Source organism: Leucopleurus acutus, assembly GCF_964270905.1.
Source record: "Leucopleurus acutus genome assembly, chromosome: X".
NCBI classification, from domain to species: domain Eukaryota; kingdom Metazoa; phylum Chordata; class Mammalia; order Artiodactyla; family Delphinidae; genus Leucopleurus; species Leucopleurus acutus.
Genome location: NC_139148.1, coordinates 66,101,438 through 66,173,526, shown reverse-complemented (window position 1 = coordinate 66,173,526; position 72,089 = coordinate 66,101,438).

Genomic DNA, 72,089 nt, shown 5'->3' with positions numbered 1-72,089 from the left:
ACTTTTAAAGTCATGTGGACCTAGACTTTGTCATACAGAGTGAAGTAAGTCAGAAAGAGAAAAACAAATACTGTATGCTAACACATATATATGGAATCAAAAAAAGATTCATGAAGAACCTAGGGATAAGACGGGCATAAAGACACAGACCTACTAGAGCATGGGCTTGAGGTTATGGGGAGGGAGAAGGGTAAGCTGTGACAAAGTGAGAGAGTGGCATGGACTTATATACCCTAGCATATATAAAATAGATAGCTAGTGGGAAGCAGCCACGTAGCCCAGGGAGATCAGCTAGGTGGTTTGTGACCACCTAGAGGGTTGAGATAGGGAGGGTGGGAGGGAGGGAGACGCCAGAGGGAAGCGATATGCGAACATATATATATATATATATATATATGTATTACTGATTCACTTTCTTATAAAGCAGAAACTAACACACCATTGTAAAGCAATTATATTTCAATAAAGATGTTAAAAGAAAAATGAGCAGAAGTTCTAAATAAATGTTTTCCAAAGAAGATATACAGATGGCTAAAAAGCATGTGAGAAGATGCTCAACATCACTAATTATTAGAAAAATGCAAATCAAAACTGCAATGAGGTGTCACCTCACACCAGTCACAAATGCCATCATCAAAAAATCTGCCAACAATAAATGCTGGAGAGCATGTGGAGAAAAGGGAATCCTCCTTCATTATTGGTGCAAATGTAAATTGGTACAGCCGCTATGGAGAACAGTATGGAGATTCCTTAACAAACTAAAAATGGAACTACCATATGACCCATCAACCCCACTCCTGGGCTTATACCTGGAGAAAACCATAATTCAAAAAGGCACATGCACCACAATGTTCATTGCAGCACTATTTACAATAACCAGGACATGGAAGCACCCTAAATGTCCATCAACAGAGGAATGGATAAAGAAGATATGGTACTATATACAATGGGATATTGCTCAGCTATATATAAAAAAAATGAAATAATGCCATTTGCAGCGACATGGATGGACCTAGGGTTTTTCATACTGAGTGAAGTAGGTCAGATAGGGAAAGACAAATATTATATACTTTCATTTATGTGTGGAATCTAAAAAAAGTGTACAGATGAGGTTATCTACAAAACAGAACTAGAGTTACAGATGTAGAAAACAAACTTATGGCTACAAGAGGGTAAGGGGAGGAGGGATAAATTGGGGGATTGTGATTGACATATACACACTACTTACTGTAGAGCACAGGGAACTCTACTCAATACTCTGTAGTGGCCTATATGGGAAAGGATTCTAAATAAGAGTGAATATATGTAACACTGATTCTCTTTGCTGTACATCTGAAACTAACACAACATTTTAAATGAACTATTCAGTAAATTTTTTTAAAGCAAGAAAAAATTAATTAAGAACAAATAATACACACAATTACACTTGTTTAAACCTGTGTAGAATGGAATCATGCTCTTAGTTTTTATCATCACCAGCTCTTCTGAATGATGTTGATGTAGTCAAGACTATATTATGTGATTGCAAAGTACAATATCTATAAAGTGCAACCATGTAGATTCATTTTCCAAGGAATTTTGGAAAAGAGCAATATTATCATCAAAAATATCCAACCTTATTTTTTTAAACCTGATTATGATCATTTCAAGTAGAAATAGTTAAGTATATATAGGCTGATGTTAATGGTTAGGGCAAGATATGGGGCATTTTAAGTCACCAGCAAAGATGGATTACTTGCACCTATTTTATTTATTGGATTATTTATTTATTTGTTGGATTATTTTATTTCTTGGATAATTGAGAATCCAGGAGAATAAATGTGTGTGGGGGGGAGTGTTGAAAAAGCAGCATCAGAATAGAGTTTAGATATGGTGATGGGAGGACAAGAATTTAGCAAAAAAATAAAAGGTTATGGTAATAGAAAAAAAAGGTAAACAAGGACATATTTATAAGAAATATAAGGAAGAAAAGGGTTTCATAAGTACAAGCGTTATCAGTTTTGTAAAATGAAACACAAAGGTCAAATAGTGTGAAGAACAAAAATAACTTGATCTATCTTAAAAGCCAGACATAAAGGAAACTTCAGGGAAGTGATTAGGACAAAATGATACTCTGTTAAGAATAATGTGAGTTGTAAAGACATGAAAGCAATAGCTATAGACTCCACTATCTGTACAGTGATAGAAAAAAAGTATGTTGACAGGAGAAAACAACAAACTCATGAAATTATTTATTATTGTAAATAAGAGAGATTTGTGTGCACTGAAAGAGATAAAAGAGGGGAACAAGACCTTTAGAATGATGAGATATAATCTCACTTACTTTCAGATAAACTTGAGTAGAAAGCTTAAAACAAAACCAAAAGAGGTTTTGGCTTCCTGTTTTGAACAGATATGATTCACTTCAAAATCTTGACTTACTCCTTAAAAGAACACATCCTTTAACTGGAAGTCTCCTCAACAACCCTCCAAAACACCAGCTAAGCTAGCTCACTTTTTCCTTAACATAACACTGAATCCAAATATGAGGAGATCCAAAGTCTTGTGAGTCTTGTGAGCATCATACTGTGCTTACTCTATTAACTTATTTTTTCATTTCTTTTATTTTTTGAGTTGCACAATTTCAAATAATGAAATTTATTCAAATGTTTATGCTATTTCTTTGGTATTCTTAGTCTCCTGACCTTAGTCAACACTGGAGATTTTATAGTTAATTTTGTTTGTATTTCTTTTATTTTTCAATAATGCCTTTTGATGCCTTGTTCTCCTTTCATTTGCTTGCCTCATTTTCTTTAACCATCATCTTCCCCTCTTTCCAGTATATGTAGAATGAATGCCACCCACTAGGGAAGAAGATGATTTGAAGAGGCTTTACGGTTCAAAAATATGTTCCCTACCCTTTTTAAGTCATTCAAAATTTCAACATTAGACGTTCATTCTTTTGGATCTTCAGTTAGGGAATATCTGAAATTATTTTCCTCTTATATTCAGAAAGAGAGCCAGAGGCTCTCTTTGAGTAGAATTGATGCCTAGGAAAAATAAAACACAGTATTCATGAGAAGGAAGATATCCATGGGAGAGAAAAGCAAGAAAAGATTGGAAAAGTCTGAAATATAATCAATCTAGCTCTGTCCTTATTTTTCCATGAACACACTTGGAATTTTTATTTCGTTAAATTAATTGTTTCTTTATAGCCTTTCTTCTATATCCTTTACATACACTAGATGGCAGTGCAACAAGAGAAGAAGAAAGTAGAATTTGAAAAGGACTTTGAGATCACATCTTCAAGTATCTTCATTTTAACAAATGAAGAAGCTGAGGCCCCATTAAGGAGGTGACTTGTTTAAAGTCACAAGCTATTTAGTGCTAGAGCCCAGTCAGTCATTCATCCATGCTTTTCAACCTCCTGGTTTCTCGATTCTCTCAGCCCCTCAGTCCCTCCCAGTTCAACCTAGGGGTTTTGCTTCTTTCCCCATAGAGACAAATCCTCTTTATTGTCTCTAAACCTTCATCCCCTTACCCTTCTGCTCCATCATCCTTTCTCAGCATCTACATTGGGACTACCAAAAATATTTCTGGAGAAAATCACTTATAGTACAACTTTTTGCTTTTAAAAAACATGCAGTCTCCAACTTTACCTGGACACTCACTGCTTAATGGAGATTATCTTCACTCTCTTGTGTAGAGCGTTCATGTTCTCCATTTTTTCTCTTCACAGTAGGAATCCACAAATACTCCCCAAAGCCCCAAAGTCCCTGCTTTCTGCAGACAATTTGACCTCATACTTCACAGAGAAAAATAAAGCCATCATGAAAGAAATTTTCACTATATTCACATTTTCTTATCTATAACTATACCCACTTCACCTCCTTTCCCTCAGCCTTATATAAACAGCTCTCCTTCAGAGTTAATTCCCCAGTTGTTCATTTCACTCCTTCCACTTCAATTCTCTACCAGAAATTGGACCTTACTTAATCAGTATTCCTCATCTAGCCTCTATTCTCAATCTTTCAGTCTTTTCTGTCTCCTACCATGTGGCCTATAAACATACTCAAGTTTATGTAACCATTAATTTTTATCTCACCTTATATAACATTAACAAGCCATAAAACACATAGAGTACTTACAATACGCCAGGCACATTTTAAAGTGATTTATATAACCTAACTAATTTCACCCTCACAACCACCTTATGAGGTAATTAACTACTATTATCATTAGTTTGCACATGAGAAAAGGGAAGCACAGTGAGGTCAAGTACCTTGCTCAAGATCACATAGCTAGTAATGGCAAAGCTGGGTTTCAAATCTAGACTTTCAGGGTCCAGACTATTTACCTATGTACAAACTATGTAACCACTATTGTGTACTGCCAAGGTCCTACAATGTCTAGTGTTCTTTATTTAGTATTTTACATCCAAACGTTTCACAAGAACAATTTATTTTCACTGTCTCCACTTTCCTACTGCCCTTTCATTGGCAGCCCACTGTAATCAGGCACACTCCATCATCACTCCACCAAAACTCTTCTGCTAGGTAATTGTTAAATCCATCATATACTTTCCTATTCTTATTAATTTTGACCTCTGTTTTGCATTCAATATTATTGACCACTTCCTTTTTAAAGCTCTGTCTTTCCTTCATTTCCATCAGATTCTTTCAAATTTTATTCCTACATCTCTGGATGTAGGAATATCAGTCTTTCTATCAGTCTCCTTTAGGGATTTTCCCTCTGTCCATCTGTTAAATGTCAGTACTTTTTAGTGTCCCATTCTCTGTGTTCTATTGAGTTCTGGAATCAAGAAGTCCTGATTTAAATCTAAATTTCACCATTAACCAACTCCATTACCCTGGGCAAATTGCTTCCTCTCATTGGGGTTTTGTGAGAAATAAATTACATAATGCATGTAAAGTATTTACCATAATTCCTGACATACAGTAGATACTCAAAGAATATTATTTTTTTTGTTGCTACCATTTTCATCATCACTATTATTATCTCATTTATACTTATGGGCTCCAGGACATCCTCTATTATAATCATTTTAAAGTAGGTATAGTTTTTCTCCTAGAGTTCCAGGCCCATTTATTTGTTTCTGAATATCTCATAGGCATTTTCAAGCTCAACAAATCCAAAATGGTATACATGATCATTGCTGTCCACTGAGAAGCCTGGCTCATTTTCTGTATTGCACATCTTGATAAATGGCAGCCAGTGACCCAAGCCAAAAATTTCAGTATGTTCAAGCTTTCCTATTCTGTCTTGTCAATTCTATACATTTCTTGTATTTCAGATCATGTGAACTTTTTAATAAATTCTACCGACTAGTACCATCTGGTTGGACTCAAACGTAGCCTATTCTATTATTAAAAAGACACCTTCTCTCAAAGTTAGAGAACTGTTAGCTTAGTCACCTCACTTACAATGTGTGTTTCTTGCTTTAGAATTTGCATGCCTGAGTTTCACAGATCAATATTATATACAATTAGAAGGCAGCATTTAGACCCAATTGTCCAACTACTAACCAATACTATACTCCTTTACCTCTTGTATAGAAATTCACAAGAAATAACACAAGACCATTTGCAATGTTTTTGTTGAGTTTCCTCAGCTTTAGAATCTTTGGGTGCAAAATATGTTTTGTTAAGAGTTAAGCTTTCCTTTCGTACTCTGTACTACAGCTGTACAAAATTGTTTATAGTTGCCCATTCATGCCAGGTTATTTCACACTTCTGCACACAGAAGTAAGAATTTATGTGCCATTCTGAAGAAAAGTAAGAGGAGCTCATTTTCTACAGAAAGAGTTATTTATTTTTCCTTTTAGAAGAGATCTGAGGTGTGAGTTTAGTCCAAGTGTGTACATTAAGTCCAGTACACTTGAACAAGTTCTGTTCCAAGAGCACGTTTGTGAGTCCAATTTGTTCGTAAGTCCAACAAAGTTAGCCTAGGTAGCCAACTAACACAATCGGCTGTATAGTACTGTACTGTAATAGGTTTATAATACTTTTCACACAAATAATACATAAAAAACAAACACAAAAATAAACATTTTTAATCTTACAGTACAGTACCTTGAAAAGTACAGTAGTACAATACAACAGCTGGCATACAGGGATTGGCATTGAGTGAACAGGTAATAAGACTTTCTGACTGGAGGAAGGAGAGGAGGTGGGATATGGTAGAGCTGAAGGATCATCAGCACCAGGAGGTGGAGGTAAGCTGCAATTTCACTCACACCTGATGTTGATGGCACAGGTTCTGGTTCCTTGTTGGATTCAATTCTATCTACCCTCTTGAAAATATGATCCAGTGATGTCTGGGTAGTGACTCTTTTTTTCTTGTCATAGATGACATGGTAGCACTGGATTGCATTCTGAACGGCTGCTGCAACCTTTGTATGCCATTCTATGTTTGTGTCCTGTGCCTCGAAACCTAACAGTGCCTCCTCAAATAAAGAAAATCCCCTTGCCATTTACTGCATCATGAATCTCTTTGGTTCTTCAGTTACTTCTTCTTCCTTTTGTCTCTCTTCATCCTTTCTCTGGGCCTCCAATTCTATCAGATCTTCATTAGTAAGTTCCTCGTTTTGCACAGCAAGGAGTTCAATGAAGTCGTCCTCTTGCAGATCCAGCCCCAGCTTCTCACTGAGGGTTATTAAGTTGCTGACGACCTCTTTGGACTCCTCATCCACTTTCTCAAATCCACAAAATTTGTGAACAAACTGCAGGCAATGGTTCTTCCAAACCCCATTCATGGTGACGGCCGTAACCTCACACCAAGCAAAGTCATTTTTTTTTTTATGACCCAGTAGATGTTATAGTCCTTCCAAAATTATTGCAAGTTTGTTCCTGATTCATCACTTGCCTTTACTGCCTGATGAAAAGTGTGACATAAATAATATTTCTTGAAAGTCCCTATAACTCTCTGGTCCATAGGTTGGATGAGCAACTTAGTATTCAGTGGAAGATGCACTACTTTAACACTGGAATGAAAATCGTCCATGAATGGGGGGTGGCCCAGAGCGTAGTTGAACAGCAAAAGAATGTTGAATGGGATGTCCTTCTCTAAGCAATATTTCTCTACCTCTGGAATAAAGTGGTGGAAAAACCAGTCCTGGAAAATGGCCTGTGTAACCCAGGCTTTGGGGTTATTCTTCCACACAACAGGATGAGAGCCCTTGGCTATGTTTTAAAGGGCTCTTGGGTTCTCTGAATGATAAACTAAGAGAGGCTTCAGCTTCATATTGCCAGAAGCATTGCCACCAAACAACAGATTTAGCCTATCCTTTGCTGCTTTATAGCCTGGCATCAACTTTCCTCCTTACTGATGTAACTTTGGTCTGGCATCCTCTTCCAGTACTGTCCTGTCTCATCCACATTAAAAACCTGCTTGGGTAAATACACACCTTCATCAATAATTTCTCGAAGCATTTCAGGAAATTCCTGGGCAGCTACCGTATCTGCACTCTCTGCCTCGCCACTTACTTTTACATTGTGAAGGTTGGCTCTAGCCTTGAACCAATGAAACAAGACATGGCTGGCATTAAAAGATGTGCCTTCTGATTCCTTGCCTTGTTTCTTCTTCAAGTCTTCATAAAGACTTTTAGCTTTCTCTTGAATCAGCATTAACCTGAGCTGGACTCGATGCTGATGCTGAGAAGTTTCTCCATCTCCTCCATCATTTCTCCATGCTTCTTCAGTATTATTGCTGACATCATTGACACAGCAGACTTCAAATACTCCATGATCTTATCCTTGTTTTTTAGAATTGTGCCGATGGTTGAACGATTCATGTTATAAGAACGAGTGAAGTCTACCATCTTTTCACCTTACTCTACTCTCAATTATTTTCACTTTTGTTTCCATCGTTATCACTTGGTGCTTCTTAGCAGTACTAGCTACATGACAGCTGCTTTTATGCTTGCTTCCAGACATCTGGGCTTGAAATAAAGATACTGTACTGCTGTACTCTATAGAGTACTATACAGTAAAGTACACAAAAGCACAACCATTTGTAGAGGATGCATGCACATGACAATGTATACCAGACATATGAACTAACTTACACGATTGGACATACGAGTGCACCTTCGCATCTTTGAAAGTTCACATCTTTGAAAGTTCACAACTTGAAGGTTTGTATGTAGGGGACTTACTCTAATGCATCACTCAGAAAAAGCATTGTGCTGGGCTTCCCTGGTGGCGCAGTGGTTGAGAGTCCGCCTGCCGATGCAGGGGACATGGGTTCGTGCCCCGGTCCGGGAAGATCCCACATGCCGCGGAGAGACTGGGCCCGTGAGCCATGGCCGCTGAGCCTGCGCATCTAGAGCCTGTGCTCCACAACGGGAGAGGCCACAACAGTGAGAGGCCCACGTGCCACAAAAATAATAATAATAATAATAATAGTATTGTTCTAAATTAGGCTGCAGGAGGGTGATGTCAGGGAATACAAAATGGTTTTGATGGAGGCTCCACCTTTGAGGCACTCACAGTGAAGTAAGGAAGGTAAGAAATGTTCACATGCGATGAATAGTAAGAATTGAGTGTCCCTTCAACACAATACCATTCATCAGTGCTACACTCCATACGACAAAATACTAAATTGTGTAGTTACTAGGAGAAAATGGAGATCAGTGAAGGCACAGAGGTAGTCTCCTGGGTGAGTAAAGTACTTTGGACAGCACATCTTTGTGGTCCTGGTGATTTCTTTCTTTGTAAGATAAAAATTTATAAATTGGATAGTTTCAGAATATCAAACCCTTGAAATAATTTGTATAATATTGTGCATGTGCACTTTTCTGGGACGAGTCCGCTGTTTCCATCGTATCCTCATAGGAGTGCATGGCTCAAAAAAGGTGAATAGTCACAGATCAAAATCACAAGATAGGGATTCCCAAGACAATTTTGTGAGTATTACAGCACTTTATTTACCCTCTACTAAATTTTTACCCCAACATCTGTCAGAGTATGTACCATGGAGAATGGACCCATGTACACTATGCTTGAAGCTTTACCAACATTACCAATATACTGGGAAGTAGAGACAATTAGTGTGACAGAGATGAGCAGTAGGAGGAAGCATCCAAAATTCTATTTTTGGTTTTGAAATTCACTGTAGCAAGTCACTAAATTTCTGTGGGTTCCACTTTTCCTCCTCCAATAATGGATGCAGTAAATGAAAATAATAATCTCTACCTGCCTACTTCACAGAACTGTTTTTGGAATCCAATGAATTTGTATGGAAAGAGCAAGAAAGAGCTCAGGCTTGGAAGTCACACATTCCTAGGTTTGAATCCCAGTTCATACCTTCTCAAGCTTGTTAGCCTCAGACAATATAATCATCGGAACCTTCACTTCCTAATTTAAAAAACAAAGACATAATATCTCTTACTTAGTAAAACTTGGGGGGAGTGATGAGTTAATATATACAAAGAACCTAGGACAGTGCTGTGTATAACAACTGCTCCATGAATATGTGCCCTAACCTCACTTCTGCCTCCCATCCCACTGAAACCTGCTCTTAGGAAGAAGAAATATACACCATTTACATCTGATTACAAATGAAAATCAGTCCTTGAATGTTTATGTATTGTATATACGGAGTGTGATCTCCATTATAAGCCTAGAGATGGAGGGAATAGGTTTGGAACAATAACTGCATAGAATTTAAACGTTTAGAGCTGAAACAACAGAGAACTAACATTTGTGAGATAATTACTATTTTTTACCCTCATTTCACAAATGAGAACAGAGAGCTTCAGTGTGATTAAACGACTTGCCCAAGGTCACAAAACCAGAAGGTGAGACGGGTAGAATTCAAATCCAGATCTACTTGACTTCTAATCTGTTTATTCCCTGGATTTATAGGCTATCTATTCTAATGTCTAACCTCCTGCATGTTATGCCCAGCTTTGGCTTGAATACTTACTTTTTCAATGTTGCCCTTATTCCCCCTTGCTTGCTTCTCACATTCTACCTTTACATTGCCCATGTTTTGGATGAGCCTCTGTTGGAAAGCTCAGCTGCTTGAGCCACCTTTACTCTTCCTTAAGCTTAAGTTGTACAGAGTAATCCAGCAAGGACATCTTTTTTTTCAAGACAAAGAAATAAAGCATGGCCATAAGGAGGCTCTTCGATGGCCTCAGCCAGCCATACTGGTCATATATGAGAATCATTGGTGTGTACTATTCTGTCACTGGTGATGATTCAGTACCAACAGTGTGCTAGGTTTCCCTTCTTAGTCAACCAAAACTATCACAGCACAGAATAATGAAGATTTCATTCCTTACCTGAGTTCACTATTTTACATGAAAATTTAAAAAAGAGTCTGAAGCATCTGAAAGACTCATCTCAAATGCCTGGGAATGTTATGTTTTGAGCTCAAACCCAGAAACAAAACCCAGATGGCTTTCACTGCAAGCAGTTCTCTCATCTGCACTTTTCCAGACAATAATTTGGCTCATAGTTGTCAGAGGTACTGCCTCCAACTGACAAGGCAGAAGGTACTTGGATACATTTTCTGGCTGGTCTTTAGTTGACTGTTCTTGTCATGTGCTTGATCTGGCTGATGTAAGACAGAGAGTCACTTCTAGAAATCATGGTGACCTCTACTAATTATGCTAACTTCATCTGTGCAAAGATACTGTTGCCTAAATGTCATTTGAGCTCTTTTCCCAGTCTTGAAGATGTATTGGTAAAATGGTTGGGGGGAGATGGGGAAGGCTGTTAAGGTATAGACTGAAGCCAGGAAACAAACAAAGCTGGCTGGCCCATATGGTAAATGACCCTTATGACCTTGGCCTTTTTAACTCCATACTATGAATTCTAACCCAGAAGAGCCAGCATGCCTTCAAAAAGAATAAAGAAACTCTTAATCCCTAAAAATGTAACAGATCATCCCTACAGTTTGTGGGGGTTTTGTCACCATGGATAACTAATACACAATGAGGCCAAGCCAAGGCAGTCTCAATCATTGATCTATCCCACTAGAGGATCCTGGAATGTCAAGTTGGAACTGACTTTAAAGGATTATCTAGCCCAAACTTTACTTTACAGATGGAGAACTGAGGCCCAAGAAAAAGGAAATAGCTTGTTTAAATTATACATTTATTTAGTGGGAGCACCAGGAAAAGACCCAAGTCTCTTAGCTCATAGTTCAGTACATACACTACACTGCATTTCAGTACAATGATTCTTTATTCTCAGAAGGCAGAGAGTAATTTAGAAATATGTATTAAGTCTAACAGTGCCTAAAAGAGGAAAAGGTATCACAGAAGCCAATGTGGAGGCTAGGGTAGGCAGCTGCCTCAAAGATCCTGAGGAAGTTTATATTTCATTGTCCTGTAATTCATGTAAAATGAGTTACATGGCACTTGAGGGAAAAAGCTTCAGACTCACTTCAAGCCTAAGATTGTTCTTACAAGCAAGAGCAAGCAAACCAGAGATGAAAGGAGGAAGTAGGAGATGCTGAGAACAGAATATAACCAATATTATAACTTTGCCCAAGAGTGGCACAGACCAACAAGATCATTTGTCCTCTCATGAACTAGGCAGCTAGACAAAAAGAATGTGTTATCTATCTCAGATGTCATAAGAAGAACAATAGTCCTGTTAGTATATTAAAAATAACCTCTCCTGGTCTGTTTTCATAGGCTTATGGTCATAAACTACCTAAAACCACTTATTGAGCCTCTTCATTCCCTATAGATTAAGACAGGTTCAGAAAATAGAAGAAATACATTTTCTTTCACAGTTACCATTTTAAACCATGTTTCTCCCTCTTGGTATATCTCCAGCTTAGTTGTCCTATACTATAAAATTACCCTCTATCTAGTTGAGGGCTCCTAGAAAGGACCTTCGTCTGAGGCAAAAGGCAAATGCAAGAAGCCATGTAATGTGCATGTCCCTACTATAAGTTCTTTGAGGGACAAGATTTCGTCAATTTTTTTCACTGTTTTATCATCTAGAACAGTGCTTGGCACACAGTAATTTCTTAATTACATTTGTTAAATGAATGAATTAATTAAATGGATTAAAGAGAAATGGACCTAGATCTGTGCTGTGGTTCTGCTACGGTATGTTTGACAGGCAAAAAAAAATAGTTCACCTAGCAAAAGCCAGAGTTTGTAGAGGGGAATGATGAGATAAAGGGTAGGACAAAAAGTGGGATGAGATCACTGAATGACTTTATAGCCACGTCAGACTTTTTGTTGTTGTAGTCAGTAAGACGCTATTGGAGTCACTTGATCCAGGAAGTAATATTATCAAATCTCTACATGGGAAAGATTTTTCTGGTGCTAACACAAGTGATGTAAGGAGAAGTAGCCAGGGGCAGGGAGACTTCAAAGTTATAGATTCCTAGAGTTGAGAGCTCAGTATAATCCAGTTCAGCCCCTCAACAAGTACCAAAATCATATTTACCACCTCCATGATCAAAACAGTTACCTTTTCTAGAAAATAAGCTCCGTGAACACAAGGACAATTTCTATCTTTTTGACTTGAGTATACCCACAGTCTATTACAGAGGTTGGAAATGGTAGGCACACAATAACATCTGTTGAGGAGAGGGGACTAGAAGCGCTGCTTAAAGGAGCTCCAGAGACAGGCACGAGCCGTGGCTAACAGCGCGGACCCCAGAGATGGGCATGAGATGCTAAGGCCACTGCTGCCGCCACCAAGAAGCCTGTGGGCAAGCACAGGTCACTATCCACACCACCCCTCCCGGGAGCCTATGCAGCCCACCACTGCCAGGGTCCCGTGATCCAGGGAAAATTTCCCTGAGAGAATGCACGGCGTGCCTCAGGCTGGTGTAAAGTCACGCCGGCCTCTGCTGCCCCAGGCTCGCCCAGCACTCCGTGCTCCACCCTCCCCCCAGCCTGAGTGAGCCAGAGCCCCCGAATCAGAGGCTCCTTTAAGCCTGACCTGTCTGAATGAAGAACAGACGCTCTCAGGCGACCTACACGCAGAGGCAGGGCCAAATTAAAAGCTGAACCCCGGGAGCTGTGCGAACAAAGAAGAGAAAGGGAAATTTCTCCCAGCAGCCACAGGAACAGCGGATTAAATTTCCACAATCAACTTGATGTACCCTGCATCGGTGGAATACGTTAATAGACAATGAATCATCCCAAATTGAGGAGGTGGATTTTAAGAGCAAGATATATTAATTTTTCCCCTTTTCCTCTTTTATTGAGTGTGTATGTGTATGTTTCTGTGTGAGATATTGTCTTTATAGCTAGGGTTCTGTTGGTCCATTTTTGTTTTCTTTTATATTGTTTGTTTTGTTGTCTTTACTTTAAAAATTTTTTTTCTTAATAATGATTTTTTATTTTAATAACTTTATTTTATTTTATCTTACTTTATTTTATTTTATCCTCTTGCTTTCTTTCTACTTTTTCTCCATTTTATTCTGAACCGTGTGGATGAAAGGCTCTTGGTGCTACAGCCAGGAGTGAGTGCTGTGCCTCTGAGGTGGAAGAGCCAACTTCAGGACACTGGTCCACAAGACACCTCCCAGCTCCACATAATATCAAACAGCAAAAATGTCCCAGAGATCTCCATATCAACACCAACACCCAGCTTCACTCAACGACCAGCAAGCTACAGTGCTGGACACCCTAAGCCAAACAACTAGCAAGACAGGAACACAACCCCACCCATTAGCATAGAGGCTGCCTAAAATCATAATAAGCCCACCAACAACCCAAAACACACCACCAGATGTGGGCCTACTGACCAGAAAGACAAGATCCAGACTCATCCACCAGAACACAGGCACTAGAAACCTCCATGAGGAAGCCTACACCACCCACTGAACCAACTTTAGCCACTGGGGACAGACACCAAAAACAACGAGAACTACGAACCTGCAGCCTGCAAAAAGGAGACGCCAAACACAGTAAGACAAGCAAAATGAGAATATAGGAAAACACACAGCAGATGAAAGAGCAAGATAAAAACCCACCAGACCTAACAAATGAAGAGGAAATAGGCAATCTACCTGAAAAGGAATTCAGAATAATGATAGTAAAGATGATCCAAAATCTTGGAAATAGAATAGAGAAAATGAAAGAAACATTTAACAAGGACCTAGAAGAACTAAAGAGGAAACAACCAATGATGAACAACACAGTAAATGAACTTAAAAATACTCTAGAAGGGATCAATAGCAGAATAACTGAGGCAAACAAAAAAGGATAAGTGACCTGGAAGATAAAATAGTGGAAATAACTACTGCAGAGCAGAATAAAGAAAAAAGAATGAAAAGAACTGAGAACAGACTCAGAGACCTCTGGGACAACATTAAACGCATGAACATTCGAATTCTAGGGGTCCTGAAAGAAAAAGAGAAAAAGAAAGGAATTGAGAAAATATATGAAGAGATTATAGTTGAAAACTTCCCTAATAGGGGAAAGGAAATAGTTAATCAAGTCCAAGAAGCACAAAGAGTCCCATACAAGATAAATCCAAGGAGAAATATGCCAAGACACATATTAATCAAATTGTCAAAAACTAAATACAAAGAAAATATATTAAAAGCAGCAAGGGAAAAACAACAAATAACACACAAGGGAATCCCCATACGGTTAACAGCTGATCTTTCAGCAGAAACTCTGAAAGCCAGAAGGGAGTGGCAGGACATATTTAAAGTGATGAAGGAGAAAAATCTACAACCAAGATTACTCTACCCAGCAAGGATCTCATTCAGATTTAATGGAGAAATTAAAACCTTTACAGACAAGCAAAAGCTGAGGGAGTTCAGCACCAACAAACCAGCTTTACAACAAATGCTATAGGAACTTCTCTAGGCAAGAAACACAAGAGAAGGAAAAAACCAACAATAACAAAATCAAAACAATTAAGAAAATGGGAATAGGAACATACATATCAATAATCAACTTAAATGACAATGGATTGGGCTTCCCTGGTGGCGCAGTGGTTGAGAGTCCGCCTGCCAATGCAGGGAACACGGGTTCATGCCCCGGTCTGGGAAGATCCCACATGACGCAGAGTGGCTGCGCTCGTGAGCCATGGCTGCTGAGCCTGTGTGTCCGGAGCCTGTGCTCCGCAATGGGAGAGGCCACAACAGTGAGAGGCCCGCATACTGCAAAAAAAAAAAAAAATGACAATGGATTAAATGCTCACACCAAAAGACAGAGATTGGCACAATGGATACAAAAACAAAACACTTATATATGTTGTCTACAAGAGACCCACGTCATACCTAGGGACACACACAGACTGAAAGTGAGGCAATGGAAAAACATATTCCATGCAAATGGAAATCAAAAGAAAGCAGGGATAGCAATTCTCATATGAGACAAAATAGACTTTAAAATAAAGATTATTACAAGAGACAAAGAAGGATACTACATAATGATCAAGGGATTGATGCAAGAAGAATATATAACAATTGTAAATATTAATGCACCCAACATAGGAGCACCTCAATACATAAGGCAAATACTAAGAGCCATAAAAGGGGAAAACGACAGTAACACAATCATAGTAGGGGACTTTAACTCCCCACTTTCACCAATGGACAGATCACCCAAGATGAAAATAAATAAGGAAACACAAGCATTAAATGACACCTTAAACAAGATGGATTTAATTGATATTTATAGGACATTCCATTCAAAAAAAACAGAATACACATTTTCTCAAGTTCTCCTGGAACATTCTCCAGGATAGAACATATGTTTGGTCACAAATCAAGCCTTGGTAATTTTAAGAAAATTGAAATTGTATCAAGTATCTTTTCTGAACACAATGCTATGAGACTAGATATCAATTACAGGAAATGATCTGTAAAAACTAGAAACACATGGAGGCTAAACAATACACTACTTAATAACAAAGTGATCACTGAAGATTTCAAAAAGGAAATAAAAAATACGTAGAAACGAATGACAATGGAGACATGACAACCCAAAACCTATGGGATGCAGGAAAAGCAGTTCTAAGACAGAATGTTATAGCAATACAATCCTACTTTAAGAAACAGGATACACCTCAAATAAGCAATCTAATCATGCACCTAAAGCAATTAGAGAAAGAAGAACAAATAAAACCCAAAGTTGGCAGAAGGAAAGAAATAAATATCAGATCAGAAATAAATGAAAAATAATGAAGGAAACGATAGCAAAGATCAATAAAACTAAAAGCTCGTTCTTTGAAAACATAAAAAAAATTGATAAACCATTAGCCAGACTCATCAGGAAGAAAAGGGAGAAGACTCAAATCAATAAAATTAGAAATGAAAAAGGAGGAGTAACAATTGACACTGCAGAAATACAAAAGATCATGAGAGATTACTACAAGCAACTCTATGCCAATAAAATGGACAACCTGGAAGAAATAGACAAATTCTTAGAAATGCACAATGTGCCAAGACTGAACCAGGAAGAAATAGAAAATATGAACAGACCAATCACAAGCACAGAAACTGAGACTTTGATTAAAAACCTTCCAACAAACAAACACCCAGGACCAGATGGCTTCACAAGTGAATTCTATCAAACATTTAGAGACGAGCTAACACTTATCTTCCTCAAAATCTTCCAAAATATAGCAGAGGTAGGAACACTCCCAAACTCATTCTACGATGCCACCATCACCCTGATAACAAAACCAGACAAAGATGTCACAAAGAAAGAAAACTACAGGCCAATATCACTGATGAACATAGATGCAAAAATCCTCAACAAAATACTAGCAAACAGAATGCAACACCAAATTAAAAGGATCATGCACCATGATCAAGTGGAGTTTATTCCAGGAATTCAAGGATTCTTCAATATATGCAAATCAATCAACGTGATACACCATATTAAAAAATTGAAGGAGAAAAAGCATATGATCATCTCAATACATGCAGAGAAAGCTTTTGACAAAATTCAACACCCATTTATGATAAAAACCCTGCAGAAAGTAGGCATAGAGGGAACTTTCCTCAACATAATAAAGACCATATATGACCAACCCACAGCCAACATCGTCCTCAATGATGAAAAACTAAAACCATTTCCACTAAGATCAGGAACACAGCAAGGTTGCCCAGTATCACCACTCTTACTCAACACAGTTTTGGAAGTTTTACCCAGAGCAATCAGAGAATAAAAGTAAATAAAAGAATCCAAGTTGGAAAAGAAGAAGTAAAGCTGTCAGTGCTTGCAGATGACATGATACTATACATAGGCAATCCCAAAGATGCTACCAGAAAACTACTAGAGCTAATCTATGAATTTGGTAAAGTACCAGGATACAAAATTAATGCACAGAAAACTCTTGCATTCCTATACACTAATGATGAAAAATCTGAAAATAAAATCAAGAAAACACTCCCATTTACCATTGCAACAGAAAGAATAAAATACCTAGGAATAAACCTACCTAAGGAGACAAAAGGCCTGTATGCAGAAAATTATAAGACACTGATGAAAGAAATTAAAGATGATACAAATACATGGAGAGATATACCATGTTCTTGGATTGGAAGAATCAACATTGTGAAAATGACACTACTACCCGAAGCAATCTACAGATTCAACGCAATCCCAATCAAACTACCACTGACATTTTTCACAGAACTAAAACAAAAAATTTCACAATTTGTATGGAAACACAAAAGACCCCGAATAGCCAAAGCAATCGTGAGAAAAAAAAATGGAGCTGGAGGAATCAGGCTCCCTGACTTCAGACTATACTACAAAGCTACAGTAAATAAGACAGTATGGTGCTGGCACAAAAACAGAAAGATAGATCAATGAAACAGGATAGAAAGCCCAGAGATAAACCCCCACACATATGGTCACCTTATTTTGATAAAGGAGGCAAGAATATACAGTGGAAAAAAGACAGCCTATTCAAGAAGTGGTGCTGGGAAAACTCAACAGGTACATGTAAAAGTATGAGATTAGAACACTCCTTTGTACCATACACAAAAATAAGCTCAAAATGGATTAAAGATGTAAATGTAAGGCCAGAAACTATCGAACTCTTAGAGGAAATCATAGGCAGAACACTCTATCACGTAAATCAGAGCAAGATGCTTTTTGACCCACTTCCTAGAGAAATGGGAATAAAAATAAACAAATGGGACCTAATGAAACTTAAAAACTTTTGCACAGCAAAGGAAACCATAAATAAGAACAGAAGAAAACCCTCAGAATGGGAGAAAATATTTTCAAATGAAGCAACTGACAAAGGATTAATCTCCAAAATTTACAAGCAGCACATGCAGCTCAATTACAAAAAATCAAACAACCCAATCCAAAAATGGGCTGAAGACATAAATAAACATTTCTCCAGGGAAGATATACAGATTGCAACAAACACATGAAAGAATGCTCAACGTCATTAATCATTAGAGAAATGCAAATCAAAACTACAATGAGATAACCTCTCACACCGGTCAGAATGGCCATCATCAAAAAATCTAGAAACAATAAATGCTGGAGAGAGTGTGGAAAAAAGGGAACACTCCTGCACAGCTGGGGGGAATATAAATTGATACAGCCACTATGGAGAACAGTATGGAGGTTCCTTACAAAAGTACAAATAGAACTACCATACGACCCAGCAATCCCACTACTGGGTGTATACCCTGAGAAAACCATAATTCAACAAGAGTCATGTACCAAAGTATTCATTGCAGTTCTATTTACAATAGCCAGGATATGGAAACAACCTAAGTGTCCATCATCAGATGAATAGATAAAGAATATATGGTACATATATACAATGGAATATTACTCAGTCATAAAAAAAAGGAAATTGAGTTATTTGTAGTGAGGTGGATGGACCTAGAGTCTGTCATACAGAGTGAAGTAAGTCAGAAAGAGAATAACAAATACTGTATGCTAACACATATATATGGAATCTAAGGAAAAAATAAAAAGAAATGTCATGAAGAACCTAGGGGTAAGACAGGAATAAAGACACAGACCTACTAGAGAATGGACTTGAGGATATGGGGTGGGGGAAGGGTAAGCTGTGACAAAGTGAGAGAGTGGCATGGACATATATACACTACCAAACGTGAAATAGATAGCTAGTGGGAAGCAGCTGCATGGCACGGGGAGATCAGCTCCATGCTTTGTGACCACCTAGAGGGGTGGGATAGGGAGGGTGGGAAGGAGGGAGACGCAAGAGGGAAGAGGTATGGGAACATATGTATATGCATAACTGATTCACTTTGTTATAAAGCAGAAACCAACACATCATTGTAAAGCAGTTATACTCCAATAAAGATGTTAAAAAAATAATATCTGTTACATGAATGTGTGAACGAATGAATGAGTGAATGAATCTAGTCAGTGTTTACATACTTACAATGACAGTGTGCTAACTAGCTCAAAATTATTCTGCTGGAAGAGACATTTGTTGAAATATAAATCTACTTTACTTGGCAAAATGCCTGTGTTCCCTGTAGCTTACACCCAATGACTTTACTTCTGCTCCCTTGGACCTACATAAATGGCAGTATCAATTACCAACATCTTGGAAGCTACAGAATACATCCAGCTGTGAAATCATTGTAGCTTGAAAAGGTTGTTAGTAAGGAGCAAGGCAAGAGATTTTAGAGGTATTTTAAGCTTTATAAAGGTAAGAAACTCACTAACAGTTGTATGTTATATCCACAGTACCTAGCACAGAACCTGTAATATAGTAGAAACTCAATAAATATTTGTTAAGTGTTTATTTATTGACTAAATTAATGGGAGATCCAAGGAGAAAGTAAGTTGGAGAATCACTCCAAGGTTTTGTGTTTTGATAAATGAAAGTACCATTGCAAAAAACAGAAAAGTTATGAGGAAGAAGATAGTTAGAAATTTGGGGAGGGAGTTATTACTCCCACTTTCTGAAACTTTTCTGTGATGTTAGCAGGATCTCCCTAGTTCACAGTAGTTGGTTTCAAATGACCCTTAACATTCTTTGCAACAATGAGACTTGCTGTCTATGTTAGTCATGAGACAGCAATTTGGGATTTACCCACATGGGTGATAATCAAACTGTGAAAGTAAATGTGTCATTCAAAGGACAGTTTTATTAGAATGGGAAACAGAGGGCTTCAAACTGAAGTTAGAGAAATAGAGGTAAGAGGAACCAACACAAAAGACCAAGAAAGAAAAATAATAGAAGTAAAAGGAAACCCAAGGTAGTGTTGGGTCAAAGGAGCCAAGTCAAAAGCTGATTTCAAAAATTTCAAGAACAGATGCAAAGCACTAAATAAACACTATTAGACTGTACTAAAAGGTCACTGATCTCCAAAACTATTACTGGGAGACAATATATAGCATAATGGTAAAAAGCATCAATTCTGAAGCCTAATTGCCTGAGTTTGAATCCAGGCTTTACCACTTATTATCTGTGTGACCTTGGACAAGTTTCTTGACTTCATGAGTATGATTCTTCATTTGTAAAATTAGGAGGGTAATAAAAAAGAAAAATAGTACTCACCCCATGTAATTGTTGTGAAAATTATATGAGTTAAGGTATATAAAGTACTCAGTAAACATTATCTATGATTACTATGTGGACAGCAAGGAGATAGAGACAGTAAATAGAGACAATGAGTATTTTGGTGTGAAAGAATAACAGAGTTAACAAGAAAACAGAGAGAAGCAAGAAAAGTGAAACCTTTTTAGGATGTGGAGTTATTGAACATGTACAGAAGGTAGAGGCCAAGAAGTCTGTGTTAAAGGGAGAAGTGGACTCAAATAGGGGATGAGATTGAAGATGCAGTTCAATAGATTATTCTGGAAGAGGAGGAAGAATAGAAAGAGAAGAGAAAGACAAAATTCTGGGGTTATTTTTAAAATGAGGCTTCTATTGAAAAGCCAATAAAGGAGCTTTTATCAAATGGCCTCAGTCTTCCTATAAAAAAACATCAACTAGCAGAGGTAAGGGACTGGCCCTTTTTGCCCAGTGTCTTAGAATGAGTAGACAACCACAGAAAGGCAGGTATACACTAGAGAAGCAAAGGGCCTTACTGGTACCTGCAACTTACAATGAGTAGATGTCTACCTACTTATTTTTGGCTCAAATGGAACTCTGTTTTTGCATGTCTGAGAGAAAAAAAAGGGCCATCCGAGTGTTGGGATTCATATTAAAGCACACAATTTATAATGTTTCTCTGTATAGTAATTCATTGCATATGTCAAAGGGAATCCCAAGCCAGACTTCTTCCCAAGAAGACTCACTTAGAACCATATGGCTCAGGCAGTAAGGAAAACTTGACACATCTTCTAAGTGAAATGAAGGTGTGTTAACTATCCTTCTTGAACCTGTGTCAGGGTAGGCAATATCTAGAGGAATACTTCGGAGGACATTTCAAAATCTCACTGCTTGGCTCGAGGCCGGGGGAAGATGGCGGAAGTGTAAGACGTGGAGATCACCTTCCTCCCCACAGATACACCAGAAATACTTCTACACGTGGAACAACTCCTACAGAACACCTACTGAATGCTGGCAGAAGACCTCAGACCTCCCAAAAGGCAAGAAACTCCCCATGTACCTGGGTAGGGCAAAAGAAAAAAGAATAAACAGAGACAAAAGAATAGGGACAGGACCTGCACCAGTGGGAGGGAGCTGTGAAGGAGGAAAGGTTTCCACACACTAGGAAGCCCTTTTGCGGGCGGAAACTGCAGGTGGTGGAGGGGGAAGCTTTGGGACCACGGAGGAGAGCGCAGCAACAGGGGTGCGGAGGGCAAAGCGGAGAGATTCCTGCACAGAGGATTGGTGCCAACCGGCACTCACCAGCCAGAGAGGCTTGCCTGCTCACCCGCTGGGGCGGGCGTGGACGCGAGCTGAGGCTCAGGCTTCAGTCTGGTGTCGTGAACACAGCCTGAAGGGGTTATTGCACCATGGCTAGCTGGAAGGGAGTCCGGGTAAAAGTCTGGAGCTGCCGAAGAAGCGAGACTTTTTCTTCCCTCTTTGTTTCCTGGTGCGCGAGGAGAGGGGATTAAGAGTGCTGCTTAAAGGAGCTCCAGACACGGGCACGAGCCGCGGCTAACAGCACGGACCCCAGAGACAGGCATGAGACACTAAGGCTGCTGCTGCCACCACTAAGAAACCTGTGTGGGAGCACAGGTCACTATCCATACCTCCCATCCGGGGAGGCTGGGCAGCCCGCCACTGGCAGGGTCCCGGGATCCAGGGACAACTTCCCTGGGAGAACGCACGGCATGCCTCAGGCTGGTGCAATGTAACGCTGGCCTCTGCCACCACAGGCTCTCCCAGCATCCATACCCCGCCCTCCCACCGGCCTGAGTGATCCAGAGCTCCCGAATCAGCGGTCCTTTATCCCCGTCCAGTCTGAGTGAAGAACAGATGCCCTCCGGCGACCTATGCACACAGGCAGTGCCAAATCCAAAGCTGAACACCGGGAGCTGTGTGAACAAAGAAGAGAAAGGGAAATTTCTCCCAGCAGCCTCAGGAGCAGTGGATTAAATCTCCACAGTCAACTAGATGTACCCTGCATCTGTGGAATACCTGAATAGACAACGAATCATCCCAAATTGAGGAGGTGGACATTGAGAGCAAGACTTATTATTTTTTCCCATTTTGCTCTTTATGTGAGTGTGTATGATTCTGTGTGAGAATGTGTCTGTATAGCTTTGCTTTCACCATTTGTCCTAGGGTTCTAGCCATCTGATCTTTTTGTTTTTCACTTTTTAAAAATTTTTTTAACATCTTTATTGGGGTATAATTGCTTTACAATGGTGTGTTAGTTTCTGCTTTATAACAAAGTGAATCAGTCATACATAAACATATGTTCCCATATGTCTTCCCTGTTGCGTCTCTCTCCCTCCCACCCTCCCTATCCCACCCCTCCAGGCTGTCACAAAGCACCGAGCCAATATCCCTGTGCCATGTGGCTGCTTCCCACTAGCTATCTACCTTACTACATTTGTTAGTGTGTATATGCCCATGACTCTCTCTCGCCCTGTCACAGCTCACCCTTCCCCCTCCCCATAACCTCAAGTCCGTTCTCTAGGAGGTCTGTGTCTTTATTCCTGCTTTACCCCTAGGTTCTTCATGACATTTTTTTTCTTAAATTCCATATATATGTGTTAGCATACGGTATTTGTCTTTTTCTTTCTGACTTACTTCACTCTGTATGACAGACTCTAGGTCTATCCACCTCATTACAAATAGCTCAATTTCGTTTCTTTTTATGGCTGAGTAATATTCCATTGTATATATGTGCCACATCTTCTTTATCCATTCATCCGATGACGGGCACTTAGGTTGTTTCCATCTCCGGGCTATTGTAAATAGAGCTGCAATGAACATTTTAGTACATGACTCTTTTTGAATTTTGGTTTTCTCAGGGTATATGCCCAGTAGTGGGATTGCTGGGTCATATGGTAGTTCTATTTGTAGTTTTTTAAGGAACCTCCATACTGTTCTCCATAGTGGCTGAACCAATTCACATTCCCACCAGCAGTGCAAGAGTGTTCCCTTTTCTCCACACCCTCTCCAGTATTTATTGTTTCTAGATTTTTTGATGATGGCCATTCTGACTGGTGTGAGATGATATCTCATTGTAGTTTTGATTTGCATTTCTCTAATGATTAATGATGTTGAGCATTCTTTCATGTGTTTGTTGGCAGTCTGTATATCTTCTTTGGAGAAATGTCTATTTAGGTCTTCTGCCCATTTTTGGATTGGGTTGTTTGTTTTCTTGTTATTGAGCTGCATGAGCTGCTTGTAAATTTTGGAGATTAATCCTTTGTCAGTTGCTTCATTTGCAAATATTTTCTCCCATTCTGAGGGTTGTCTTTTTGTCCTGTTTATGGTTTCCTTTGCTGTGCAAAAGCTTTGAAGTTTCATTAGGTCCCATTTGTTTATTTTTGTTTTTATTTCCATTACACTAGGAGGTGGGTCAGAAAGGATCTTGCTGTGATTTATGTCATAGAGTGTTCTGCCTATGTTTTCCTCTAAGAGTTTAATAGTTTCTGGCCTTACATTTAGGTCTTTAATCCATTTTGAGCTTATTTTTGTGTATGGTGTTAGGGAGTGATCTAATCTCATACTTTTACATGTACCTGTCCAGTTTTCCCAGCACCACTTATTGAAGAGGCTGTCCTTTCTCCATTGTACATGACTGCCACCTTTATCAAAGATAAGGTGTCCATATGTGCATGGGTTTATCTCTGGGCTTTCTATCCTGTTCCATTGATCTATCTTTCTGTTTTTGTGCCAGTACCATACCATCTTGATAACTGTAGCTTTGTAGTATAGTCTGAAGTCAGGGAGCCTGATTCCTCCAGTTCCTTCTTTCGTTCTCAAGATTGCTTTGGCTATTCGGGGTCTTTTGTGTTTCCATACAAATTGTGAAATTTTTTGTTCTAGTTCTGTGAAAAAAGCAAGTGGTAGTTTCATAGGGATTGGATTGAATCTGCAGATTGCTTTGGGTAGTAGAGTCATTTTCACAATGTTGATTCTTCCAATCCAAGAACATGGTATATCTCTCCATCTATTTGTATCATCTTTAATTTCTTTCATCAATGTCTTATAATTTTCTGCATACAGGTCTTTTGTCTCCTTAGGTAGGTTTATTCCTAGATATTTTATTCTTTTTGTTGCAATGGTAAATGGGAGTGTTTTCTTGATTTCACTTTCAGATTTTTCATCATTAGTATATAGGAATGCCAGAGATTTCTGTGCATTAATTTTGTATCCTGCCACTTTACCAAATTCATTGATTACCTCTAGTAGTTTTCTGGTAGCATCTTTAGGGTTCTCTATGTATAGGATCATGTCATCTGCAAACAGTGACAGCTTTACTTCTTCTTTTCCGATTTGGATTCCTTTTATTTCCTTTTCTTCTCTGATTGCTGTGGCTAAAACTTCCAAAACAATGTTGAATAATAGTGGTGAGAGTGGGCAACCTTGTCTTGTTCCTGATCTTAGTGGAAATGCTTTCAGTTTTTCACCATTGAGGATGATGTTTGCTGTGGGCTTGTCATATATGGCCTTTATTATGTTGAGGAAAGTTCCCTCTATGCCTACTTTCTGCAGGGTTTTTATCATAAATGGGTGTTGAATTTTGTCAAAAGCTTTCTCTGCCTCTATTGAGATGATCATATGGTTTTTCTCCTTCAGTTTGTTAATATGGTTTATCACATTGATAGATTTGCGTATATTGAAGAATCCTTGCATTCCTGGAATAAACCCCACTTGATCATGGTGTATGATCCTTTTAATGTGCTGTTGGATTCTGTTTGCTAGTATTTTGTTGAGGATTTTTGCATCTATGTTCATCAGTGATATTGGCCTGTAGTTTTCTTTCTTTGTGACATCCTTGTCTGGTTTTGGTATCAAGGTGATGGTGGCCTCATAGAAGGAGTTTGGGAGTGGTCCTCCCTCTGCTATATTTTGGAAGAGTTTGAGAAGGATAGGTGTTAGCTCTTCTCTAAATGTTTGATAGAATTCGCCTGTAAAGCCATCTGGTCCTGGGCTTTTCTTTGTTGGAAGGTTTTTAATCACAGTTTCAATTTCAGTGCTTGTGATTGGTCTGTTCATATTTTCTATTTCTTCCTGATTCAGTCTTGGCAGGTTGTGCATTTCTAAGAATTTGTCCATTTCTTCCAGATTGTCCATTTTATTGGCATAGAGTTGCTTGTAGTAATCTCTCATGATCTCTTTTATCTCTGCAGTGTCAGTTGTTACCTCTCCTTTTTCATTTCTAATTCTATTGATTTGAGTCTTCTCCCTTTTTTTCTTGATGAGTCTGGCTAGTGGTTTATCTATTTTGTTTATCTTCTCAAAGAACCAGCTTTTAGTTTTATTGATCTTTGTTATTGTTTCCTTCATTTCTTTTTCATTTATTTCTGATCTGATTTTTATGATTTCTTTCCTTCTGCTAGCTTTGGGGTTTTTTTGTTCTTCTTTCTCTAATTGCTTGAGGTGCAAGGTTAGGTTGTTTATTCGAGATGTTTCCTGCTTCTTAAGGTGGGCTTGTATTGCTATAAACTTCCCCCTTAGAACTGCTTTTGCTGCATCCCACAGGTTTTGGGTCGTTGTGTCTCCATTGTCATTTGTTTCTAGGTATTTTTTGATTTCCTCTTTGATTTCTTCAGTGATATCTTCATTATTAAGTAGTGTATTGTTTAGCCTCCATGTGTTTGTATTTTTAACAGATCTTTTCCTGTAATTGATATCTAGTCTCATGGCGTTGTGGTCAGAAAAGATACTTGATACAATTTCAATTTTCTTAAATATACCAAGGCTTGATTTGTGACCTAAGATATGATCTATCCTGGAGAATGTTCCATGAGCACTTGAGAAAAATGTGTATTCTGTTGTTTTTGGATGGAGTGTCCTATAAATATCAATTAAGTCCATCTTGTTTAATGTATCATTTAAAGCTTGTGTTTCCTTATTTATTTTCATTTTGGATGATCTGTCCATGGGTGAAAGTGGGGTGTTTAAGTCCCCTACTATGAATGTGTTACTGTCGATTTCCCCTTTTATGGCTGTTAGTATTTGCCTTATGTATTGAGGTGCTCCTATGTTGGGTGCATAAATATTTACAATTGTTATATCTTCTTCTTGGATAGATCCCTTGATCATTATGTAGTGTCCTTCTTTGTCTCTTTTAATAGTCCTTATTTTAAAGTCTATTTTGTCTGATATGAGAATTGCTACTCCAGCTTTCTTTTGGCTTCCATTTGCATGGAATATCTTTTTCCATCCCCTTACTTTCAGTCTGTATGTGTCTCTAGGTCTGAAGTGGGTCTCTTGTAGACAGCATATATAAGGGTCTTGTTTTTGTATCCATTCAGCTAATCTGTGTCTTTTGGTGGGAGCATTTAGTCCATTTACATTTAAGGTAATTATCGATATGTATGTTCCTATTCCCATTTTCTAAACTGTTTTGGGTTCGTTATTATAGGTCTTTTCCTTCTCTTGTGTTTCTTGCCTAGAAAAGATCCTTTAGCATTTGTTGTAAAGCTGGTTTGGTGGTGCTGAACTCTCTCAGCTTTTGCTTGTCTGTAAAGGTTTTAATTTCTCCATCAAATCTGAATGAGATCCTTGCTGGGTAGAGTAGTCTTGGCTGCATGTTTTTCTCCTTCATCACTTTCAGTATGTCCTGCCACTCCCTCTGGCTTGTAGGGTTTCTGCTGAGAGATCAGCTGTTAACCTTATGGGGATTCCCTTATGTGTTATTTGTTGTTTTTCCCTTGCTGCTTTTAATATGCTTTCTTTGTATTTAATTTTTGACAGTTTGATTAATATGTGTCTTGGCGTATTTCTCCTTGTATTTATCTTGTATGGGACTCTCTGTGCTTCCTGGACTTGATTAACTATTTCCTTTCCCATGTTAGGGAAGTTTTCAACTATAATCTCTTCAAATATTTTCTCAGTCCCTTTCTTTTTCTCTTCTTCTTCTGGAACCCCTATAATTCGAATGTTGGTGCGTTTAATGTTGTCCCAGAGGTCTCTGAGACTGTCCTCAGTTCTTTTCATTCTTTTTTCTTTATTCTGCTCTGCAGTAGTTATTTCCACTATTTTATCTTCCAGGTCACTTATCCGTTCTTCTGCCTCAGTTATTCTGCTATTGATCCCATCTAGAGTACTTTTAATTTCATTTATTGTGTTGTTCATCGTTGCTTGTTTCATCTTTAGTTCTTCTAGGTCCTTGTTAACTGATTCTTGCATTTTGTCCAATCTATTGTCCATTCTATCTCCAAGATTTCGGATCAACTTTACTATCATTATTCTGAATTCTCTTTCAGGTAGACTGCGTATTTCCTCTTCATTTGTTAGGTCTGGTGCATTTTTATCTTGCTCCTTTATCTGCTGTGTGTTTTTCTGTCTTCTCATTTTGCTTATCTTACTGTGTTTGGGGTCTCCTTTTTGCAGGCTGCAGGTTCGTAGTTCCTCCTGTTTTTGATGTCTGTCTCCAGTGGCTAAGGTTGGTTCAGTGGGTTGTGTAGGCTTCCTGGTGGAGGGGACTAGTGCCTGTGTTGTGGTGGATGAGGCTGGATCTTGTCTCTCTAGTGGGCAGGTTCACGTCTGGTGGTGTGTTTGGGGTTGTCTGTGGCCTTATTATGATTTTAGGCAGCCTCTCTGCTAATGGGTGAGGTTGTGTTCCTGTTTTGCTAGTTGTTTGGCATAGGTTGTCCAGCACTGTGGCTTGCTGGTCGTTGAGTGAAGCTGGGTGCTGGTGTTAAGATGGAGGTCTCTGGGAGATTTTCGCCGTTTGATATTATGTGGAGCTGGGAGGTCTCTTGTTGATCAGTGTCCTGAAGTTGGCTCTCCTACCTCAGAGGCAGAGCCCTGCCTCCTGGCTGGAGCACCAAAAGCTTTTCATCCACACGGCTCAGGATAAAAGGGAGAAAAAGTAGAGGGAATTAGTAGAAGTATGAGGAAAGAAAGAAGGAAAGGAGGGTAGGAAGGAAGGAAGAAAGAAAGAAAGAAGCAAAGAAGGAAAGAAGGCAAGAAGGAAAGAAAGAAGGGAGGGAGGGAGGGAGGAAGGAAGGAAGGAGGGAAAGAAGGAAAAAAGACAGAAAGAAAGAAGATACAGTAAAAATAAAATAAAGTATAATAAAGTTATTGAATTAAAAAATTCTTATTTAGAAAAAAAAAAGGGACGGAAAGAACCTTAGGACAAATGTTGACAGCAAAGCTATACAGACAAAATCTTACACAGAAGCATACACATACACCCTCACTAAAAGAGGTAAATGGGGAAAAATCCTAAATCTTGCTGTCAGAGACCACCTCCTCAATTTGGGATGATTCGTTGTCTAAAGGAGGGAAGGAAGGACGGAAAGAAAGAAAGAACGAAGGTAAAGTATAATATTGTTATTAAAATTAATTATTAAGAAAAAAAATTAAAAAAAAAACATGGACGGATAGAACCTTAGGACAAATGGTGGAAGCAAGACTATACAGACAAGATCTCACACAGAAGCATACACATACACATTCACAAAAAGAGGAAAGGGGAAAAAATCATAGATCTTGCTCCTAAAGTCCACTTCCTTAACTTGGGATGATTGGTTGTCTATTCAGGTATTCCATAGATGCAGGGTACATCAAGTTGATTGTGGAGCTTTAATCCGTTGCTTCTGAGGCTTCTGGGAGAGATTTCCCTTTCTCTTCTTTGTTCTCACAGCTCCCAGGGCTAAGCTTTGGATTTGGCCCTGCCACTGCGTGTAGATCGCTGGAGGGCGTCTGTTTTTTGCTCAGACAGGATGGGGTTAAAAGAGCCGCTGATTGGGGGCTCTGGCGCACTCAGGCCGGCGGGGAGGGAGGGGCACAGAGTGCGGGGCGGGCCTGCGGTGGCAAAGGCCGGCGTGACTTTGCACCAGCCTGAGGCGCGCTGTGCGCTGTCCCGGGGAAGTTGTCCCTGGATCCCGGGAACCTGGCAGTGGCGGGCTGCACAGGCTCCGCGGAAGAGGGGTGTGGAGAGTGACCTGTGCTCGCACACAGGCCCCTCGGTGGCGGCAGCAGCAGCCTTAATGTCTCCCGCCCGCCTCTGGGGTCCGCGCTTTTAGCCGCGGCTTGCGCCCGTCTCTGGATTCCGCGCTTTCAGCCGCGGCTCGCGCCCGTCTCTGGATTCCGCGCTCTCAGCTGCGGCTCGCGCCCGTCTCTGGGGTCCGCGCTTTCAGCTGCGGCTCGCGCCCGTCTCTGGAGTTCCTTTAAGCAGCGTTCTTAAACCCCTCTCCTCACGCCCCAGGAAACAAAGAGGGAAGGAAAAGTCTCCTGCCTCTTCGGCAGGTGCAGGCTTTTCCCCGGACTCCCTCCCGGCTAGCTGTGGTGCACTAACCCCTTCAGGCTATGTTCAAGCCACCAACCCCAGTCCTCTCCCTGCGCTCCGGCCTCAGCTCGCAGTCCCGCCCGCCCCGGCGGGGGAGCAGACAAGCCTCTCGGGCTGGTGAGTGCCGGTCGGCACCGATCCTCTGTGCGGGAATCTCCCCACTTTGCCCTCCGCACCCCTGTTGCTGTGCAGTCCTCCACGGCTCCGAAGCTCCCCCCTCCGCCTCCCGCAGTCTCCGCCCGCGAAGGGGCTTCCTAGTGTGTGGTAACTTTTCCTCCTTCACAGCTCCCTCCCACTGGTGCAGGTGCCGTCCCTATTCTTTTGTCTCTGTTTTTTCTTTTGCCCTACCCATGTACATGGGGAGTTTCTTGCCTTTTGGGAGGTCTGAGGTCTTCTGCCAGCCTTCAGTAGGTGTTCTGTAGGAGTTGTTCCACGTGTATATGTATTTCTGGTGTATCTGTGGGGAGGAAGGTGATCTCCGCGTCTTACTCTTCTGCCATCTTCCGCCTTCTCCTAAAAATTTTTTTAATAATTATTTTTTAAATAACTATTTTATTTTATCTTACTTTTTTATATTTTCTTCTATCCTCTTTCTTTCTTTCCCTCTACATTTTCTCCCTTTTATTCTGAGCTGTGGGATGAAAGGCTCTTGGTTCTGCAGCCAGGAGTCAGTGCTGTGCCTGTGAGGTGGAAGAGCCAACTTCAGGACACAGGTCCACAAGAGACCTCCTAACTCCACATAATATCAAACGGCGAAAATCTTCCAGAGATCTCCATCTCAACATGAACCCTCAGCTTCACTCAACAACAAGAAAGCTAAGCTGCTAGACACCCTAAGCCAAACAAATAGGAACACAGGAACAAAACCCCACCCATTGGCAGAGAGACTGCCTAAAATCATGATAAAGCCACAGACACCCCAAAACACACCACCAAACGTGGGCCTGCCAACAGAAAGACAAGATCCAGACTCATCCACCGGAACACAGGCACTAGTCCCTTCCATGAGGAAGCCTACACCACCCACTGAACCAACTTTAGCCACTGGGGACAGCCACCAAAAAGTACGGGAACTATGAACATGCAGCCGGTGAAAAGGAGACCCCAAGCACAGTAAGATAAGCAAAATGAGAAGACAGAAAAACACACAGCAGATGAAAGAGCAAGATAAAAACCCACCAGACCAAACAAATGAAGAGGAAATAGGTGGTCTGCCTGAAAAATAATTGAGAATAATGATAGTAAAGATGATCCAAAATCTTGGAAATACAATACAGAAAATGTCAGAAACATTTAACAAGGAACTAGAAGAACTACAGATGAAACAAGCAATAATGAACAACACAATAAATGAAACTTAAAATACTCTAGAAGGGATCAATAGCAGAACAAATGAGGCAGAAGAACGGATAAGTGAACTTGAAGATAAAAAGTGGCAATAATTGCTTCAGAGTAGAATAAAGAAAAAAGAATGAAAAGAACTGAGGACAGTCTCAGAGACCTCTGGGACAACATTAAAAGCACCAACATGCGAATTAGAGGGGTTCCAGAAGAATAAGAGAAAAATAAATGGACTGAGAAAATATTTGAAGAGATTATAGTTGAAGATTTCCCTAATATGGGGAAGGAAATAGTTAATCAAGTCCAGGAAGCACAGAGAGTCCCATATAGGGAAAAAACAAGGAGAAACATGCCAAGACACATATTATTCAAACTCTCAAAAATTAAATACAAAGAAAACATATTAAAAGCAGCAAGGGAAAAATAACACACAAGGGAATCCCAATAAGGTTAACAGCTGAACTTTCAGCAGAAACTCTGCAAGCCAGAAGGGAGTGGCAGGACACATTTAAAGTGATGAAGGACAAAAACCTACAACCAGGATTACTCTACCCAGCAAGAATCTCATTCAGATTTGATGGAGAAATTAAAACCTTTACAGACAAGCAAAAGCCGAGAGAGTTCAGCACCACCAAACCAGCTTTACAACAAATGATAAAGGATCTTCTCTAGGCAAGAAATACAAGAAAAGGAAAAGACCTGCAATAACAAACACAAAACAATTAAGAAAATGGGAATAGGAACATACATATTGATAATTACCTTAAGTGTAAATGGATTAAATGCTCCCACCAAAAGACACAGACTGGTTGAATGGATACAAAAACAAGACCCATGTATATGCTGCCAACAAGAGATGCACTTCAGACCTAGAGACACATACAGACTGAAAGTGAGGAGATGGAAAAAGTTAATCCATGCATATGGAAACCAAAAGAAAGCTGGAGTAGCAATTCTCATATGAGACAAAATAGACTTTAAAATAAAGACTATTAGAAGAGACAAAGAAGGACACTACATAATGATGAAGTGATCGATCCAAGAAGAAGACATAACAATTGTAAATATTTATGCACCCAACATAGGAGCACCTCAATACATAAGGAAAATACTAACAGCCAAAAAAGGGGAAGTTGACAGTAACACACTCATAGTAGGGTGACTTTAACACCGCAAATACACCAATGGACAGATCCTCCAAAATGAATATAAATAAGGAAACACAAGCTTTAAATGATACATTAAGCAAGATGGACTTAATTGATATTTATAGGACATTCCATCCAAAAACAACAGAATACACATTTTTCTCAAGTGCTCATGAAACATTCTCCAGGATGGATCCTAGCTTGGGTCACAAATAAAGCCTTGGTAAATTTAAGAAAATTGAAATTGTATCAAGTTTCTTTACTGACCACAATGCTATGAGACTAGATACCAATTACAGGAAAAGATCTGTAAAAAATACAAACACATGGAGGTTAAAGAATACACTACTTAATAACGAAGTGATCAGTGAAGAAATCAAAGAGGAAATCAAAAAATACATAGAAACAATGACCAAGGAGACAAGCCGACCCAGTACCTATGGGAGGCAGCAAAACCAGTACTAAGAGGGAAGTTTATAGCAATACAATCCTACCTTAAGAAACAGAAAACATCTCGAATAAACAAGTTAACCTTGAACCTAAAGCAATTAGAGAAGGAAGAACAAAAAAACCTGAAAGTTAGCAGAAGGAAAGAAATAATAAAAATCCGATCAGAAATAACTGAAAAAGAAATGATAGCAATGATCAATAAAACTAAAAGCTGCTTCTTTGAGAAGATAAACAAAATGGAAAAACCATTAGCAAGACTCATCAAAAAAAAAAGAAGTTAGAGGACTCAAATCGACAGATTTAGAAATGAAAAAGGAGAAGTAACAACTGACACTGCAGAAATACAAAAGATCATGAGAGATTACCACAAGAAACTCTATGCCAATAAAATGGACAACCTGGAAGAAATGGACAAATTCTTAGAAATGCACAACCTGCCAAGGCTGAATCAGGAAGAAATAGAAAATATGAACAGACCAATCACAAGCACTAAAATTGAAACTGCGATTAAAAATATTCCAACAAATAAAAGCCCAGGACCAGATGGCTTCACAGGTGAATTCTATCAAATATTTAGAAGAGAGCTATCATCTATCCTTCTCAAACTCTTTGAAAATAGAGCAGAGGGAGGAACACTCCCAAGCTCATTATATGAGGCCACCATCACACTGATACAAAAATCAGTCAAGGATGTCACAAATAAAGACAACTACAGGCCAATATCATTGATGAACATAGATGCAAAAATCCTCAACAAAATACTAGCAAACAGAATCCAACATCACATTAAGAGGATCATACACCATGATGAAGTGGGGCTTATTTCAGGAAGGCAAGGATTCTTCAATATATGCAAGTCAATCAATGTGATACACCATATTAATAAATTGAAGGAGAAAAACCATATGGTCATCTCAATAGATGCAGAGAAAGCTTTCGACAAAAATCAGCACACATTTATGATAAAAACCTTTCAGAAAGTAGGATAGAGGGAACTTTCCTCAAAATAATAAAGGTCATATATGACAAGCCCACAGCCAACATCATCCTCAATGGTGATAAACTGAAAGCATGTCCACTAAGACCAAGAAGAAGACAAGGTTGCCCACTCTCACCACTCTTATTCAACATAGTTTTGGAAGTTTTAGCCACAGCAATCAGAGAAGAAAGGAAATAAAAGGAATCCAAATTGGAACAGAAGAAGTAAAGCTGTCACTGTTTGCAGATCACATGATACTATTCATAGAGAATCCTAAAGATGCTACCAGAAAGCTACTAGATCTAATCAATGAATTTGGCACAGTAGCAGGTTACAAAATTACTGTACAGAAATCTCTGGCATTCCTGCACACTAATGATGAAAAACCTGAAAGTGAAATCAGGATAACACTCCCATTTACCATTGAAACAAAAAAAATTAAAATATCTAGGAATAAACCTACCTGAGTAGACAAAAGACCTGTATGAAGAAAATTATAAGACACTGATGAAAGAAATTAAAGATGATACAAATAGATGGAGAGATATACCATATACTTGGATTGGAAGAATCAACATTATGAAAATGACTCTACTACCCAAAGCAATCTACAGATTCAATGCAATCCCTATCAAACTACCACTGGCATTTTTCACAGTACTAGAACAAAAAATTTCACAGTTTGTATGGAAACACAAAAGACCCTGAATAGCCAAAACTATCTTGAGAACGAAAAATGGAGCTGGAGGAACCAGGCTCCCTGCCTTCAGCTTATACTACAAAGCTACAGTAAATAAGACAGTATGGTACTGGCACAAAAACAGAAACATAGATCAATGGAACAGGATAGAAAGCTCAGAGATAAACCCAAACACATATGGTCACCTTATCTTTGATAAAAGAGGCAGGAATGTACAGTTGAGAAAGGATAGCCTCTTCAATAAGTGGTGCTGGGAAAACTGGACAGGTACATGTAAAAGTATGAGATTAGAAAACTCCCAGCACCATACACAAAAGTAAGCTAAAAGTGGATTACAGACCTAAATGTAAGGCCAGGAACTATCAAACTCTTAGAGGAAAACATAGGCAGAACACTCTATGACATAAATCACAGCAAGATTCCTTTTGACCCACCTCCTAGAGAAATGGAAATAAAAACAAAATAAACAAATGGGACCTAATGAAACTTCAAAGCTTTTGAACAGCAAAGGAAACCATAAACAAGACCAAGAGACAAGCCTCAGAATGGGAGAAAATATTTGCAAATGAAGCAACTGACAAAGGATTAATCTCCAAAATTTACAAGCAGCTCATGCAGCTCAACAGTAAAAAAAAACCAAAAAAAAACAGTCCAAAACTGGGCAGAAGACCTAAATACACATGTCTCCAAAGAAGATATACAGACTGCCAACAAACATATGAAAGAAGGCTCAACATCATTAATCATTAGAGAAATGTGAATCAAAACCACAATGAAATATCATCTCACACTATTCAGAATGTCATTCATCAAAAAATCTGGAAAAAAAATACTGGAGAGAGAGTGGAGAAAAGGGAACCCTCTTGCACTGCTGGTGGGAATGTGAATTGGTACAGTCACTATGGAGAACAGTATGCAGGTTCCTTAAAAATCTACAAATAGAACTATCATATGACCCAGCAATCACACTACTGGGCATATACCCTGAGAAAACTATAATTCAAAAATAGTCATGTACCAAATTGTTCATTGCAGCTCTATTTACAATAGTCAGGAGATGGAAACAACCTACGTGTCCATCATCGGATGAATGGATAAAGAATATGTGGCACATATATACAATGGAATATTACTCAGCCATAAAAAGAAACAAAATTGAGCTATTTGTAATGTGGTGGATGGACCTAGAGTCTCTCATACAGAGTGAAGTAAGTCAGAAAGAGAAAGACAGATATCGTATTCTAACATATATATATGGAATTTAAGAAAAATATGTCATGAAGAATCTATGGGTATGACAGGAATAAAGGCACAGACCTACTAGAGAATGGACTTGAGGGTACGGGGAGGGGAAGGGTAAGCTGTGACAAAGTGAGAGAGTGGCATGAACATATATACACTACCAAACATAAAATAGATAGCTAGTTGGAAGCAACGGCATAGCACAGGGAGATCAGCTTGGTTCTTTGTGACCACCTAGAGGGGTGGGAGAGGGAGGGTGCAATGGAAGGACATGCATGAGGGAAGAGATATGGGAACATATGTATATGTATAACTGATTCATTTTGTTATAAAGCAGAAACAGCACACCATTGTAGAGCAATTATACTCCAATAAAGAAGTAAAATAAATAAAAAATAAAAAAGAGTCATGTACCAAAATGTTCATTGCAGCTCTATTTACAATAGCTAGGAGATGGAAACAACATAAGTGTCCATCATCGGATGAATGGATAAAGAAGATGTGGCACGTATATACAATGGAATATTACTCAGCCATAAAAAGAAATGGAGTTATTTGTAGTGTGGTGCATGGACCTAGAGACTGTCATACTGAGTGAAGTAAGTCAGAAATAGAAAGACAAATACCATATGCTAACACATATATATGGAATCTAGGAAAAGAAAAAATGTCATGAAGAACCTATTGGTAAGACAGGAATAAAGACACAGACCTACTAGAGAATGGACTTGAGGATATGGGGACGGGAAGGGTAAGCTGTGACAAAGTGAGAGAGTGGCATGGACATATATACACTACCAAACGTAAAATAGATAGCTAGTGGGAAGCAGCCACATAGCACAGGGAGATCAACTCGGTGCTTTGTGACCACCTAGATGGCTGGGATATGGAGGGTGGGAGGGAGGGAGCTGCATGAGGGAAGAGATGTGGGAACATATGTATAACTGATTCACTTTCTTATAAAGCAGAATCGAACACACCATTGTAAAGCAATTATACTCCTATAAAGATTTTTTTTTTAAAAAGCTCACTGCTTGAAAAGAAATCTACTTGTTTTTTGGTTTTTTAATTTACTGATTACTAGTTGATTTTTGCTAATCTTATTCATTTCCTAAATCTGATTTGTCCACTTAAGTCATCTCTTTCCACTCAATCCTAGACAAAAAGGCACAACAAACATGCATTTATATTGCAATAATTTTATACAAATCAATGTCATGATATGCTTGGATAGGTGTGGTAATACATTACAAATGTTTCTTCCAGGAAAGAGTTTTCATTAGGCCATACCAGCGTTCAATGGTAGGATGAGATTACAGTTTTTGTAACTGTAACACACTAACCTTCTTCATTTTTTAATGGGCAGACTCAGTGGCTCCTCATGCCCACTGTTTAATCTGACCCGATGAAAATAATCTTTCTAGCTCTTGCCCTGCTCAAAAGCATTTAGTGGCCCTCTATGTCCATGGACCTTAGTCTGGCAATCAGAGGCCTTCAGAATGTGGTCTCAAACCACTTTTCAATATTCCCTTCCACTGCTCCCTCTCATCCTATAAACTACCCATTCCAAACTGAAGTATTCACTGTTTTCCATACATTCTGCAAACTTTTGATCTCACATGCCTTTACTTAGGCTCTTCCTTCTGCCTCAGATCTCAGCCGCACCCCTTCAGCCCTGTTTCTTCATGTCCAAATTCTGCTACTATTCCCTCTCTCTCTCCCTCTCTCTCTCTCTGTCTCCCTCTGTCTCTCTCTGTCTCTCTCTGTCTCTCTGTCTCTCTGTCTCTCTGTCTCTGTCTCTGTCTCTCTCTCTCTCTCTCTCTCTCTCTCTCTCTATATATATATATATATATATATATATATTTCTGTTACAACACTTATTCTTTTCCCTTTGCATTATATGGTTTTTCATATGTCTCACACATGAGGTTGTTACCACATTTCCCACACCTAAACCTTCATGCCAATGAGAGAGGCACGGGGGCTTCAAAGAATAAGAGGGAAGCTGGAGAAAAGCAAGAGACCTTAGAACTACTCGTAACTCAGATCATGCATAGAATATGCATATATACTGCCCTAAAGGCAACCTAAGAACTGGGCGGACTAAATCTGGAGCAAGGGCATACATTAAAGATACCAATTCACTCAGTACAAATGGGTAAAGCTCTTCCGTGGGTAAAGTATACAAGGCATGACTATAGTATCTTGTGATTAGGCCCAGGGAAGAGATTTATGAAATGACACAAATAAGATTTAGCTAATCAAACTACTGGTCTCTACTGTCAAATCTGCCTGGTGTTAGGTGCTGAGGAGGACATAGACGGTAAGAATCATCCCTTGTTACAATAATTACATTGGAAAGACAACTCTAGCAGAGAGAAACTATTAGAAAGTACCACTAGAATCCTGAAGACATGTTCAGTGGCTTACTGGATGAGGGTAAATACAAGTAACAATGGAGTGTGGATTAAACTTCTTTGGAAAGGCATAATGTGACTTAAGTCTTAAAGGCTGGATTGGCTTGTGTTGAAGAGAAATAACTGTACAGGGAATGAAAAAGCACTGGTGGGGGCGGGGGGAGGAAAACAACTTAGAGAGACCCTTAGAACCGAAGCTAGAGGAACTAAAAAAGATGGAGCAAGCTAGAGTTGCAAGCCTGTTCCTACTGGGAAATAGTGAATAAAGGACAGAATTGCTCACTGTGTTCCCACACTCTTTGGTTTAGCTCATTCTTCCATTTTTGAAGATCCTTTATTTGTCCCTAAGACTCTGAAAAGAAACAGTGTACAGCTTGGAATATCCATTAGTATGCTGTGTAAATATACTGCTACCTGCACAAAATACTCAGAACAGAGAAAATGAACAGATTCTAAAGTCTTCTGAAGAAGGGTAGCACACTTCTCACTAGTAACCTATACATAGTCCCACCAAGCATCAAGGCATGAAGAATTCCTCAATTCCAAATGGCCACTGAAAGTGATATTCTCACAAAGGGCTCTAGTAGTCAGGTGAGAACCCCATGGTGTTTATTGGTGCTAGGAAACTATGCCCAAGGTGAGCAGGCTTGCTTGAGATGACATGATATGGAGCAGAGAGTAGTAATCCAATGGTAAGGGAAAGGGAACCAATATTTATTGAGTGCCTACTCCAGGCCAGGTTCCACATTCCCTATCTTCACAGCCATGATCTCATTAAATCATAACATTATAGGGAAAATGGTATTATCCTAATTTTATTATTTGATAAAATAAAAGCAAGATATTTTGCTGGGAGAAGTTGAACAACATGCCTACGATTGAATTCCTAGAAAACTGCACATCAGACCCCAGGTTTGAATCTAAGTCTGTGAAGAGTACTAGGGTGACCAACTCATATTTGTTTGCCTTGAACTATTCTGGTTTTAAAACTGAAAGTCTTGAGTTCTGGAAATTCCCTGAGTCCCAGGTAAACTGGAATGATTGGTCACCTTAAGAGACACAAAATCATTTACTAACCCAGAACAAGTCACAGAACTTCTCTGAACCTTAGTTCAGGAAGGACCTTAGTTTCCTCTTCTATAAAATACTGATAACAATTGATGTTCGACCTAAATAAACAAGACTGTCATGAAAATCTCATGAATAATGGGTGTGAAAAGGCTTTGGGTATTATAAAGAAACATTTTCAGACATGATGAAAAACAACTATTGAATTAAAAAGGATTCTGAATATACATACATATATCTTTTAAAATGCTGGCATTGAGAGTTAATATCCACTTTATAGCCTTGGATGTTGAATCAGGTTCTGTCCATATAAAGTTATATTTAGGAAAACATGAAGCCTATAATAATAAAGATCTTACTATATGTGATTTATGGTCCCATCCTGGCTTCACTTTTTTTTCTTTTCTGGTCATTTTATTAACATTCAAAACAACTGAACAGAGAGCAGTCTATTAGGTTTGAGCACTTTAAGCAAAGCAGGTAGACTGATAAGTTGGAGTTAACTTAGCAACATTTAAGAGTAACTAGTCAATATTTCCATTTCTCAGTTGCTAATAAAACCCTCAATTTGTTGATCTAGTAGCGAGTAATTACGAATAAGACTAACCTTTAAGTTTTTTGAGGTGACTCATTTCCTATTCATCTCTCTATTCCTGGTATATGCACAGTACCTGTCACATACTAGAAGCTCACTATATAGTAAATGAGAATGAATGAATGAATGAAATAGGTGAGTGATGCCTTCTTATACATTCAAAGCTGGTCTTTGTATAGGAACAACAAAAAAAATAGGTGGCTATGTATTTTTAATTGAGGAACTGTGAGTAGTTTGCTGTCCTAAAATATGCGCTCTCCTCATCCAAGCAACACCTGCACCAGCTCTGTCAATACACACAAACATTCCAGATTAATTTCTTTTTGTGCAGGAGTCATGTACATTTTCTGGAGTCCTATATTAAAATGTAAAATTCTTTAACATTTTGCCATGGATTCAAGCTAATAAGCAAAAATAACTAGATAATATAATTATTCAAGTCCTGGGCCATGTATTATAGGGTTTGTGTGTGTGTGTGTGTGTGTGTGTGTGTGTGTGTGTGTGTGTGTGTGTTTGGTTTTACTCTCACATATCCTCTGACATAATTATATTCAGATAACAGAATCTTAAATATTTTACAGTATTGGCTTTAAGAATCCCCTTAGAATAACAAATTCATCTCCTTTTAGAAAGAAAACTGAAACCCAAAGAAGAGAAGTGACTTAGTTGAAGATCTCAGTAACTCTAAAAATATCACGTATGTAGGTATAAAGGCACTGTATGTCCCAAAGTGTTAAATAAGGATTCATTCTTATTATTATTGTTATACTTCTTATCATTATTACTATTTTTATTAGTTAATGACAAAGCTAGAAGGGAGAAACCAGGTTCTTTTGACACCCAGTTCAATGCTCCACCCACTATTCTACACGGCTGCTCTTTTCATATAAATGGGCAAAGTTCTTGAGGGCATAGAGGGTGGGGTGAGGTTAAATGCTGCCCTTATTAAGCTTAAATGCCATTATCTTCATTCTTAAATTAGCTATAGACTTAGGTCACTAATTGGCTGTGACTTGATCTTCTCTCTCAGACTGCATCCATTCTCCCAAAGCAGCAGGCCTCCCATCACCTGTAACAGTTGGAGAGCTGTTTTGTTTCTTTTTAATAGATTAATCTTTGTCAGAAACCTATTTTTCATCATGGCTTGGGGGTATAAGGCTCTGACTTGTCTCTACTGTCACAAATTGGAGTAGGAGGATGGCCTTACTGCGTTGATTAGAAAAGTCACTATTTCCCTCACCCTCACCCCATGCCACACACACACTCTGCCTGTTTCTTTCTGGGTACACACACACAAAGTATGGAAACTCCTAAACTGGGAAAAATCTGTCGCTGCTAATGTGAAAGAACGAGACCCCAATGTCACCTTGGAGAGGAAGCTGGCTGCCCTTAACATAAGCCCTGCAACACTAACAACTCCCCACCCGTAAAATAACCTCCTGGGACATTCAACTCAGCCTAAGCCTTCCAACCCAGTTACCCAGAAACCTATTGTCCACAAGACACTGTAGCAGTCCCTAATTTTTACACCTTGTTTACAAAAAACTCTGGTTTAGACTGATATATACAAAACTCTGAGTGGAGTCGTCCTAGTCCCTTGTCACCCTACTGGAGGCTCCCTCCCTTCCATTGTTCGTCTGAAAATCTGACTATTTTGGGGGAATTTGTAGGTCCCTAAGTGAGAACAAGAAGAAAGGAAGAAGTTATGAAAAGCCGGAACAGCTTAAGGGATTAGACTGGCACCCACTGCCAGGCAGGATTGCCTCTGGTTATACCCTGAACCAAAAATATCTTCTCCCACATTTTCCTATTGTTACTGTTTTTGCTTCATTTTGTCACACAGTCAGAAAGTCTACCAACTGAAAAGTCATATGTTTTAACAAAGTATACTCTTGCAGTTACCTCTGGGAAGGTTGAGGAACTATTCGTCACTTACTCACATTTCTGAATGCATTAAATCACATTGCTTTCCTCCAAACCTCTTTCTTCACTGAGCTCTGCAACCCTGAAGGAAGAAAAGTTAGGGAAGTGTGGAGGAAATTCTGAAATTCAGGAGAGGGGTAGGTGGAATTCTGGAATATAGAAACTTTAAGTCTGGACAGAGATCTATTTCTTTCTCCCACTCCATACCCACCTACCCTATGGAGAGTAGCACAAAGATACAAGATGCCTAAGGAATGAGACAGATAATTATGGGAGAGAATTTCAAAAAGGGAGAATACCAAACTTCACACAGCAAAAGTTTGCCTGAGGCCATCCCTCCCACCAGAAGAGGGAGAAGGACTATCTACTTGTCTACTTTTTAAGTATGCCCTTACTCCTGTCCAAGTCCAGATGAGCAAAACTAACCGTAAAATATGATGGAGGCTAATCAGACTTGCAAGATCTAAACTGGGAGCCTTAAAGAGGGTATAAAATACTGTTCTTAAAAGAAAATCATTTTTAAGTTTTGAGCATCTAACTGAAACATACAGTCAACTTTCCAAATGCAGTCCAAGTATTTGAGTTTTCGGCTGCCTCTCTGGGCCCCTCTTCCTTCCTTCCCCCATTTCATTTATAGCTCTTCAACTAATCTAATCTTCAACACTATTCCCCACATCCCACAGTATGGTGAGCTGAAATCCTCTCATTTGATGTATACTTCTCTGCTGTTGAAAATTTACACTCATCTGTTGTTTGTTTTGGAATTATTGTTGAGATGTAACTTCTTTCTATATTTTCCTTATCTTTTTGTTATATTTTTGCTATTAACATGGAAAAATATGTTAAGTCTTGATATTTTCTAACTTTCTTAATGCTTTTGCCATATGAGACTTTTACTTGAATAAACATCAGTAAAACATTCTCATGGTAGGGACCTATTTTTCTCTTCTATTTGAAAGTAGTTTTGTGGGGGAAAAAATGGTCAACTGGGGACTTAAAAATGCCTTGGTTCTAGCCTTGTCTCTGTTATCAAGGAACTGTACCATCTTCAGCAAATTATCTAACCTCTCTGGACCTCAGTTTCTTCATCTATAAAAACCAGTATAACTATCTTTATCTTATCTTCTTCCCAAGTTAGTTGTAATAGCCAAAGAAGATAATTTCCCCAAAAGCATGTATTATAAATATAATGTATGGTTATTATAGGTTGTCCTCAACTTTTGAACTGGCTGCATCCCAAAAGTTTGCTACTAAATTTGGAGATACAAATTTATCACTAATATAGAGGGTGGAAAATCCTTGCCCTGACTATCCCCACAGGGATGTTATAATGATCAAATGAGGTACTGGGTATAAAAGTGGTTAATAAACTCTAAAGCTCTATTGCAAACACAGGATTTTTGTTTGGTTTGGTTTTTGTTTTTCTTCCCAGAGTCAGGGAAAAAACCCAGTGTGTAAGCTGATTGTTTGGACTCTGGGGAACATTTCCCATAGAAACCAGGCTGTTAGTGGTGATTAGGGTCCTAATCCAGTCTATCAACTCACTGACTTCTCAGTCTATATATTCTCTCTAGGTGATCTCATCACACATATAGCTTCAGCCACCACCTATATGCCAATGATTACCAAATATTTATTTCCAGCTCAGATCTCTCCCTTAGCTTCAAACCTGTTCCTATTTCATAGAAATGGAATATTTATTTGTATTTCTAACTGCCCACTGGGATTTTCCCCCTGGGTATAATCCTATAGACAATTCAACCTTAACATGTCCAAAACTGAACTCTTTCTCACCCTGTTTCTATTTTCTCTCCATTCCAACTCCCTCCTCATGACAGCAAAAATGTCCTCCTTCTGTATTTCTCAGTGAAGTGAATTGCAACTAAATTCCTCTCTCTTCCTCACCTTTCCTGTCTAAGAAGTTACCACTAAAACTTGTAACTCTGTCACTTCTATCTCTGTAACCTTATGTCATGTCCACCTACCCTCTCCACATCTAGTTAGTTCAGCTCCTTAACATTTCATCCTGCTGCCCAAATGATCTGAACATGTCATTCCCCTGTCCAGGTACCTACAGTGATTTCCCATTGGTAAAAGTATAAAGTCCCTTCTCCTCAAAATGGCATGCCAAGTGTTTCATGAGCTGACTCCTGCCTACCTCCACAGCCTCACATTCTGTCACTTTTCTGAATATATAATGTTGTTTTAGACATTCATTTTATACATTTATGCTTTTTATATATTGTTCTCTCTGTCTGTAATATCTCTTTCTATTCATTTGCAAGCAAATACCTACTTATCCTTCCATACTCAGCTTTAACATTGACCTCCTCCATAAACTGTTTTTGACTCTCTTGATCCTCAAAGAAGAGTTGATTGATTACTCTTTAGTGTTAACATAGAACATGGAAGTTCTCACCATCATTTTCTGTTTTTCATCTCCTATGTGTCTATGATTTCCTTGAGCGAAAAGACTTCCTTGATTACCATTCATCCTCAGGTCTCAGCCCAGTAACTGGAAAACAGTTTATGCTTAATAGATTTTTTTAATTTTTTAATTAAAAATAATATACAGCAGTGTTTCAATGCAAGAGTGCCTATAACATTCCAACTTTAAAAGTCAGAAGTATAACTTCATCCCAACCTTGCCATGGGAGTGGGAATTCCCAAGACTACTCATCTAATAATGAGTGGGTAGCATCCTTTTTAAATAGGTGCAGGAGTACGATTAAGTGGGCCAAAACAGCAAATATACCAAACCAACACACCCACATGATCTTTCTCCATCTAAAGTGTAAAAGTCATTTGTGAAAATCAGTCATTCCTGAGGTTCTAAACTGGAAAATAAAAATAGGAAGTTTGAGGAGCATCTAGGTCTGGGTCACAGAATCAAAGGGGTTGCCACAATCACTATGGGCAATAAGCTGAGATTGGCTTAGTGTCTATATACTTTGATTATGATTGAAATTATATTTTGGGTTCAGGTGAGGGTTTATCCACTCATTCCAATAATAAATATTTATTGGGTGACTTTTATGTCAAACCTGCGTTCTAGTTAATAATGATTCAGCAGCAAAGAAGACAAAAAACAAATTTTCTCTTATAGAACATATATTTTAAAGTGTAAGGAGTGAAGAGTAGGAACAGATATAAAAGCTCCAAAATTATTCCCTAGTGTCCAGAGACACCATGCAACAGCAGAAAGTAATCCCCTTCTCTTTGAAAGGGTAATGGTAGACTAAAAAAGCAAAGAGGCAGTATAGTATTGTGGACTGCACTTGGACTTTGGCATTTATCTGGATTCCTGACCCTCCTCCATCATTTATTAGCTGTGTAACTTTTGTGGGTAGTCATATTATCTCTCCAAGACTTAAATTTCTCTTTAATAAAAAGCAGGAAACAGTACCTGACTGGGTTGTTGGTTGTAGGGATTCAATAAAAAATGCTGACATTTAAAAAGGAAAGAGTCTTATATAGGCTTATAAGACCTTGACATTTTGTCAAATGGGCTAACACCCATCTATTATTACCATCATTTAATAAAAAGAAAAACGTTGGCAAAATTTATGAACAGAACATCAGATTTTAAATATTAAATGAATTTATTCTCATTCTTGTTTTATTTTAGATAATTTTCACTGATATGTCTTCAAGTTTACAGATTCTTTCTTCAGCTCTGTCCAGTTTGATGGTAAGCCCACTGAAGGAATGAATCTCTAATAACATAGGTTTTGTTTTGTTTTTAGCATTTCAATTTGACTTTATCGTTTCCCTCTCTCTGCTAAAATTTGCCATCTCTTAATGATTGCTGTTCACCACTTCCACTTGATGACTTAATACATATTCATAGTTACTTTTTTCATACAATTTTATAATTGAAATATAATTCACATTCCATAAAATGCATTCTTTTAAGGTGTACAACTCAGTGGTTTCTAGTATATTCACAAAGTTGTTTAATCATTACCACTATTTAATTCCAGTACCTTTACATCATCCTGAAAAGAAACTATAATGTTTAGCAGTTACTCCCCAGCCCAACACACCCTCAACAACTGATAACCTCTATCTCACTCATTGTACAAAATTACTTTGTATTACTTGGTATATTATTCAAAATATACTTTATGTCTATGAATTAGACTACATTGGATATTTCATACAAATGGAATTATGCATTGTGTGGCCTTTTGTGTCTGGTTTCTTTCTCTTAGCATAAATTAGTTGTAGCATGTACCTGTACTTCATTCATTTTTAGGGCTGAACAAGATTATATTATATGCACATGCCACATCTTATTTATCAGTTCATCAGTTGATGATCATTTGGATTGTTTCCAATTTTGGCTATCACAAATAATGCTCCTAAAATATGTATGTTCAAGGATTTGTGTGGACTTATGTATTGAATTCCTTGGGTGTATACCTAGGAGTGGAATTGCTAAGTCATATGATCATTCTATGTTTAACTTTTTGAAGAGCTTCCAAATGGTTTTCCAAAGTGGCTATATCAATTGCTCACAAGATGGCAGAGGAGAAGGACCTTGAGCTCACCTGCTCTCATGAGCACATGAAAATCACAACTAACTGCTGAACAACCATCAATAAAAAGGACTGGAACCTACCAAAACATGATATTCTACATCCAAAGACAGAAATAAGAAGCCCAGTGAGACAGGATGAGGGGCACACTAGTCATATAATCAAATCCCATACCTCCTGGGTGGGCAACTCACAAACTGGAGAACAATTATATCACAGAAGTTATACACAGGAGTGATAGTTCTGAGCCCCACGTCAGGCTCCCCAGCCTGGGGAATCTGGCGTCAGGAAGAGGACTGCCCAGAGCATTTGGCTATGAAGGCTAGTGGGGCTTGAGTGCAGGGGCTCCACAAAACTGGGGGAAACAGAGACTCTACTCTTGGAGAGTGCACACAAGCTCTCTTGTGCTCTGGGATCCAGGGCAAAAGCAGTGACTTCATAGGAGCCTGGGTCAGACATACCTGTTGGTCTTGGATGGTCTTCTGGAGAGGGAGGAGGCAGTTGTGGCTCAGCATGAGGACAAGGACACTGGTGGCAGAGGTACTAAGGAGTATTCATTGGTGTGAGCTCTCCTGGATGCCTACAGTTTTGCATCAAGACCTGCTCCCACCCAGTAGCCTGTAGGCTCCAGAGCCACAAAACCAGCTTTACAGCAAATGTTTAAGGAACTTCTCTAAGGGGAAAAGAAAAGACCAAAACTAGAAACAAGAAAATTATGAAATGGGAAAGCTCACCAGTAAAGGTAAACATACAGTAAAGGTAGAAAATCATCCACACGGAATTATGATATCTAAACAAGTAATGGTGAGAGGACACGAGTACAAATGCAAGATAGTTGAAATTGAGACAAACAACTTAAAACAATCATGTATAGGGACTTCCCTGGTGGTCCAGTGATAAAGAATCAACCTTCAAATGCAGGGGACATGGGTTCAATCCCTGGTCATGGAACTAAGATCCCACATGCCACAGGGCAACTAAGCCTGCACACCACAACTACTGAGCCCATGTGCCCCAACTATAGAGCCCATGTGCCACAAACTACAGAACCCACTCACTCTGGAGCCTGTGCACCACAACTACAGAGACCACACACTCTGGAGCACATGCATCACAACCAGAGAGAGAAAAAACCCACATGTCACAACTAGAGAGAAGCCTGTGTGCCAAAATGAAGAGCCTGTGTGATGCAATAAGAGATCCTGCATGCCACAATGGAGATCTCACGTGCCACAGCTAAGACTCAATGCAGCAAAAAAATAAAAAATAAAAACATCATATGTATATATAGACTGCTATATCAAAAACCCATGTTAACAACAAACCAAAAATCTATAATAGATATACACACAGATAAAGAAAAAGGAATCCATATACCACACTAAAGATAGTCAACAAATCACAAGAGAAGATAACAAGAGGAGGAAAAGAAAAAAGACCTACAAAAAATTCCAAAACAATCAACAAAATGGCAATAGGAACATACATATCAATAATTACCTGAAATGTAAATGGATTAAATGCTCAACCAAAAGATGTAGACCAGCTGAATTTATACAAAAGCAAGACCTGATTATATGCTGTCTACAAAAGACCCACTTCAGATCTAGAGACTCATACAGACTAAAAGTGAGGGGATGGAAAAAAATATTCCCCACTTACATCAATGGACATATCATCCAGATGTAAAATCAATATGGAAAGACAGGACTTAAATGACACATTAGACCACATGGACTTAACTGATATTAATAGAGCATTCCATGCAAAAGCAGCAGAATACACATTCTTTCCAAGTACACATGGAACATTCTCCAGAATAAATCACATGCTGGGTCACAAAGCAAGCCTTGATAAATTTAAGGAAATTGAAATCTTACCAAGCAACTTTTCTGACCACAACACTCTGAAATTAGAAATCAACTATAATAAAACAACAGCAAAAAACACAAGCACGTGGAGGCTAAACAATATGTTACTAAATAGTCAATGGATCTTTGAAGAAATCAAAGAAGAAATAAAAAAAAATACCTAGAGACAAATGAAAATGAAAACATGATGATCCAAAACCTATGGGATGCAGCAAAAACAGTTCTAAGAGGGAAGTTTATAGCCATACAATCTTACCTCAGGAAACAAGAAAAATCACAAATAAATAACCTAACCTTATACCTAAAGCAACTAGAGAAAGAACAACAGCAAAAAAAAAAAAAAAAAAAAAAAAACCAAAGTTAGTTTCAGGAGGAACGAAATCATGAGAATAAGAAAAGAAATAGAGATGAAGAAAACAATAGAAAAGACCAATGAAATTAAAAGCAGTCTCTTTGAAAAGATTAAAAAAAATTGATAAACCTTTAGCCAGTCTCATCAAGAAAGAAAGGGAGCAGGCTCATATAGATAAAATTAGAAAGGAAAAGGGAGAAGTTACAACCAACACCACGAAATATGAAGGACCACAAGAGACTATTACAGGCAATTATATGTCAGTAAAATGGACAAACTAGAAGAAGTGGACAAATTCAGAGAAAGGTAAAACCTCCCAAGACTAAACCAGGAAGAAATAGGAACAGACAAATTACAAGTACAGAAATTGAATCTGTGATTTTAAAACTCCCAACAAACAAAAGTCCAGGACCAGATGGCTTCACAGGTGAATTCTACCAAACATTTAGAGAAGAGTTAACACCTATCCTTGTGACACTATTTCAAAAAATTGAACAGGAAGGGGAACACTTCTGAATGCATTCTATGAGGCCACCATAACACTGATACCAAAAACAGACAAAGATACCACAAAAAAGAAAATTACAGACTAATATCACTAATGAATATAGACACAAAATCCTCAGCAAAATACTAGCAAACCAAATACAACAATACATTGAAGGATTATACACCATTATCAAGTTGGATTTATCCCAAGGATGCAAAGATTTTGCAATACCAAAAAATCAATCAGTGTGATACACCATATTAAAAAAACTGAAGAATAAAAACCATATGATCATCTCAATAGATGCAGAAAAAGATTTTGATAAAATTCAACACCCATTTTTTATTAAAAAAGAACTCTGGGCATAGAGGGAACATACCTCAACATAATAAAGGCCATATATGATAAACCCACAGCTAATATCATACTCAATGCTGAAAAGCTGAAAACATTTCCTCTAAGATCAAGAACAAGACAGGGATTTCCACTCTCACCACGTTTATTCAACATAGTTTTGGAAGTCCTAGCTATGGCAATCAGAGAAGAAAAATAAACAAAAGGAATCCAAATTGGAAAAGAAGGAGTAAAATTGTCACTGCTTGCAGATGACGTGATACTATACATAGAAAATCCTCATGTGACCAGAAAACTATAAAAGCTCATCAATTTGTTTGGTAAAGTCACTGGATACAAAATTAATACACAGAAATCTGTTGCATTTCTATACACTAAGAGAAAAAGATCAGAAAGAGAAATTAAGAAAACAATCGTGGGATTCCCTGGTGGCACAGTGGTTAAGAATCCATCTGCCAATGAAGGAGACATGGGTTCAATAACTGGTCCAGGAAGATCCCACATGCCACAGAGCAACTAAGCCCGTGCACCATAGCTACTGAGCCCACGTGCCACAACTACTGAAGCCCAAGCACCTAGAGCCCATGCTCCACAACGAGAAGCCACCACAATGAGAAGCCCATATGCTGCAATGAAGAGTAGCCCCCACTTGCCGCAACTAGAGAAAGCTTGCATGCAGCAACAAAGACCCAACACAGCCAAACATAAATAATAAATAAATAAATAAAATTTTTAAAAGTAAACAATTTCATTTACTATTGTATCAAAAATAATAAAATACCTAGAAATAAACCTACCTAAGGAGGCAAAGACCTGTACTCTGAAGACTATAAGATGCTGATGAGAGAAATTAAAGATGACACAAACAGATGGAAAGATACACTGTGTCCTTGGATTGAAAGAGTCAATATTGTTAAAATGAACATAGTACCCAAGACAATCTACAGATTCACTGCAATTCCTATCAAACTACCAATGCCATTTTTCACAGAACTAGAACAAAAAAATTTTTTTGAACTTGTATGGAAACACAAAATGCCCCAAATAGCCAAAGTAATCTTGAGAAAGAAAAATGGAGCTAGAGAAATCTGGCTTCCTGACTTCAGACTATATACTACAAAGCTATAGTAATCAAAACAGTACAGTCCTGGCACAGAAACAGACACAGAGATCAATGAAACAGATTAGAAAGCCCAGAAAGAAACCTACTTACCTATGGTCAAAGGAGGCAAGAATATACACTGGAGAAAAGACAGTCTCTTCAATAAGGGGTGGTGGGAAAACTGGACAGCTACATGTAAAAGAATGAAATTAGAACATTCTCTAACACCATACACAAAAATAAACTCAAAATGGATTAACGACCTAAATGTAAGGCTGGATACTATAAAACTCCTAAAGGAAAACATAGGAAGAACACTCTTTGACGTAAATTGCAGCAATTTCTTTTTGGATCTGTCTCATAGAATAATGGAAATAAAAACAAAAATAAACAAATGGGACCTAATTAAACTTAAAAAACTTTTGCACAGAAAAGGAAACCATAAACAAAACAAAAAGACAACCCTCAGAATGGGAGAAAATATTTGCCAACAAAGCAACTGGCAAGGGATTAATCTCCAAAACATACGAACAGCTCATACAGCTCAAAACAACAAACAACCTAATCAAAAAATGGGCAGAGGGCTTCCTGTTGGCACAGTGGTTGAGAGTCCACCTGCCGATGCAGGGGACATGGGTTCGTGCCCTGGTCCGGGAAGATCCCACATGCCGCGGAGTGGGTGGGCCCGTGAACCATGGCCACTGAGTCTGTACGTACGGAGTCTGTGCTCTGCAATGGGAGAGGCCACAAGAGTGAGAGGCCCGCGTGCCGCAAAAAAAAAAAAAAAAAAAAAAAAAAAATTGGGCAGAAGACCTAAATAGACATTTCTCCAAAGAATACATACATATGCCCAAAATGCACATCAAACATTCTCACCATCAGTAATTATTAAAAACAAACTATATCAAAACCACAATGAGGTATCACATCACACTAGTCAGAATGGCCATCATCAGGAAGTCTACAAATATTAAATTCTGGAGAGGGTGTGGAGAAAAGAGAACCCTCCTATACTGTTGGTGGAAATTCATACAGCCACTATGGAGAACAATATGGAGGTTCCTTAAAAAACTAAAATAGAGTTACCATATGATGCTGCAATCTCACTCTGGGCATATATCCAGAGAAAACCATAATTTGAAAATATATATGCACCCCAATGTTTATTGCAGCACTATTTACAGGAGCCAAGACATGGAAGAAACCTAAATGCCCATCAACAGATGAATGGATAAAGAGGATATGGTATATTTATACAATGTAATTTTACTCAGCCATAAAAATGAATGAAATTTGCAGCAAAATGGATGGACCTAGATATTATCACACTAAGTGAAGTAAGCCAGACAAAGACAAATATCATTTGATATCACATATATGTGGAATCTAAGAAAAAATGATACAAATGTATTTATATTGAAAACAGAAAGAGACACAGAGACATCAAAAATAAACGTATGGTTACCAAAGGGGATATCAGGGAATGGAAAAATTAGGCATCTGGGATTAACATATACACACTCTTATGTATAAAATAGATAACCAACAAGGACCTACTGTACAGCACAGGGTACTATATTCAATATCTTGTAATAACCTATAAGGGAAAAGAATCTGAAAAAAATAGATATATGTGTATGTATAACTGAATCAGTTTGTCATACACCTGAATCTAACACAACATTGTAAATCAAATATACTTCAATTTTAAAAAAAAACCAATTGCTTATATTTTTTTAAAATGGCCGTATCATTCTACATTTCCCATCAACCAATGCATACGGATTCCAGTTTCTCCACATTGTTTCTAACACTTGCTATTTTTATCTTTTTAATTACAGCCATTTTAATGGTGTGAAGTGGATTGTCATGGTGCTTTTGTTTCCTTTTCTCTAATGACTAAAGATGTGAATCTTTAAATGTGCTTATTGGGCATTTGTGTATCATCTTTGGAGAAATGGCCATTCAAATGCTCTGCCCATTTTCAATTTGGTTATTTGTCTTTTGGTTGTTGATTTGGAAGAATTTTACATAGAGTATTCCCCTTTTATCCACAGGGGATATGTTCCAAGACTCCCAGTGGAATCCTGAACCCATAGATAGTACTTAACCCTATGTGTACTATGTCTTTTCCTATGCATATATACCTATGATAAAGTTTAATTTATAAATTAGACACAGTAAAAGATTAACAAGTATAACTAATAAGAAAATAGAACAACTATAACAATATACTGTAATAAAAGTTATGTAAATATGCTCTCTCTCAATACCTTCTTGTACAGATTTAATGCTTTTTCCATCTTAACTAAGCACTTATCATGCACTGTGGCTATAACTTTTGTAGTATGAGTTGTCACAGCAAAACTAGCACAAGTTTCTTTTTCCTTCTCCAGAATTTCACAGATAGAAGATTTGTTCTTACTGTAGATCTTAGCAACCTAAGCGTACATTTTTTTTCTTTCCTTATTAAGCCATTCTTGTCTTTCACCTTTACCCTTAAAGGAAGCAATTTACAGCTCCTCTTTGGCATATCAAAATTGCTAGCACCACTACTCTTGCACTTTGGGTTCATTATTAAATAAAATAAGTGGTGCTTGAACACAAGCACTGCAATACTGTAACAATCACTGAGGTGTCTACTAAGTGAATAACAGGCAGATAGCATATACAGAATGGATATGCTGGTCAAATTGATGATTCACATCCCAGGTATGATGGAGCATGGCAGCACAAGATTTCGTCATGTTTGTCAGAGTAATACATAAACATAAATTGGTTATTTCTAGAATTTTCTACTTAATGTTTTTGGACAGCAGTTGACTGCAGGTAACTGAAACCACAAAAAGTGAAACCACATATAAAGGAGACTACTGTATTCTCAATAATAGTTTGTTGTTAAATTTATGATTTGCAAATATTTTCTCCCATTCTGAAGATTGTCTTAAATTTCTTGATAGTGCCCTTTGGAGGATAAAATTTTTAATTTTTATAAAGTCCAATTTATCTACTTTTTCTTTTATTGCTTGTGCTATTGATGTTTTATCTAAGAAACTATTCTCTGATCTAATGTAATTAAAATTTATCTCTATGTTTTCTTCTAAGATTTTTAAGTTTCATGTTTTACATGTAGGTCCTTGATCTACTTTGAAATAATTTTTGTATAATGGGTGAAATATAGGTTCAAATTTATTGTTTTTCATGTGGATCCAGTTCTTGCATCACCATTTGTTATAAAGACTATTCTTTTTCAATTTAATTCTCTTTATATCTTTGTCAGAAATAAATTGACCATAAATATATTTCTTTATTCTGGACACACAGTCCCACTCCACTTATCTCTATGGGCATTTTCAAGCCAGTAAAATACAGTATTGATCATTATAGCTTTGTAGTAAAATTTGAAATCAAGAAGTGTGAGTCCTCCAACTTAGTCCTTCTTTTTTTTGCGTTTCTTTTGACTATTTTGGTCCCTTGAATATTCACATGAATTTTAGGGTCAGCTTGTCAATCTCTGCAAAAATATCCCCTGGGATTTTGATAGACTTAGCAGAGACTCTGTAAATTGTTTTGGAGAGTTTTGCTATCTTAACAATATTAACATTTTCGATCCATGAAAATGAATCAATTGTTAAATTTATTTTTAAATATTCTATTCTTTTGCATGCTATTTTAAGTGGAATTATATTGTTAATTTAACATTTGGGTTGTTCATTTCTAATGTATAGAAATACAATTAATTTGTATATTGACCTTGTATCCTACAAACTTGCTGACTTTTATCTTTAACAGCTTTTTGGGGGTTGTTTGAAACTTTCTATATACAAGATCATGTCATCTGCAAATAGAGATAGTTTTACTTCTTACATTAAAATTTGAACGTCTTTCATTTATTTTTCTTACCTAATTGCTCTTGCTAGATCTTTCAGTACAATGTTGAATAGAAGCAGTAAAAGCAAACATTCTTGTGTTGTTACTCATCTTAGAAAAAAGCTTTCAATTTTCCACCATTATGTATGCTGTCAGCTACGGAAATTTTTCATAGATGCTCTTTATCACACTGAGGAATTTATTTTTCCACAACTTTATTTTTGGAGTTTAGCTTTTTCATATTGAAAGAGAATTGGAGTTTTTTCAACTGTTTTTTTTTTGCATCTATTTGGATAATTATGTGGTATGTCCTTCATTCTATTAATATGGTTAATTACTTTGATTTTCTTATGTGTAACTAACCTTGTATTCCTGGGATAAATCCCACTTGGATTAAATAGGATAACCAAGATGGAATGAACAACTTCCTAGGAACATATAATCTACATGGAGAATTATCCATGTGAATTTGAGAAGAATCTATGTTCTGCTGTTGTTAGGTCGAGTGTCTGTTAGGCCTAGTTGGCTTACGTTATTATTCAAGTCTTCTATTTCCTTGTAAATCTTCTGTTTAGTTGTTTTATCCATTATTGAAAGTATAGTATTGAACTCTCCAACTAATATTGTTGAATTGTCTATTTCTCCATTCAATTCTGTCAGCTTTTGTTTCATGTATTTTGGAATTTTCTTAGGTGCATTTATATTCATAATTGTTATATAATCTTGGTGGATTGACTTTTTATCAATATAAAATATCCTTTTTTCTCTCTGGTAATATTTTCTGTTTTAAATTCTATTTTGTCTGATGTTAATATGACCACTTCCATTCACTTTTGTTTATGATTTGCATCATTATCTTAGTCTGGTTAGACTATTATAACAAAAGACCATAGACTGGGTAGCATATACACACCGGTCAGAATGGCCATCATTAAAAATCTACAAACAATAAATGCTGGAGAGGGTGTGGAGAAAAGGGAACCCTTTTGCACTGTTGGTGGGAATGTAAATTGATACAGCCACTATGGAGAACAGCATGGATGTTCCTTAAAAATACTAAAAATAGAACTACCATATGACCCAGCAGTCCCACTACTGGGCATATACTCTGAGAAAACCATAATTCAAAAAGAGTCATGTACCACAATGTTCATTGCAGTTCTATTTACAATAGCCAGGACATGGAAGCAACCTAAGAGTCCATTGACAGATGAATGGATAAAGAAGATGTGGCACATATATACAATGGAATATTACTCAGCCATAAAAGGAAATGAAACTGAGTTGTTTGTAGGGAGGTGGATGGACCTAGAGACTGTCATACAGAGTGAAGTAAGTCAGAAAGAGGAAAACAAATACCGAATACTAACACATATATATGGAATCTTAAAAAAAAAAAAGGTTCTGAAGAACTAGGGGCAGGAGAGGAATAAAGGCACATCGAGAATGGACTTGAGGACATGGGGAGGGGGAAGGGTAAGCTGGGATGAAGTAAGAGAGTGGCATGGACATATATACACTACTAAATATAAAATAGGTAGTGGGAAGCAGCCACATAGCACAGGGAGATGAGCTCGGTGCTTTGTGACCACCTAGAGGGTTGGGATGGAGACTCAAGAGGGAGGTGATATGGGGATATATGTATATGTATAGCTGATTCACTTTATTATAGAGCAGAAACTATCACACCATTGTAAAGCAATTATGCTCCAATAAAGATATTAAATAAATAAACAAACAAATAAATAAATAAACTGATATTTTAAAAAATCACCTTTGAGAGGTCACTTTTAAATACCATCACCTTGGGGGTTAGAATTTCAACAAATGAATTTTGGGAGGACCTAAATATTGAGACCATAGAAATCACATATTTTTCCAGCCTATTTTTTTTTCAAACTTGTGTATTTGAGTCTAAAGTATGTCATTTGTAGACACAACACATTTGGATAATGTTTTTAATCCACTCTACCAGTCTCTCCCTTTTCTCTGAAGTCCTTAATCAATTTGCTTTAACGTAATCACTGCTAATGTCGGATTTTCATTTCCCATTTTTCTACATTTTTATATTTCTGATGTATTTTTTATTCACTTATTCCTCCATGACTGCTCTCTTTTTTGTTTAACAGATATTTTCTAGGCTATCATTCTAAATTCTTTCTCATTTTTTTCATATATGCTTGTTATTTTCTGCATGGTTACCCTGAGTGATTACAATTAACATCAAGTTGAAATTAATACCAAATTGACTTCAATAGTATACAAAATTTTTGCCCCTCCATAGCTCCATTCTCCCACTTAGTGCTATTATTGTCAAAAATTACATTTTTACACATTGTGTGCACATCAGCATAGATTAATAATTATTTTATGCTACTGTCTTTTAAATCATTTAGGAAAAGGAATAGTAACAAAAATGCATTTAAACTGGCATATTTACCTATGTACTTCCGCTTATCAGTGTTTTTATTTCTTTGTGTGGATTTGAGTTACTATTTCATGTGCTTTCATTTCAGCCTAGGGACTCCCTTTAGCATTTCTCTAGAGCAGGTCTAATAGTGACACACCTACTCAGTTTTTGCTTTTGGGGGAATACCTTAATTTCTCCTATAGTTTTGAAGGATAATTTTGCCAGAAACAGAATTCTTCGTTCATAGTGCTTTGCTTTTTGCTTCCTTTCAGCTCTTTGAATATGTTATCCATTGCTCTTTGGCCTCCATGATTGCTGATGAGAGGCAGCTGTTAATGTATTGAGAATAACTTGCACAAGTTGTTTCTCTCTTGCTGCTTTCAAGACTCTCTGGTTTTTGACAGTTTGACTCTAATGTATTTTTGTACATTTTTTAACATCTTTATTGGAGTATAATTGCTTTACAATTGTGTGTTAGTTTCTGCTTTATAACAAAGTGAATCAGTTTTACATATACATATGTTCCCATATCTCTTCCCTCCTGCATCTCCCTCCCTCCCACCCTCCCTATCCCACCCCTCTAGGTGGTCACAAAGCATCGAGCTGATCTCCCTGTGCTATGCGGCTGCTTCCCACTAGCTATCTATTTTATGTTTGGTAGTGTATATATGTCCATGCTACTCTCTCACTTTGTCACAGCTTACCCTTCCCCCTCCACATATCCTCAGGTCACTTCTCTAGTAGGTCTGTGTCTTTATCACGTCTTGCCCCTAGGTTCTTCATAACCTTTTTTTTCCCTTAGATTCTGTATATATGTGTTATTGTATGGGATTTGTTTTTCCCTTTCTGACTTATTTCACTCTGTATGACAGACTCTAGGTCCAACCACCTCATTACAAACAACTCAATTTCGTCTCACTTTATGGCTGAGTAATATTCCATTGTATATATGTGCCACATCTTCTTTATCCATTCATCTGTTGATGGACACTTAGGTTGCTTCCATGTCCTGACTATTGTAAATAGAGCTGCAGTGAACATTTTGGTATATGATTTTTTGAATTATGGTTTTCTCAGGGTATATGTCAAGTAGTGGGATTGCTGGGTAATATGGGAGTTCTATTTGTAGTTTATTAAGGAATGTCCATACTGTTCTCCATAGTGGCTGTATCAATTTACATTCCCACCAACAGTGCAAAAGGGTTCCCTTTTCTCCACACCCTCTCCAGCAATTATTGTTTCTAGATTCTTTGATGATGGCCATTCTGACTGGAGTGTGGTGATACCTCACTGTAGTTTTGATTTGCATTTCTCTAATGATTAATGATGCTGAGCATTCTTTCATGTGTTTGTTGGCAGTCTGTATATCTTCTTTGGAGAAATGTCTGTTTAGGTCTTCTGCCCATTTCTGGATTGAGCTGTTTGTTTTTTTCTTATTGAGCTGCATGTGCTACTTGTAAATTTTGGAGATTAATCCTTTGTCAGGTGCTTCATTTGCAAATATTTTCCCCCATTCTGAGGGTTGCCTTTTGGTCTTGTTTATGGTTTCCTTTGCTGTGCAAAAGCTTTGAAGTTTCATTAGGTCCCATTTGTTTATTTTTGTTTTTATTTCCATTTCTCTAGGATGTGGGTCAAAAAGGATCTTGCAGTGATTTATGTCATAGAGTGTTCTGCCTATGTTTTCCTCTAAGAGTTTGACAATTTCTGGCCTTACATTTAGGTCTTTAATCCATTTTGAGTTTTTTTTTGTGTATGGTGTTAGGGAGTGTTCTATTTCATACTTTTACATGTACCTGCTCTGTTTTCACAGCACCACTTATTGAAGAGGCTGTCTTTACTCCACTGTATATTCTTGCCTCCTTTATCAAAGATAAGGGGACCATATGTGCATGGGTTTATCTCTGGGCTTTGTATCTTGTTGCATTGATCTATATTTCTGTTTTTGTGCCAGTACAATAATGTCTTGATTACTGTAGCTTTGTAGTATAGTCTGAAGTCAGGGAGCCTGATTCCTCCAGCTCCATTTTTCGTTCTCATGATTGCTTTGGCTATTCGGGGTCTTTTGTGTTTCCATACAAATTGTGAAATATTTTGTTCTAGTTCTGTGAAAAATGCCAGTGATAGTTTGACAGGGATTGCATTGACTCTGTTTATTGCTTTGGGTAGTAGAGTCATTTTAACAATGTTGATTCTTCCAATCCAAGAACATGGTATATCTCTCCATCTATTTGTATCATCTTTAATTTCTTTCATCAGTGTCTTATAATTTTCTGCATACAGGTCTTTTGTCTCCTTAGGTTGGTTTATTCCTAGATATTTTATTCTTTTTGTTGCAATGGTAAATGGGAGTGTTTTCTTAATTTCACTTTCAGATTTTTCATTAGTGTGCAGGAATGCCAGAGATTTCTCTGTATTAATTTTGTATCCTGCTACTTTACCAAATTCATTGATTAGCTCTAGTAATTTTCTGGTAGCATCTTTAGGATTCTCTATGTATAGTATCTATAATGTATTTTTGTATGGATCACTTTCTGTTTATCCTACTTGAAGTTCATTGAACTACTTTGATGTGTAGATTCATGATTTTATCAAATTTGTGTAGTTTTCAGCCAGTATTTCTTACAATGTTTTTTCTGCCCTTTTCTCTCTTCTCTATTTATGAGACTCCCATTATGTGTATATTGATATCCCACAGGCTTTATTCATTTTTCCTTATTAATTTTACTTTTGTGCTTTGTACTGGAAAATCTCAATTGACACATCTTTAAGTTCATTAAGTTTTTTTTCTCAGCCTGCTCAAATGGTTGTTGAGCTCCTGTAGTAAAATTTTCATTTAAGTTATTTCACGTTTCACCTTCAGAATTTTTATTTGGTTCAGTTTTATAATTTATGTATATTTATCAATATTATCTATTTATTGACACATTGTTCTCATACTTTCCTTTAGGCTTTTAGAGATAGCTTTCTTTAGTTTTTTAAACATATTTTAAATGATTCATTTAAACTCTTTACCTAGGAAGTCCAATGCCTGGACTTCATCAGGAACAATTTCTATTGACTTTTTTTCCCCATTTGGATAAGTCATACTTATTCATTTCTCTATATATCTCATACTTATTGTTCCTGAAAAATAGACTTTTTTTGTGTGTGTGTGTGTTATTCCGGCCTCTCACTGCTGTGGCCTCTCCCATTGCGGAGCACAGGCTCCAGACGCACAGGTCCAGCAGCCATGGCCCACGGGCCCGGCCACTCTACAGCACATGGGATCCCCCCAGACCGGGGCACGAACCTGCATCCCCTGCACTGGCAGGCGGACTCCCAACCACTGTGCCACCATGGAATCCCTGAAAAATAGACATTTTAAATAATATTATGTAGTAACTCTGCAGATTTTATTTTTCCCCTCCCTAGAGTTTATTATTGTTGCTGTTGTTGTTGCTGCTGCTGGTAGTTGGTTTTTGCACTATTCTGAACTAATTCTGTAAAATCTCTATTCTTTTTTTATTTGACCACTGATATTTCTTCTTACTTAGTTTAGTGGCCAGCTAATGATTGGATAGAAATTTCCTCAAATTTACAGAACCAATAAGTCTCCCAGTCTTTACTGAGGGGTTCTGTGTGTATGTTGGTGTATGCTTGCAATACTCAGCCAGGAAGTTGACAACTCTGCTTTAGCCTTCACTTAATGCTTGTGCAGAGCCTCAAGGTGAGGTAAAGGTAAGAACTTAGGGCTTTCTTAATTCTTTCTTGAATATGTGTACATCCCTGGACATGTACACAACTCTGCATATTTGTGTGGCCACTAAATTTACAGGATAGTGTCAGAGCTTTTCAAAGCCCTCTATAGACATCTCATCTCCCAGATTTTCCCAAATAACTTCATTTTTTGTTAGCCTATTGTTCGCTCAAACTATTATCCAGCACCTCAAGTACCTATGATAAACAATTGTGGCTGACTTATTTTTTTACCAAATTTCCCCATGAAAAAGTCACTTTGTACTGAGTAAACTCTTAGTCAGTCCAAATAAAAACAAACCTTGCAAGTGTGTGCTTCCAGCGCAACATTAGACTAAACAAAACATGACAATTCCCTTGGATTGGGACTTTGCAGGTGTTTCAAACTTATTTTGCCTCCTCCAGTGGCTGCCAAGATGCTTGTTTTCATTGTAACTGCAGGTAGTAAAGTTCCAAGGCTACTGTGGGGGTGGGGAAAGGAGATGAAAGTAGGTTAAGTTAAAATGTTACAAAATTCACTGTTATTGCCAAGATTTAGTCTTTTCTTTTTTAAGTACTCTCTCTGGATTGCTGGAAATTTTTGGCTAATTTCCATAGCTATGGAAGTGTTAATTCTGACAATTTTTGTCTTTGATCTCATCACTAGTATAGAGGAGCAGAATTCTGGAGTTTCTTACACCACCATTCTTCCTGACATCACTCAATTAAAATTTATTTTACAGTGCTTGGCTAATAAGTCCCAACATCTGAGTCATCTGTGTATGTGGTTCTGTTGGTTTCTTTATCTCTTGGTGATGGAAGTTTTTTCTTCCTTTTTTCTATGAATCATACATTTTAATTAAATGTTGGACAAAAGATGTATAAGGATAGTAGAGATTGAAGTAAATAGCATTTGCACCCAGAAATAGACCCACTTCTTTTATTAGGTCATTGCTTTTGGAATTTGAGGCAATCAAGTCAAGAGTTAATCTGGATTTGGGTTTTGTGGTTGCTGTCATTACCTTCAGTGCACCACAGGCTTCAAGTTACTTCAGATTGCTCCAGAAGTTGGCTGTCATTACTTTGCATTTGGTGTGTATCTGTGGTTCCAGAAGGTTTTTCTTATTGTCCCTACTCCATCCTCAGCTTTCATCACTCCCTGCATGACTATGCTATGGAAATAGTCTCTCTCCATGGTCTTGCTTCTCTCCAAGTAGCAGACTTTTGTTGCTTGTTACTTGGAATTCTCCCCATCGTGGACTCATTCCACTGGTGCAGTCTAAGTCTTGGGCAGGGCTTGTGTTCCTGAAATGCAAGGTAAGACTTTCTCAGAGTTCCATCTCCTCCCCCACCCCATGACAGTCTATTATGCCTTGTATGTTTGACAAATACTTGGTAGGAAAAATGTTCTGACTCTCCTCATAGTAGCGGATATCTGTTTTGTGTTGGTTCACTATCCCGACCTCAAGATATTTTTATGTCTTTCCTCCAGGATCAGAATGGTTTTTGCTTCTATCCTTCCCCTTAAAGCAGTGGATCTCTGCCTATTTCCCCAGGATGGGAGAAAGGGTTTACAGTCACTCCTCCAGAAGTCAATGGATTTTGCTTCTACACCTCCCCTCATAGTTTAAGGCTTATGCTTTGTATAATGTAAGGCTCAAAAAATGTGTGTTTTATTCCTACCACCAGTGACTGTCAATCACCTTTTGCACTTCTTTCTCTTTCTCCTCTTGCCCACTTCCCTAACTTTGTCATGATTACTTCATGAATGCCTATGGAGAAGAGTTTGTGAAATATTTTAAACATCCCTTGTATCTGGGGGCTACCATTTATTCTAAAAGAATTCTCAAACTCACATTAGGCCTTTAAGAATTATTTAAACAATTAAATGATTAATTTTTCCCCTTTTCTAGGATAATTACCTCTTCCTCCTTTGCTCTATCAAAGATGAAGCATTTCATGTTTCCCATCACTCCTTGGAGGCGCTTGTCATCATTAGCATTCAGCTCCCTTGGTTGACTTGCAATCTTAGTTCTTTGATGGGTTAAATAAACTGTGACTTGGAACTTCAAGTTCAAGATAGTGATGTAAGAGTATTCTTAATTCACCTCCTCCCACAAACACACTGAATCTACAACTACATACAGACAATTTCCTCTGGGAAAAATAAAAACCCAAGCCAGCTGAGTAACTCTCACATATTGAGCAAAGGAGGAAAAACACTGAGAATGTAGGAGAGGCTGAGGCAAAAATCTCACCAGAAATCCCACCCGCACAGGGGCAACTCACAACCAGGAAGACACTCAAAATCCCAAGCTTCTCCCTAATGAGCAAAAGGCTTGACCTCCACATCTGGTACCCCAACTTTTAAGACCTACACTTGAGAGGTAAGCTCCCTCAAACATTTGCTTTTGAAAGCCAATGGGGCTTGAATCGAAGAGACCTCTAAGGTATAGCAAACTGAGAAACCGTTCTTATCATGCTTGTAGACCCACCCAGCCCAGGACCAAGTGAAGAGGCAATGAAATGATACTCTCCCTTGAAAAGAGGCACATTTGCTTATCTTAAAGCATTAGCTTGAGGGGCACACATCTAATTTAACACATATCTAGGGGAATACTAAAATACCCTGCAAAGATAGAGGTCAGTGGATGTCATCTTTGTACTCTCCCTCTTCCTCACTCCAGGTCATCAGTATCCCCCAGAAAAGAGATTCTACAGTGGTAAGGCACCCCTATTTGGGGGGTTGCTAACCAGGGAACATCTCTAGATTGCTTGTCTCTGGGAGCCAATGGAACATGCTCATGGGTTCTACATGACTCTAACCAACAGGGAAAAAAAAATCTTGAGTGGATGCCACCCCTAGGTCACAGCAGAAAGGCAATGGATGGAGATATCCATTATTTCCGTGAAAGAGGCCAATTAGCTTATTTTCGTAGTTGCAGCTGAGAGGCAGTCTTCTAATTAAATATGTATGTAAGGGCTGACTGTGATACACTCCAGCAGTCTTGTCGAGTGGGTCATATATTCATGATCTGCCTCTGCTGCATCATAAAGATGCTCACTGAGAAGAATAAGTGAACAAAGTGAGAATTTCAACAAACAGATATAAAATATAAGAAAGCACAATATAGAAGTCACACAGCAGACTAATATAACACTGAAATAAAAAACACATTAGAAGGGTTCAACAGCAGACTAGATGAAGCAGAGGAAAAGCTCAGTGAATTCAAAGATAGGGCAGTGAAACTCACCCAATCACATCATCAAAGAGGAAAAAAAACTTAAAAAATGTGAGCAGAACTTAATGGAATTGTAGAACAATATTAAGCAGACCATCTTCTGCATTATAGGGATCCTAGAGGGAGAATGGAGATAGAAAGGAGCATAAAACTTATTTGGAGAAATAATGGCTGAAAACTTAAAAATTATTTGGAGAAATAGTGGCTGAAAACTTCCTTCACCTAGGGAAGGAAACAAAATCCCAGATCCAGAAAGCCCAGCACGTTCCAAATAGAATGAACTAAAAGAGACCCACACCAAGACATATTATAATTAAAATGTCAAAAATTAAAGCAAGGAGTGAATATTCAAAGCAGTAAGAGAAAAACAACTCATTACCTACAGGGGAATCCCCATAAGACTATCAGCAGATTATTTATCAGACATTTTGGAGGCCAGAAGGGAGTGTCATGATGTATTTAAAGTGCTTAAAGAAAAAAACTGCCAACCAAGAATACCGTACCTGGCAAAGATGTCCTTCAACTTTGAAGAAGAGATAGAGTTTCCAGAGAAAAAAAAGCTAAAAAAGTTCATCACTACTAGAATAAATAATAAAGGGACTTCAAGCTGAAATGAAAGTCACTTATTAGTAACAGGAGAACATATTAAAGTATAAATCTCACAGTTATAGTAAAATTCAGAAAAATCTAATGTTGAAAAAGTGGTGAGTTAATCACTTATAAAGCTAGTATGAAGGTTAAAAGACAAAAGTAGTAAAAATATCTATAACTACAATAATTTATTAAGGGATTCACAAGATAAAAAGATGTAAATTGTGACATCAAAAACATAAATAAATATAGAATAAAAATGTAGAGCTTTGTACTACATTCAAACTTGTTGTTATCAACTTAAAATACATTGTTATAAATATAAATACTTTTACATAAGCCTGATAGTAACCACAAAGCAAAAACTTAGAGTAAATACAGAAAGGAGAGAGAGAGGTGGGGGAAAAGGAATCTGAGCATATCAGTACAGAAAATAATAAATGTATATGCCAACAATTTGGACAACCTAGAAGAAATTGATAAATTTCCAGAACCATGCAACCCACCAACACTGAATCATGAAGAAAAAAAAATCTGAACAGACCAATTACTAATAAGGGATGGAATCAGTAATCAGAAACCTCCCAGAAAACAAAAGTCTAGGATCAGATGGCTTCACTGGTGAATTCTACCAACCATTTAAAGAAGCATTAATACCAATCCTTCTCAAACTTTTTCAAAAAATAGAAGAGGAAGGAACACTTCCAAACTCATTGTATAAGGCCAGTGTTACACTGATATCAAAATGAGCTTAGGATGCCACAAGAAAAGAAAATCATAGACCAATATCCCTGATGAACATAGATGCAAAACATCCTCAGTAAATATTAGCAAACAAAATTCAACAGTACATTAAAAGAATTATACACCATGATCAAGTGGGATTTATTCCAAGGGTTCAAGTATGTCTCAACATCCACAAATCAATCGCTGTGATACAAAACATTAACAAAATGAAGGATAAAAATTATATGATTATTTCAATAGATGCAAAAAAAGCATGTGACAAAATTCAACATTCATTTATTATAAAACCTCTGAAGAAATTCAATGTAGAGTGAACATACCTCAACATAATAAAGGCCATATATGACAAACCCACAGCTAGCATCATACTCAGTGACATGAGTTGAAAATCTAAAAGCTTTTTCTCTAAGATCAGGAACAAGGCAAGGAAGCTCACTTTCATCACTTTTATTCCACATTGTGTGGAAGTTCTAGCCAGAACAATTTAGGCAAGAGAAAGAAATAAAAGGATTCAAATCAGAAAATAAGAAGGAAAACTGTCACTATTTACAGATAATATTATATGTAGAAAATCCTAAAGACTCCATCAAAAAGTTTTAGAACAAATAAATTTAGTAAAGTTGCAGGACACCATATCAATATTTTAAAAATTGTTTGTGTTTCTATATACCAATAGTGAACTATCAGAAAGAAATTTATGAAAACAATCCCATTTATAATTGCATCAAAAAGAAAAAATATCTAGGAATGAATTTATCCAAGAAGTTGAAAGACCTGTACACTGAAAACTACAAATCACTGAGGACAGAAATTGAAGAAGACACAGATAAATGGAATGCTATTCTGTGACCATGGATTGGAAGAATATTGTTAAAATGTTCCTACTACCAAAGAAATCTAAATATTCAATGCAACACCTATAAACATTCCAATAGCATTTTTCAAATAAATAGACAAACAACCCTACAATTTGTATGGAAACATAAAAGGCAACAAACAGCCAAAGCAATCTTGAGAAAGAACATAGCAGGAGGCACCACACTTCATGATTTCAAATTATCTTGCAAACCTATAGTAATCAAAACAGTATTGTATTGGCATAAAACAGGCACATAGATCAGTATAACTGTCTAGCAAGCCAGGAAATAAACCCACACATATATTGTCAATTACTTTATGGCAGAGGAGCCAAGAATATACAATAGGGAAAGGACAGTTTATTCAATATATAGTTTTGGAAAAACTGGACAACCACATGCAAAAAAAAATGTAACTGGACCCCTATCTTATACCATACACAAAAATTAACTCAAAATGGACTAAAGACTTGTATGTAAGACCTGAAACCATAAAACTCTTGAAGAAAATATAGGCAGTAAACTTCTTGACATTATTTTTGCTGATGATTTTTTTGGATTTGACACCAAAAGCAAAGGCAAAACATGCGAAACTAAATAAGTGGGACTACATCAAACTGAAAGCTTCTGCACAGCAAGGGAAGCTATCAATAAAATGAAAAGGCAATCTACCAAATGGGAAAATTATTTTCAAATCATATATCTGATAAGAGGTTAAAATCGAAAATATATAAATAACTTATAAAACTCAATAACAAAAAAAGCACCAAGCTGATCTCCCTGTGCTATGCCTGGAGGGGTGGGATAAGGAGGGTGGGAGGGAGGAAGACGCAAGAGCAAGAGATATGGGAACATATGTATATGTATAACTGATTCACTTTGTTATAAAGCAGAAACTAACACACCATTGTAAAGCAATTATACTCCAATAAAGATGTAAAAAATAATAATAGTAACAAAAAAAACCCACAATCTGATTTTTAAAATGGGCAGAGAATCAGAATAGACATTTTTCCAAAGAAAACATACAGATGACCAGCATGTACATGGAAATGTGCTCAACATCACTAATCATTAGGGAAATTCAAATTAAAACCACAATGAGATATCACCTCACACCTGTTAGAATGGCTATTATCAAAAAGACAAGAAATAACTACTGTTGGAGAGAATGTGGAGAAAAGGGCAAACTTGTGCATTGTTGGTGGGAATGTAAATTGGTGCAGCCACTATGGAAAGCAATATGGATGTTCTTAAAACAATTAAAAAATAGAACTAAGTTATCATCCAGCAATTCTGTTTCTGGATATTTGTCCAAAGGAAATGAAAATACTAACTTGATAAGATATCTGCACTCCATGTTCATTGCAACACTATTTACAATAACCAATACATGCAAGCAACCTGTGTTCATCGATGGATGAATGGATAAAGAAAATGTGACATATATTTATATGTATATATATATGTGTGTGTGTATATATATATATATATGTGTATATATATATATATATATATATATATATATATATATATCAGCCATAATAAAGGAATGAAATCTTGCCATTCACAACAATATGGATGGACGTTGAGGGCATTATGGTAAGTGAAATAAGTCAAACTGAAAAAATAAATACCATATGCTTTTACTTATATGTGGAATATAAAAATCAAACAAACAAACAAATGAAAAACAAAATAAAAATCGAAATCATGGATAGGGAGACCATATTGCTGGTTACCTGAGGTGGAATTTGGGAAAAATGGTTGAAAGGGTTCAAAATGTACAAATTTTCAGTTTTCAAATGAATAAGTCATGAGGATGTAACAGCATGGTGACTATAGTTAATAATACTGTATTGCATATTTGAAAGTAGCTACAAAAGGGGATCTTGATAGTTCTCATTACACACAAAATATCTGTAATTATGTATGGTGTCAGATGTAAACTAAAATTATTGTGGTGATCATTTCACAATGTGTACAAATATTGCATCATTACATTGTACACCTGAAACTATATAATGTTATGTCAATTATACTCAGATTTAAAAAAAGTAATAAAAGAAATAAAAGGTAGATAAGGTGATATATATATATATATATATATATATACAATGGAATACTCTTCAACCATTAAAAAGAAGGATTTTTTGAAAATCCTTCTTTTTTTGAAAACAGGGTTGGATCTTGAGGATATTATGCTAAGTGAAATAACTCAGAAAAAGACAAATACCATATGATCTAAATAATATGTTGAATGTAAAAGATAAACTCATAGATACAGAGAATTTTTGGGGGTGGGAGGTGGGTGAAATGGGTTAAGGGAGTCAAGAGGTACAAACTTCCAGTTATAAAATAAATGAAATGACATGCAATGTACATCATGGTATGTACAGTTAATAATAACTTATTGTACATATGCAAGTTGCTAAGAGATTAGATCTTAAAAGTTCTCGTCATATTTAAAGAAAATTGGTAACTATATGTGGTGATGGATATTAACTAGACTGTGTTGATCACTTTGCAATATATACAAATATCTATAATTTTTATCTTGCACACCTTATACTAATATAATGTTATATGTCAATTATATCTCAATAAAATAATTGTGATTTGTAGATTAGCCAGAGTTTTTTCTAATTGTTTGAATAGGAGTGATGTTCTCTTACAGTTTTCTATATCTTAAGTAGAAGCAGAGTCAAAATTACATAAATTAAATTTATAAAAGCAAATGCTATTCTCCTTTTTCTCATTTTGTTGCAGGCCAGCATTAAGGAACCATGGAGATTTTGTATGTAAAGTGTTTAGCTTATTGCATGATATATAGTGTCCTTTTGATTAGTGATAGTTGTTGTTTTTGTTATCATCATCTTCTTCTTCATTGCCTTTATTTATTTAGGGACCCAGTTAAACAACATATGACCAATTGCTTAGGACTTGTCTCTCCAACATGTCAGAGGGGAGAACCATTTCTCCTTTATTTCTCATTCACTCATCACACAGCCTAAACTCAATGAATTTACTAGAAAATCCATGTCAGCATAATGGACAATGCCAATATTTTTAAGTCTTCCCCTTGATCAAATTAGAGTTACTGAAAGAAAAGAGAGGGCACTATTTGTTTCTTAAATATGTAATATAAAGCAAGTTGTGAGGACTGGAGATATATATATATCTCCAGTATATATATATACTATATATATATATATATATATATATATATATATATATATATATATATATATACTATATATATATAGTTAAGAAATTTGGTTTCAGTGTCAAGCTAGTCTCAAAATTAATTAGCCTGAAGCTCCTGTTTTTAATGAAGCCCTTAGCACTTACTTTTCACTTATTAGTTCATTTACTCCACCTACTACCTGACAAAACAATTCACACTAGTAGTAATCAACACTGTTGAACAGAACCTCAAATTTAATTTTCCCTTCCATGGTTCTTACTCTCTCATGTGTACATGAAAGCTTCCTGCCTAACACATTGCCTAGAAACGGCTCTCACATAAGTACAGTAGGAGAATCTACAGAATATGATTAGAGGGTCCCCAAATTGGTCAACCTAGAGCAATGCTTAAACTCTCTTCTGAATTTTACAAGACAGAAACTCCTAGTCCCTCAGTGCCTTCTGTGTGAACCAGGTAAGGGTGGGGGGGAGGCTGCTATTTGACTCTAAACTTTTCTTCAAGCATCCCTCCACTTCTCACCCTTGTTTCCTTACTTTCAAGAAGTAATTATAACCCCTGACATGGGTGGACATGTGCCTTTTGTCATATCTGATGTGTCCTGTCATCCCTGTGCTTAAAACCTATTGCTCTCAGGAAAAATTCCTTAAAAAGTTATGCAAGTTTCTTTGTAAGCCAAGCCCAAGTCTATTTCTCCAGCCACATCTCTCATCACTCCCCACTACACACTATACTTCAATCACACAGTATTCCTTGTAGTTCCTCAAATGCAGCATGTTCTCTCATGTCATCCCTGCCTTTGCATCTTTGCATGAAATGTCCTACTCTTTCAAGCCTGTTGCCTCTATTGACTTAGGTTTCACCAGTGAAATGTGTTGAGGTAAAGATTAAATGAAATAACATGTTGAGCACCAGGTACAGTACTTGGCCTTCTTTCATTTACTCATTCATTCAACAAAAATGTATTGAAATTCTGCCACATGCATGATATAGTGCTAGAAGCTTAGGCTACAAAAATGAATACACTGCCTTCAAGGAACTGAGTCCTTGTAAAGAAACTGACAGATGAATAAATACAACAGGATAAGTGCTGACAAAGAGTTATGCATATTGGCCCATGGGAACATAGAGAAAGCACTTAACAGAACAGGAGAGGACAGGGGAGAAGAAAAGTGGCTAGTGGGGGAGAGTTTTAGGAAAGGCTTCCTGAAAGAGTTGACATGATTCCTGAGTTGACTCTTTAAAAGTGAATAGGAGGTAGCCAGAAAGACAAATTATAAGGTGTGGGGATTAGGTGGTTGTGGGCAAGGATTCTAAGCAATGGGGATAGCATGTAGAAAGGCCCAGAGATGAAAGAGGGTCATGGTACTTTAGGAAACTGGCTCGAACATATGTGCGTGCAGGGAACTGGTATTAAAGGAGAATTAGGAACCCACAGTCGGCATTTATTATTCTAGTTTGCCTCCCTCTCTCTTTTTCTCTTTCTCGCTCCCTCCCTCCTTCCCTCTCACCATTCATCCTTTCCTCTCTTTCTTTCTCTTTTTTTCCTGCTTTCTTTTTCTGTTTCCTGATGATCTCTCATCATGTTTCCTCTAGAAGTCATAATAGCTCCCTATGCTTACCCTTCTGCTTGTTTATTAAGATGCTTCATAATCTGACCCCTCTTTATCTCTTCACTATTTACTCCAGTTACTCCTCAACACATACTCTCTGCTTTAGACAGCCTGGTCTCCTCACTGCCTTTAAATGTCCTATAATCATTTTCACTCCTATGTCTTTGCTCACACTCTTTACCATACTTAGAATGCCCTCTCTGCTTATGGCTATCAGAGATGGCAAACTCAAATGCCTGCAAAATCAGGCAGATAATATAAATGAGTGAAGCTGATCAGGTATTATAGAGTAGAGAATGCTAGGGCTTATGGTAAACTTCCATTTATTCATACTTAAAATGGGATTATAAAATCAACCTTAGAGTTTTTCTTAAAGGTCAAATGAATGAGGGTAAAGCAAGTGACTTCATATAGTAGTACTTACTTAACAACTGGTAGCATTTATTTTTTGCTGAGATTTTCTAGCCACTATGACTAGAAAATCACTATGACTTTGAACTACCTTTAAATTTGTTTCAAGGTAAGTTATAATTTCTTTTTAAAGTTTTTTATCACAGCTTCTTTAAAATCATTGTCAACTAGATCCAATATCTGATTCATCTTGGTGTTGGTGTCAATTTGTGATTTTCCTGGTTTTTGGTATGACGGGTGATTTTTGAGCATATCATGGATATTTTGTCTATCATTTTAGGATACTCTGGGTCCTATTGAACTCTTTTATTTTAGCAGAAAGAGTAGGGCTAGCATGCAGGCCTTGGTATACTTTTGTGAGTTGTAATTTCAATGGCAGCTTAATTTTCATAGCATTTGCTGGGTTATTTTGATCCTCTTGTTTTAGCTGGTTATACTGAGACTTCCACTGGTTACACTGGTTTCTGTTGGTACTGCCTAAAGGGATGGGAGGGGACTACCCAGGCTGACCATCTGGATGGATGGGGTGTCTCTCCATGGGATTGTGGTGTGATGGGATCTCTCTACTACCTGACTCCCTCTTGAGATGCCCCAGTCTCTCTGAGGAGAAGACTCTTGGCCTGAGAGGACAGAGAATTCCAAGGCAGCCACTTATTATGGTTACTTCTCTCCAACCAGTTCTGCCTGCCAGCCCTGGTGTCTGGGTTCAGGAGGAGAGTCTCAAGGTTAAGAGGACAGAGATTTCCTGAACCAGGTCATCTGCTGCATCTGGATCTCTCCTGCCATCTTTGTCCACCAGTCTCAATATCTATTTATGAGTAGGGGAGGACAGTTTCAGGCCTGGCAGGAGTGTCTCCCTTGGCTCTTTATTTTTGGCTGGACTCCTATTTGATACTCCTTTCTGGAAGTGTCAGGATTACTTGATGTCAGATGGACTCGTTTCACCCAGGAAAGGAATCTGCTTACCTGGGCTGTCTTCTGTCACTAAGTCATGGGAAGGGAGACACTGGTTCTAGGTCACCTTCTTTCTCATGGTGGACACAAGATGTATTTCACTTTCTTCCTACCACCTTTCGAA